The sequence below is a fragment of the Equus przewalskii genome, chromosome 22 (assembly GCF_037783145.1).
Source record: "Equus przewalskii isolate Varuska chromosome 22, EquPr2, whole genome shotgun sequence".
Lineage (NCBI taxonomy): Eukaryota > Metazoa > Chordata > Mammalia > Perissodactyla > Equidae > Equus > Equus przewalskii.
In genome coordinates, this window is record NC_091852.1 from 41614573 (window position 1) to 41686661 (window position 72089).

A 72089-nucleotide genomic window follows, 5' to 3' on the forward strand; every position below is an offset into this window, starting at 1 on the left:
CCCTGCAGACATACAGTCAATGATGAAACATTTATCCAAAAAAATCTAAAACTTGGAAAGAGCTGGGAGACTCTGGTATTTGAACCAAGAACCTTGCTCTCCCCTCACCATCCCAGCTCAGCAAGATGGAAACTCCAGGGGCCGGCCCCTTGGCCGAGTGGTTAAGTTCGCATCCTCCACTTCGGCGGCCCAGGGCTTCGCTGGTTCAGATCTTGGGAACAGACCTCATCAATACACACTAAGGTAGTGTCCCACATAGCAGAACTAGAAGAACATACAACTAGAATATACAACCAGGTACTGGGGGCTTTGGGGAGAAGGAAAAAAAAAAGAAGGAAACTCCACTCCAGAGTGGTACAATCAAAACGCAGAGACCCCTCTCCCTGCAGCCCCATTCAAAGGGCTGTCATTCTGGTATAGGTAGGATGTCAGCATTGCTCTTTCTTCCCCCGGCCACCTGCTGCTGAGGCTGTTTCAGGTGAATAAGGCCAAGAGGTAAAGACTGTCTTCTTCCACCCATTTGCCACTTGTGGGATAAAGGTGCTACCCTGGGCAGGGCACTGATGAGAATATTAGTGCCCAGTTGTCTTTGCCTGGGCTTATAGGGTGGGGGTTCCACACCAGGAAACCAAGAAAGGCAAACCAAGGAGATCTGGGGCACCGCTCCTCCCATCCACCAAGCACTCAGCTTCTAAAGCCGGGATGTCATTCAGAGAGAAGCACACCGTTGTCCTTGCCCCCAGCACCAGACCATTAGGTCAGAGATTTTGCCCAGGGTTAGAAGTAAAAACATGCCTAGGACAGAGAGCTCCAAATACCTCCCCCAAATAAACTTACTTAACTGCAAGTGTGTAGAGGTTCAAGCTTAAGGGTGCCTAACAGTGGAATTTGTGGAAAAAGGCAGTGAGGAGATTGATAGAATCATTGGCTGAACTGTAGGCCAGCTAATTTGCCAGACAGAAAAGGGGAAAGAGACAGTTGGTAAAAGCCCTCCTGGGATTAGAGTAAATCTCAAACACCTACCTCAGGATTTATTCCTTTAAAGAAATTTGGATTGGATTGGATTAGTCTGTGAAGCAGTTTATACCCAAGGGCATTGTTGAAAACAATGCAGCAATCATGTGGCAATTACTTGAGCTTAACAGGCGGTTTGGTCAAGGAAAGGCAAAGAAAACTACCAAAAGTACTGTCATCCCAGGGCCACTGTAGTCATACCCAAGACTGCCACCTAGGCGCAACGTCAGAAGCTTCACACTGTGGAGAGGAAACAGATGTCACTAAAATAATCCAGTAAGTCACTAAATAAGTAAACAAGCAAATAACAATAACAAGCTCCAGATGGGGAAACAGTAGCAAGAGGAAATTATTTTTTGATTAAAAAATGTGTTATAAATTTGGTGCTAGAAACCCCCTCAACACAAGCACAGTGAAGATTTCCAGTTTCTGGTTTCAGCAGGCTGATTAGATGCCTGGACCTTCTGGTGGTAGCTGGTTACCTGAGCAGCTAACCCCCTTCCAAGGAGAAGCCAGGAGATGGGCCATTTTGCCTGCGCCCTCTGCACTGAGCTCTGGAGCTTGGGTACTTATCTGAAGAATGCGGTCCTGTGTCCCTTTCAAACCTGCTTCTTTGTTTGCTAGAGATATGCGAGACTCATGAATGCAAGCCCCACTGGCTATCAGAGCCAGGAGATCGGGGGCCAGTATCAATATTGGTGCACTAATTTTAGCAAATGTACCATCCTAACATAAGGTATTAGGGGACACTGCCTGTACGGTATGTGAAAACTCTTGCTACCATTTTGGAAAATTTACAATAAACCTACAACTGTTCTAAAGTTTAAAAAGCTATTTTAAGAAAAAACAAAAAGTATGTTGTTTAACTGAAAGATGTTGGTCATTTAGTAATTTATTGGTGTGTCGATTTAATATTAGAAAAATAGATTATATCCACATACATGTGTTATTTAGGTTTGAGTTGTATTAAAAAGAAAGGAGAGGGGCCGGCTCAGTGGCACAGCGCTTAAGTGCGCACGTTCCGCTTCTCGGCGGTCTGGGGTTCACCGGTTCAGATCCCGGGTGTGGACATGGCACCGCTTGGCTACTCTATAAAGCAGAGGAAGATGGCCACGGATGTTAGCTCAGGGCCAGGCTTCCTCAGCAAAAAGAGGAGGACTGGCAGTGGTTAACTCAGGGCTAATCTTCCTCGAAAAGAAAAAATAATAATAAAAAAAAAAGACAGGAGGATTTTTTGATGTTTACTCTTTTTAATTGAGTTACATGAAGAACGAGTGCCAAGGAGGGTCAGTGTTGAGAGACAGGAGAATATAATGCCTGAGGAAAATGTTTTGAAGCCACACTTATTTTTCTTTGTGAGTTAGTGAAAGAGGCAAGACTCAGGCCCCATCTCAGACCTACTTCATCAGTCTCCACGTACCAAGATCCCCAAATGAATTGTGTGCATGCTAAGGTTTGAGAGCTAAGTTGTTTCTGCCCCCTTTTAAATTTGCTCTATTCTTTCATTTGCTATAGTCCTTGCTTTCCTGTATTATATTGGGTAGATCCGTTTTTTTTTTTTTCTCGTTTACCTTTCCTGCTGACCCGTATAAGCACTGGAGTTTGCAGCTTCAGTTAACTGGAGATTCTGACCATCAACTGATGCACTTATTAATGGAGATGAATCTTTGAAAGTATTGATCTTTGGTTCCATTAGGATCCGGTTAGAATGCAGAGAGGACTAGGATTATGCTGATTGGTGAAGGGAAAGAAAAGCTAGTAGTTGATACTCCTTAGAATTTAGCCTTTTTTACATTAATCTCCTTTTTTGCTTTAGGTTCACATTGATTATCAGTAATTCCCCCAACATTTTATAGATTCCAATAAATCACTAGCAAATGCTTAAAATAGAGTAACTATGTACATATACCAGTGTTATTAACTCTTCTTAAAAGGCATAATTTAAAAAATAATTTTTTTATTGAGATATAATTGACACCTAACATTATGTTAGTTTCAGGTGTTCAACATAATGATTTAATATTTGCATATTTTGCAAAATAAGCACCACAATGAGTAGTTAACATCCATTACCACACATAGTTACAATTTTTTTCTTGTGATGAGAACTTTTAAGATCTGATATTTTAAGCAACTTTTGAATATATAATATATTATTAACTATAGTCACCATACTGTATATTACATCCTCATGACTTATTTTATTTTATTTTTATTTAATTTATTTTTTTGGTGAGGAAGATTGTCCTTGAGCTAAAATCTGTGCCAATCTCCCTCTATTTTATAGGTACGATGCCTCCACAGCGTGGTTTGCTGAGTGGTGTGTAGGTCTCCACTCAGGATCTGAACCGTGGACCCTGGGCTGCCAAAGTGGAGCGTGTGAGCTTAACTACTACACCACCAGGTCAGTCCCATATTTTATTTTATTTATTTTTTTTTGCTGAGGAAGATTTACCCCGAGCTAACACCTGTTGCCAAATTCCTCTTTTATTGCTTGAGTAAGATTAGCCCTGAGCTAACATCTGTGCCAATCTTCCTCTATTTTTTTTGTATGTGGGTCACCGCTACAGCATGGCTGATGAGTGGTGTAGGTTTGTGCCCCAGACCCCAACCCGTGAACCAGGGCTGCCAAAATGGAGTGCGCCAAACGCAACCACTATGCCATGGGGTCAACCACAGTTTATTTTATTTTTGATTAGTAAAAATATTCAACAGAATATGCTTAGGCCTATATTTAGTTGAGGGAGATATGTTCAGTCTCTCTTGGTCTTACCCTTTTGGAAATCCTCATCTTGGTTCACAACATTTCTCAGAATAACATGGCAAAATCTTGCCTCTGATGACAAAAGTCAGGGATAAATTTAAACTAACCAGATGTTTAAAGACTTCTACCTTTGTGGTGAAGATGAGTAAACTCAAGCTCAGAAAGTTTAGGTATCTAATAACGGCACAGTGTCAGGGCTGTGATTTGAACAACTGTTGAATGATTCCAATGACTGTGTGATTACTTGCTCTGCTGTAATGCTTCTCTTGAGTTTCTGTGACAAGCAATAAGAAAGGAGAGAGGATTATGTCCCTTCAACTCTATTCGATCTATGATGGCTAAAAAAATTAAATTGGATTCCTTTTCATTTGAGTTGTAGACCACTGGGTAAAATGCATGAACACGTGCAGTTAACTACAGGAAAGCAATAATGATCGCACATTAGCATAAACAAGTAAAAAGTGTATTTAGCCTTAGGGGTATAGAGATAAAAATAGTAAGTCAAACTGGAAGGACTATTCTGGAAGCCAAGGAGCCTAAAAACACCTATGGAGAATATGAAATTCAACGTGTTAGAGCCAGCCTCTTTTTCTGTTGTAGCAGACACAGGGGATAAGTATCAATGTAATAAAACACATTTGAATATATTCAACTTAAGAAAATTCTTACCTAACTTCAACAGAAGACAGCCAAGTACATTCAGCTTACTCAAACCTGTCTATTCCAGCTCATATGGCATTTACTCCAGACCCTTTCTTCTCATTCACTAAGCCACCCAACAACTGGATGACAATTCAAATGGAAATAGATGTCTATTCATGCCGTGGTTACCAAATCAAGTTGAATCCTCGCTCTGAACTTATTCTTTGCTAACAACTGCTATTTTGTCCCTCAGGGTAGCAGTGTTTTAATCTTTTGTTCAACATTCACACTTCATCACTGAATGGGGATGAGCTTTGCCTTCCCAGTGGGGTTTATAGCAACCTGCCTCATTTGTGCTTTATTAGGAAGAGCACTCCCATTTTATAGTGTAAATTTTGTCCTCAGGAGTCTAGGCTTTCAATTTTAGAAATTTGCCAATTAACCTACACATTATCCAGTTTCCAACCATAATTTTAAGTCAAAATGACTTTATTAACTACCTATTCTTAGATTAGCACCATATTAGTATTAAGAAGATGACTACGAAATGTTTCCATTGTTGACATTTTAATGCTTAAGTATCTATTTAGGAATTGCTTGGAATATACATATATTTGTTAATAAATGTACAGTCTTATGAATATATGGTTTTATGTGTGTTTTTAATTTTTATTATGTGTTAATAGCCAGTGGCTAAGGAGAATTGTTGTCTGCAGCACAGAAGAAAATTTGCAAATTCTTGAATCAAATTTTATTTATACTGTTATTAAAGAAAGAATGAGCACTCTAATTAAAAGAAGTGTATATTAAAGTGTTGACTGAGCCTGAGGCTCTGCTGTGGAAATGGAAGACAGTAAAAACTTAAACAAATTAATTATTAATGAACTTTATTTATATTAATGAAGGAAGAATAATTTATATAAGAGAATGATCAGTTTGGACACAAAAAGTAAGACAATCTGAATTAATGTAGTTGCAAATGGTTCCTCTATGGTACATAGACTGGTAATTTTTTGATTTTCCTCTTTGAGATAAGTGTGTTTGTACCAGTTTATATTTGCTTTTAGTAAAAAAACATGTATTTACATGGAAATACTCAGTTGTGTGACAAGTTTGTTAACAGGTTCAGAGACCAATTAACAAGCCAGATCTTTGTATGGATATAAGGTAACTTTTCACTCAATAAACCTTAATACGTTTTTTTTTCTCATTGCCTTTGTCATATATGTCCCTCTCGGGTGGAACAACCATCTTTTCAACCCACCCACGAGACCACTCCTTCTTTGTAACTCTCAATTCTCTGTCTTAAGTGAAACCTTTCTAAGCCATATGAGTCCATACATCCATCATTCCTTTGAATGTCTCTAGTATTTCACGCTGCATTATTTCCCTTTGTGTCTATGTTGTCATCTGCAACCCAAAGAGATTGGCAGTTATTTTCCAGGGTGTTTTATGTCTTGAATTTTTCACAAAAACAATTGTATACTCTGTAATACACTTATTGGTTGCCCATCACACGTTGACTAACCATTCCTACTTTTCTGTTAACATTCTCTTTAAACACCTCCAGTCTTTTGACAATTCTAACCCATTCAGACTTATTTATTTTTCTTCTCTAATTTCATAGCATTTTTACTTACACTTATTGACTGAATTTATTGTGTTCCTGTTGTAAGTTTACATGTCTTCCTCTATATTTTTAAAGGCAGGAATCCTGTCTTTAATTTATTTTATAATTATTCCACATTCACAGAACATTTTCCATGATGTCAGCCTTCATCCTTTCCCTAAAACATACCAGAGGGTTTAGCAAATCGTAAATAGTTAGTAGATGTGTTATAGTGAATAAATCAATGAATGAATGAAAAATCTTTTATTTCGCACACTCAAAGGTACTGATATCGGCCCTATTCAATAAATATTTTCTTAAATTAATAATAATTTCTTTTTATGGGAGACCCAAGTATATTTGCAATTTTAGGTATCATTTATCTGGCCAGTTGCAGCAGTGTGAGTTCGTGAAGAGTAGACTTGGCTATCACGTACTCAGGTTCAGGTTGACTTGCTTGAATTACTTGTAATATTTAGTTTTCACTTTCCTGATCTATAAAATGACATATTTAGATTAGTTGAAAGCAATTGTCTTTTGCAAACCTAGAGTTTTATAACTTTAATTATATCTGTGCATCAATGGATTGAATAAGTGTATTGTACAATGTGCGACTTAAGTATTTTTGTTTTGATTTAGACTTCAAAATGATAATCTCTTCCCTAAAAGTAAATTCAGAGACGGCAGGATTGCATCTTGGTAAGGCCATGGAGATCGAACTCAAACATACTGAGCTCATGTCCAAGTTCTGCCATTTATTAGCTATGTAAACTTGGGCAAAAAAAAAAGCTAAATCTTTGAGTATAAGTTTGCTCATCTCTATAATGGGAGAATAATAAAATCTATAGGGCTGTGACTCAGTGCTTTAAAGCATGTGAAGTATTTAGCACAGTGCCTGGCACGTGGTTAGCACTTGATGGGTATCAGTTATTATTATCTTCATTATTAATGCCAGAAATAATTCTGTATTAAGAAATCTTTTCCCTAGAAATATCTGACTCTTTAGTCTTGTTACCATTCTTTGTTTTTCCTCCAGATGCTATTCCAAATTTTGAAATTTCACTTGGACAGTTTGGATTTCCACTTTTTGTTATGTAAATATTTCATTAGAGATTTTCAAGTTTTCCCTAACCTTAATCATGCTTCATAAAGTCACCCAAATAACAGGTAATTTTGAGCAATATTTAAAAGTTATTAGAATTCATTCACTAACATCTGCAAATTGGACATTATCCACCTTCAAAAAAATCACCTTTGTCCTCCTTGTGTTATATTAATCATCTTTCAATAATATCAAAGCTTGATGTCTGGCTTTTGCAGACAGAAGCACCAAAGTTGAAGAAAATCTATCTGAGCAGATATAAAAATGGGGATGATGAAGTTCTGTTTACAGCATAGTAGTTATTTGATCACATCCCAATTGTGTATTTAATCTTCTGTTCTCTGAATATCTGAGAAACAAGCAAATATATAATAATACTAATAAAATCACACCATCCAAGAAAGAGGAACTAAAGGCCATTTAATCAGAGATTTGCTTGTCTTGATTAGCTCATGGCAATAAAACTTCCTCTCTCCATCTACCAAGACCTTCTGATGGTTTTTGCTGAGCAATGTTCTAGAGACTCTGAAATGTCTGATTAGTTGCTTTGCAAATATTCACCTGGTGCCTGGTGTAGAGTCTGCTAGGGATAGAAAAGTTGACCAGCTGGAGGTTATAGTCTTTTTTAGAGAAGTAATAAGTTAACGAACATATACAGAGTTTCAACTATATGCAAAGCACTCTGCTAAGCATTTAGAATAAAAAAATAGTGAAGGTTTAGCCCCAGTATTCAAACAACTTATAACCAAATAGGAGAATGAATTTGTGTAAGCAGTTACTGTCAGTCCTTGATGGTCCTATAAGCATACAGAGCATCATACCTAAACCAAGAAGGGATTGGTGCAAGGAGGGTAGGCAGGGGACACTCAGGAAAGTTTCCCAGATATTGACACATAAGCTGCTTCTTAATGGGATTTGATGCAATTTGGAAATTTGGAAACTTTCTGACATAGAACAACTCTGAAAGAAACCATGTCTCTCAAATGGCTCTGAATGAGATGATTGAATATGTTTTTTTCCATGAGATTTACCCCTATGTGTGCAAGTCAGAACTGGCCTAAATAATGGGTGAGATAATGCCACATAGTCCAGGCTCATAGGCCCCCATGTTTCATAAACGTCTATAGTATAACTCAATAACATTAGACACACTGTGACAGAATCCAGAACCCAATAACTGTGTGCCTGGAAAAAGTAATTTCCCTTTTATGAAGAAGTCATCTGTTTTTGGGAAATCATATGATTACTGGGAGAATAAAGAACCTTTGAAGTCAAGGCTCAGGCCCCCTTGCCTCTTAGTGATTATACTCACCTAGTCGGCCAGCCAGAGTGCTTCTTTCTTTGCCTTATTTATTTTTTAATCATTTGACGTGACAAAAAATTGTCATTAGTGCTAGAATACTGAGACAGGATAATGGTTTGCCGCTTTGAAAGGAAATGTCTCTAGAGCTTTGCCTGTGGGAGATCAGAGTCCTGTCAAAACATTCTATTCTGTAGGATTAATCTCTTAAATATGTTAGAATACTTCCATTTATAGAACTCTCTTGTGACTTCTAAGCAGTGATATTCAGGTACTGACAAATGGATTGATAAAATCTTTCTGTGGCTTAATGATAGAAATAGAGCAAGACAAGCTAGGTCTTTTTTTTGCGAGTTATATGGGCATACATTGGGTTGAAGGGAACCAACCATTTCTCCCTTGGATTTACCTTGTATGATTCTGAATGAATTTTTAAAATATTAGGCAGTGGTAATATATTTTTGAAATATGATTATCTTTTTACAAATATTGGAGTGGATTGTGTTTATTACATGCCTAGGACATTAGCATCTGCAGACACATATTTTATCTACTATTTGAAAATCACTGCACCATACGCTATGGAAGATAACACACTTCATAATTCTATGAAACATCCAGAGATTTTCCAGATCCTTCTTGACTAACCAACTTTTATTGCAATTAATATAGGTAGTGCTCTTTTTCTCAAAAGATGTTTCTTATAAACATTTGAGCACAAAATTACATTATTTTTTAAAAATTATATTAATTAATTATTTTTTCATTCAAAATGGCAGTTTGTGCAAAGATATTGGCCAACCTTCATGATGAGCTTATTAAAATTGTAGTAGAGAATAAAAACGACATTAGTACAGAGACCAGGAGGACAATATTTAGCAAACCTTTAGATTTTATAGAGAGGTGGAAGGGACTTTTGCTTCCATCCACCATGATTTAATAGGTAAAGGAATTGCTGCCTGCTGAAAACAACTAAAAAAATTTTGAAATATATGTGAAACAGCTATGGTTAGATATTGGACAACAGGCAAAGAATGGAAACAAAAGAGGCAATCACTATTATTACCCTGGCTTTCTGCCTGGAGGCACTTTCAGAAACCTGCCACAGAGAGGGGAAAAATCAAGCAGAACACAGTAGTTGGGTGGAGTTTAGGAGACTGACATCAAAGTTCAGCCAGTCTGGGATACTGGCAGATTACTGGAGAGGAGGTAGCCATGTAAAATAAGAGCATCAGAAATCTGCATGGGGTCCATTGGAGTCTATTGATAAGTGGCACATGCATAGGGTCAAACTCTGCAAGACAAAGCAAAGAACCATTTATGCTGTAAGACGAAATGACTCAAGGAGACACAATGTTAGCAAAGTATTCAAGTTCTAATCAGTCAGAGAAGAGACTTTGTTGAAACCTGGGCACTCAGTAGAGGTTTCAGCAGGGTCGTGTTTTCTAGGACTAAACTAGCCCAGATACTCAAGAAATACCCAGCAAAGCTTAAATATAAACCTCAAAGAGATTACACTGCTCTACAGTTAACTGTTTTCAAAACAACTATTACTTTTCAAAGACAATGCAATCTAGACAGACAACAATGTATTATTCACAATATCCAACCTATCCAAATAGAAGGAAGCTTCCTTAACCTAGCAAAGGGCATCTATAGAAACATACATCTAACCTTGTATTTAATGATGAAAGACTGAATATTCCTTCTTTAAGATAGGGAAATTGACAAGGATGTCTGCTCTCACCACTTTTATTCAATAATCTCTTGGATGTTCCAGCTTTTTTAATAAGGCTGAATAAATAAATAATATAGAGATCAGAACATAATTAGTAAATTGTTTTCCTTTGCAGAGAGGATGGTCATTTATGTAGAAGAGCTTAAGGAATCTACAAAAAGCTACTATAATAAAATAATTTGATAAATATTAGTAAAGATGTAGAAAAAATGGAACCCTCATACATTGTTGAAGAAAATGTAAAATGAATCAGACCCTTTGGAAAACAGTTTAGTAGTTTATTAAAATGTTAAACATATGCTTAACATAAAAGTCAGAAATTCCACAACTAGGTAGGTATCAGTCTAGGACATGTGAAAACATATGTCCACACAAAGACTTTGTGAAATGATTATAATGGTTTTTATTATAATAGCTCCCAAATAGGAATTATTCAAACATCCATTAACTGGTTAATGGGTAAGCCAAATGTGGTATATCCATGTAATGAAATACTAATCAGCAATAAAAAGAAAGAAAACTATTGAGATATATATATATATATATATGATTTCATTTATATAAAATTTCTAGAAAAGTACATCTATAGAGAAGGAAAGCAAATCAGTGCTTTCCTGGGACTGTGAGGTGACAGTAAATGGGCATTAGGAACATTTTTGGAGGCGGCAGAAATGATGTAAATATGGGTTATGGTAATGATTGCACAGCTTCATAAATTTACTAAAATTTGACAAACAATCCTTGAAACATACACCTACAACTGGTGGATATACAAAATTTATATATATGTAAATTATAACTCAGTATAACTTTTAAATAAAGCAACCTACACCAAAGTACATCACCATGAAATTTCAGGACACCAAAGAAAATTTTTCCTAGGAGAGAGTTAGAATTTCACCTCACAAAATAAGTCAAATAAATAACTTGAAATCTGACTGCCTTTTAGAATTTTTATTAAGAATTTGATGAGAGAAGAAGATAGTGGAGACAAAAATTGCAAGAAAACTTTTTGAATCTTAGCAATGTTACCTCACATTATCTTTAATCATGATACTATTAGAAATGCAACTCAGAAAGCATAGCTATAATGCACCTTTTCTCAAGAAGTTTCGTAAGGATGTTTTCCAGCAAAAGTGAAACAACAATCAGAAACAGGATGTGATTACATAAAAAATACTGGAATTTAACTCTGAGTATAATCAAAACAAATTGATCTAGTTTAGAACAATAGTCAGCAAGTATGCTTCAAGAAGAATGTCTTTTAAGAAGAGTGTAATGAATTCCAAACATATGCAGACTAAGTAATAATAGATATAATTTAATGTCCATCAACAAGTGAATGGATAAATGGTGGTATGTCAGTACATTAGAATACTACTCAACAATAAAAAAAGGAATTAACTATTGCTACATTCCAAAATATGGGTGATTCTCAGAATCATTATGGGGAGCAAAAAAAGCAGGCAAAAAAAGGAGAGCTAGCTTTAAATATTTTATAAAATTTTCAAAAACACCAACTAATTTATAGGGAACTAAGTAGATCAGTGGTTTCTTGGGGACAGGAGTGGAGAGAGGGATGGGTTACAACATGGCACGAGGAAACTTTTGGAGGGTGATGGAAATGTTTGTTATCTTGCTTGCGGTCATAGTTTCACAAGTTTATATATATATGCCAAAGCAGAATTAATTGTGCACTTCAAACATGTGAGATTTAATATATTTCAATTATAGCTCAATGAAATTGCAAAGAAAAGAGATCATATTTGAATTGTGATTACATTTGACTACCCCTTGTCTTCTCCAATATGTCCTAAGTTACCGAAACCCAATTAACTCTTCAATAAAATAACAAGCTAATGGACCTATTGGGCATTAAGGAAGGAGAATTGGACTAGTGTGTTCTGCATTCTGCAGGCATGGAAACACATTTTGTAAATAATTTTTTTAAAAAGGAAAAATAAAAGTATAATAAGCACACTGTAAATGGATTAATTCTCCAACTCTTGTAACCGTTTGATAACAGTCCTTTCCTGGTAGGATAATTTTTTTGTTTTTAATCTTTAAATGAAACATTTTTTGGCTTGAATTTGAGGTTATGCTTTTAATAATAAATCAGAGATGCTAAATTCACACAAATATTTTATGTCTCCTAATGGTTCAGTTATTTATTGCCTCATAACTAATGACCCCAAATTTCCTGATGTAAACAATAATAATCATTTGTTTTACTCACAAATTTGCATCTTGGCAAGGTTCAGTGGAAACAAATCATGTTTGTTTCCCAAGGTGTCAGCTAGGGCAGCTCCATACCGCAGACTGGGATCGCATGAAGATTCACGGGCTTTCATTTTTGTAGTTGATGTTGATAGTCAGCTGGGATCTCGGCTGGAGCTCTCTGTCAAAACGTCTACCTATGGCTGTTTGGTATCCTCATAGAATGCTAGCTGGTTTCCAAGAGCAAGCATCCTACAGAACCAGGTGGAAGCTGTTTATTAGTTGTGTCCTGCTGTGTAAAAAATTACCCCAAAACCTAGTAGAATGAAACAACATTTATTACCTCGCGGTTTCTTTGGGTCAGGAATCTGAACATATCTTAGCAGTGTCCTCTTTGTCAGGGTCTCTCACACGCTGTAATCAAGGTGTCAGCTTGGGGTTTAGTCTTCCTAAGGTTTGACTGGAGATGTTTCTGCTTCTTAAACTTGCTCACTTGGCTGTTGCAGGGTTCAGTTTCTAACAGGCTGTTGGACTGAGTGCCTTCGTTTCTCAACGGCTATTGGCCAGAAGTTATCCCCAATTCATGATATTTGGGCCTCTGCAACATGGTAGCTTGCTTCATCAACAGGAGCACACTGAGAAGCCAATAGAGAGAAAATCCAGCAAGAGAGAAATCTTAGTCTTTTATGAACTAATCATGAATATTATATCCCCTCTCATTTGCCTCATTCTATTCCCTAGCAAGTCACTAAGCGTAGCTCAGACGCAAGGGAATAAGATTGTGCAGGACATGAATACCAGGAGGTGGGGATTATTGCAGACCATCTTTGCAAACTGTCTACCATAGCTATAGTTCCTTTTATAATTGGGTCTTAGAAATTATGTAGGGCTGGCCCCTTGGCTGAGTAGTTAAGTTCGCACTCTGCTTCATTGACCCAGGGTTTCGCCGGTTCGGACCCTGGATGTGAACCTAGCTCATCAAGCCATGCTGAGGCGGCATCCCACACGACTATGTACTGGGGGGCTTTGCGGAAAAGAAGAAAGAGAAAAAAAAAAAGTAGACAACAGATGTTAGCTCAGGTGCCAATCTTGAAAAAGGAAATTATGTAACATTGCTTCCACTATTTTTTGTTAGTCAAGGCAAGCACAAAGGTCAGCCCAGATTCAATACTGGTGCCACTGAAGAACTACAGTCTCAAGAGAAGAGAGAACTAGAAAATAGTACGTGCCTGCTGGAAATTCTCCTGTCTTACCATGGCCTCTAAATGAAAAACGATCTCCCTTGAGAATATTCAAGTGCATGCCTTTCTTACTTCAAATTTGGAGTTTGAATTTAAATCATATTATTGATACAGAAAATATTGTCTGTCCGTGAATTAACTTGACCCAGAATTTATGTGGCACAAAGTACCTAGCAAAAGAAAATACAAATATTTTCAAATGTGAATATCCTTAGCTCAGATTACAAAGCATTCTAGGGATGAAAACCCATGATTCAACAACATCAACTCACAGTCAAAAATTGGTGGAAAAAACAATTCACCATGATTTTCAGGAGATGCCATTACTGGTGTCACTAATCCGCAAGACGCCCCTCGCTGTATTGTAAGAAAACGTTTAATAATGAATAGTAGATTATGTATGTGAACAGTGTAAAAATTGGGTAAAGAAGTGCTGAAACCCCACTGTGGTTTTCAGATTTCTCACTTACTTGTAGGAGGTACTTTCAACTTGTCTGAAGAGACAGAAATGACTGACATACTGCATGTCCTTAAACAGCTAACAATCTAGCAGACCAGAAGGAGAAACTCATAAATATTATTTTTAAAAAAAGGGAAGGAGAAACAAGGTAAACGTGAGAAAAGGGAGTAAGATAAAAATACAGAAGCATAGAAAGATGAAGGGCACACGTGAGGTGGAGAAACAAAATGATAGGCAGGTCTTGAGAGAGCCTCGTTCCACAAGGCAGGCCCTGATGTGGACAATGCAGCAGATGTTGTCAACGCAAACAAGACTCGTTTATTGTGCCCTCAGTATTCCTTTTATTTTCCAAAAACTCATGGATTGGGATCAACATTCCAGTTTTTCAAACTGAGATGTGTAGGATAATTTAGTGAACAGTGAACAGAAAGCTGTGCTACACTAAGATTTAATTTAGGCTAAATCTATTTAGGGCAAGAAATATATTTATTTTAAAAATGACACAAATAAATCTTGCCTGTTATGGAATTCTGAAACACATTTTGCCCTAAAATTCTATTATAAATTTCCTCTCCAAAGACTTTAGAACATTTCCTTTAAGTATTATTTGCATTTTCTTCCACTATACAAGATGTTGCTGAGTTAAGAAAGAGAAGATCATGTGACTTATTCTAGACCATACAGTCCACCTCCTACAAGTTTTACTTCTTTACTGTCACTTAATGACCTCTCCCCACACACGCTAGTTCTCAAAACACCTAAATATAATATATAATGTATATATTTATACACACACACACCACCCAGCATTTGTGCTACTATATCTTCATCTAGGAGAAATAAAAATTGATGTTCACACACAAAAATCCTATGTGGATGCTTATAGTGCTTTTGTTCATAATTGCCCAAATTTGGAAATAATGAAAATGTTCTTCAACTGGTGAATGAATAAACAAGATGTGGCAGACTCTTACAATGGAAAAATCACTTGGCAATAAAAAGGAACAAAGTTTTTATATATACAATAACATGAATGAACGCAAATGTCTTCCGCCAAAGGAAAGAAACCAGACTCAAGTACCCACATGTTGTACATTGGCTATATAATTTGTTAGGAAGAAGGACTTGGCCACCCACTTCCAAAAAAAATTGGCCATGAAAAGCTTGTGAATAGCAGCAGAGCATTGTCTGGTATTGTGCTGTGAGGCACGAGGATGGTGCAAAAAGACTGGGCAGGGTTTCGCCCTGCTGTACGCAGGGTTGTTAGGAGTCCAAATTAACTCTATGACACTAACAACAAAATACAGTTTGCAGGGCCCAGTGCAAAATGGAAATATGGGGGCTATTGTTCAAAAATGAAGACTGGATACAGTGGCAGCAGAGCATTAAACTAAGCACAGGGCCTTTGTAAGCACTGGGTCTGTGTGACTGCGTGGGTTGCAATCCCATGAAGCTGGCACTGACTTTATAATTTCATTAGTATGACATTCTCGAAAGGCGAATCTACAGGGAGAGAAAAGAGATCCGCGGTGGCCAGGGACTAGAGAGAAGAGGGAGAGTTTGCTGCAAAGGGCAGAGGGGGCTGTGTTGGGATGATAGGACTGTTCTTCGTCTTCCTAGGCTTGGTGGCTACACAATTCCATGTGGATGTGAAAACTCAGAACTGGTCACTAAAAAGAGAAAATTTTCTTTTTGTAAATTATATAAATCTGACTTTTAAAAACCTCCATAAAAAAGGCATACATAAGTTACTGAAGAGAAATGTGGAACACCATACAACTAACAAACAAAATACAACAGCAAGGGCAGGGATAGGGACCTGGGTTGGCCTCTTATTAGCAGGGAGAAATGGCTTTTGTTACTTAGAGCCACAATTTCAGTCTCTCTAAAATAGAGTGGCAATAGTAAGTCAAACTTACAGGATGCTTGTAAGGATCAAATAAGACGATGTATGTAAGAAGTTTTTTCAAAACTTTATAATATTAAAGCACTCTGGGATTATTATTAGCAATGGTAATCAAAGCACAGACTTAACACCACCTTTTTCTTCAAATTTAAAGATTTGTCACTCACTGTGCACATCTCTAATTCAGAAAAGACAATGGAAATCACAAGTTCACTTTAGCAATGTTCTACAGAGACACGATTTAATACATAACACGTTTTAAACCTGGAGAGGGTTACTTGTTTTCACAGTCAAAGTGGCATCTTCTCTGGGAGGAATCCATATTCTTCCTGGTAGGCTAAATTGAATTCTCATTTCTCAATGTAGTGGGTACTTTCCCCCCTAAGGCTAAAATGAATGTACAAACCAACATCATTCTTCCATTTTGCTTTTAACTTATGATACCCCCTTTTGATGGTTTTGTAATCTTCAAGTAGTATAAACAGTATGACTAAACAATAATTGACTATAAATGTATATGGGGATTAAATAGTTAAAATTTGCACAGTTAATACAATTCTTGAGGTATTTTCCGTATAAATGTAACAAGATACACAATCATAAGTGTAAATACTGGTAAATACTCAGCTTAAAAAATTACTACATGACAAATTCTGTAACCAGACAAATGACTGGTAGTTGCTTTTTAACTTAATTAAGGAGGGGACGGGAATTATAGAGTTCTGAGTTACTTTATGTCTCCGTTATACCTGATAAGAATGTGCCCCCAGTATAGCCCTTCATCACATTGCAATATAATTGTTTATTTAAATACGTGATAACTATTATTTGGTCTATGAACTCATCAATGGCAGGAGCTGAGTCTTATTTACTTCCATTTTTCAGCTCTCATATCTTTTGCTAGCACGTAGTGTTTGTTTAATGATTTTTGCTTTTAAGGTAAGGAAAGACGGATACAATGACATTGGGGGGCAGAACAGCAAATTGGACAAGACACTGAAGAGTGAGAATACTTTAGTTAATGTCCCAGCTCTGCTTTCTTATTAGTTATGCAACACTGGCTGTGAGACTTACCCTTTTATGAACCCCACTTTTCTGAACAGTTAAGTACCTAGAAAAATACTTGAGTTTCAGCATTCTCTTAGTAAATAATAACCTCTATCCTTAGCACATCAGCATGGACTACTTCATGGGAGTGTCACAATGGTCAAGTGTAATAATGGATGTGAAATACAGGAATACTCTCTTTTTACATAAGCTTTATTCAATGAAGGTGAGATAGAGTGCTTGGCTCGAGTAAAGACATCCTGATCAGTAACACAACTTCTGTCATCAACCACCAAAATTATTTTGGACAAGACTTATAATATCTCTGGATTTTTACTATAAAATGAGAGGTTCTAAATTTAGTTCTAAATTCAGAAATATTGTTTACTTCAGTTGAGCAGATGACGTATATTCTATAATTCAAACATGCTAAAATCTCCATTTTAAATGTTATTTCCTCTAGTTGAAAAGATAGCATAACTGGACACCAAAGGAGAAAACTCAATAGTAAGATTAATAAAATGTAAACTGATTTAAAGATTCCATTTTCAAATATTTCTTTGCTATAGAATACCAAGAAATGATTTTGTGGTATTAAAACATTTTGGTTCTTGTCAGCACACTACAGAGCAACATCGACTTTGTTTTGCTTTAGCTTTTATCAAAAAATAAATGCATGGTCATAAAAGAGAAAGAAAGGTATCATGAGAGCCTTTTTTGCATGGCTATGTGTGGGTTTTTCTTTTTTGTTGTTGTTAGTACTGTTGGTGTGTGCTTTTTATTTTTTGCATTCTTAAACTTTTGTAACATCAACTTTTTGCACTGGTATTTTGTTTCAACCATATTATAAAAACCATCAAAGCAGGGTCATGGGTTACATGTTTTTTTAAATCCCCACACCAGCTAGACATTGCCTTGCACTTAGTAGTTGCTTAATAGATGTGCGTAGGACAATGGATTCAAATCCAATGTCTGTGTAATCAATCATATTTTTTAGAGTATTGATCCATTATTGGGTTCAGATAATGGACAGGCTAGACAGAGTCAACAAGCTCCTAAACTCTACTGAAGAATAAAAAAAACCCCGCTGCTTCAAATTATTTGAGAATATAATGAGCTATAATCAATTACAGTTATTTATTGTTGGACATCAAGGTCTATTATACAGTCCAGTGTAAGTGTAATTGTCTTATTATAATGACACAAGTAGAAGTTCATAGAGATAAGACTAATGCATCTTTCCGAGACAATTATAGTCCGTTGTCCATTAGCCAGAACGAAGTAAGTTCCGTTTTCATCAGTCACAGCTTCTGACACTGGAAGGAGAGAGGGAGGGAAGGACAAGATCCGATGCTCATGAGTCATTCTGTTTGTCCCTTCGTTGGCTGGGCTCCAAAATCTAAGAGAAACAAAAACTCATTGTGGCTCTAAGATTGTGTTCTTCTTCTCACTCCATAATCAATTAACACATTAGTGATAATAAGCATGATGTCTTACTTTTCCCTTAATCTAAGTGACCAATTACCTTCTAGCAGTGATGTCTTTGCCACATGGAAGCCCTTAATTTTGGCACCTTAACTGACTTTCCACGGACTTACAAACTGACATAATCAGTTGATGTGATTATTTAAAAATATACGATCGATATTACTCCATTCCATTATCTCGGCTTAGTTATTGCACTTGCTATTTAGAAATTTTAAATTTATTTTAAGTGAACTGAGGAACTTGTCTTAGTTTAATTTCACTATCATTTAGTTTATTTTTATAATTTTAGACAAAATTTAAATTTGACCAGATATAGTTTTCAAATTTTCAATGTCGTTAACATCTACAGTGGTTATTAAAAATGAAAATAAATTGATTTCATAAAACATCTTCTTCTCAGTGAGAAGTTGTATAAGTAACTAAGATTTGGTAATAACCATGTATTAAAACATTGCACTGTGAAATGAATAAAAGTGTAATTTTAAGAGCAGAAAGTTCACACTTTGGAATATCAGGGCAAAGGCTTTGCTGGCTCACAGTAATACAAATGTCCAGACTGCAGTTCAAGACATGACCTTTATTATGCAGAAGTATTTTTTTCTTTGCAAGAAATAACTTTTGCACATAAAATTTTATGCTATTTTCAGGCTTGGTTTGACTACAATAAATCTTTTACTGAATAAGCCTTAATACCAGCACGGAGACTACAAGTGGTAAGTCAGAAAATGGTTTGACTTAGCAAATCTGTGAAGTTATTACATGATTAGGAGGCATTTATGTGTTCCATAATCTAGCCTGGGGAAGTCACTGTGATTTGTTCCATCTAAACTCTTCTTTAATAAAATCTACATTCTCAAAGTGTTATCTGATTTGAAAATATTCCTGCTTTTTTCTAATCTTCGAGAGTATAACATAGGGAAAGAACATCGACTTGTGTTTTAGATGGTTATTTAAAGGCTGCCTCCAATTTCCTGACCTTCCGCAAGTAATTTAATCTTTCTGAACTTCAATTACTTCATTTATAGAAAGATTGTAGAATATCACCTCCACAGCATTGTTGTCAGGAAATTGGTGACATATGTAGGATGCATAGCACAGTGCCATGTATACAGTAGGTACCCAATAAATATCACTTCTTTCCTTTACCTGGGGTTACTTGTCTATTTCCTAGTCTTACTGATCTATTCAGATGAGACTGTTGTATAAATGTTGTAAATTATTACAAAGAACATTTCTGTCAGTTGGCTGAGAAAGTAGGAATTATCATCATTTACATTTCTGAAACAATTCTCATCTTTTTAGCTATAAAAATAAAGAGAAAGGATTGTTATAATTCTCAGCTGGAATTGTATAAGAAATTTTGGGGAGTTCAAGCATCTCTATCCTCGATCAATTAGGAACACTTACATCTGCCTTTTTCTTACCTTCCTTTGCCTTCATTATACACTCAAAACATTAAGGTCACCACAGGTGGTAGAAAAATATAAAAAGGACGAACAACTCTAGCCCTGGAAACATTTATCTTTTTGACTATTGTTGAGAGAGGCCCAAATTACCCGGAAGTAGGAGGTTCGTTTCCTCAACAAGCAGATTCACATGCAGGAAGGTTATGGGGAGTCTCCTGGAATCAATACCTGAAGAAGGGAAGGAAAAGGACGGGAAGGGATGGTATCAGACCAGGCAGAGGGAGAATTTGAGCAGCAACTTATTTCAAGGGAAACATCCGATGACCCCATAGGGAATTCTGACTGTCCCGTGTTGGGGTGAGGTCCTGATTCTTTATATGCCTGTAATGATCAGTCATTGGATGCAGATCCTTGACAAAGGGAATAATCTTGAACAAGGGAGCTCTCCTTAGTTGAGGGAATAACCCAAAGCAGGTTGGGAAGTGAGAACTGTCTTGTGGTAGTGCTGCCAGCAACTGGAGAAATAAATCCTTCGTTACATGTTGGTTTTCTGAACTTTTACCTCACACGATGATTTAAACATTCTCAATCCCTCAAGATCTGTACACAAAGAACTTCACCCATTTCTTCTGCTGACCTTTGCTAGGTCATCAGTTCAGAAGCATCAGACTCCTCAGAGTCCTGATTTACTATCTGTTCAGAGCTGAGATAAGCCTCATCTCTCACGAGATGCCTCACTTCTTCATCTTGCAAGAGATGCTGAGTTAGGTTTTGCTCAAAATACTCCATAATGCAACCATCCATGCTTCAACAAAACAACAAAGTAAGTTATGCTTCTCTGTCCTCATATCTATCTACTAAACAAGGGTGTGTATGTGTGTGCACGTGTGTGTGTGTGTAGAAAGAAAAAGTAATCTTTCATCAGGTTGCATTTACAAATATGAGTGGATAGAAATCCCACATGGCAGATGCAGACATGATTGTTTTATTCAGTGTTAACAGGAAGTTCAAATCTAGTATATATTAGTTCCTAGATTGAATAATCTTGTAGCAATAAAGAAGGAGATCATTTTCCTCTTTCACAACAGGATAGAGATGGAAATTTCCATCCTGTGACAGTTGCTGCTTCTTTGCCTAATAGTCATGGTTGTGAGTAATAATTATCAGTGTTTTAACATCCTCTCCTGAAATTTTGGCCATTTGTAGTACCTAATCATTTCCTTCTTTCTGTATCCTTTAAGTCACAAGAATTGGCTCAAAAATGATATCTCAATCTAAAATGGGAGGAATAAAGGAAAGAATTTCATCATGCAGTTGTGGTCTGTGTGACCCCTCTCTGCGGAAACACCAATGGGTCTCAGTAGGGGGCAAACTAGAGAAGATGGACAAAAAGCAAATGAAACAAGAGTGTACTGGGGGTAACGGGGCTGCCTATTACCCTTTCTCCATTTCCTTCAGTTTTTAAATGCCAGAAAACTATTATTCTTCCTTCTGATTGGCATGAGAACACTATAAACAAATGAGATTCTTTCATTATAGAGCAAGTTTTTCTCATTATAGAACAAGCTATTTCTCATTATAGAATAAATTCTCATTACAGAACAAGTCCATTTGACTTTTTGCACAAGTCAAATGTTTTCGCACAAGTCAAAAGTAAATTACGTTTTGTTGAGAATTGCTCAACTGGAAGCTTTCTGGATTGTATTTTTTTCTCCTTGAAAAATCACAACACTGAAATTTGGTTGTTTCTCATCCTCATCCTGTGTTTTTCTAATAGGTACTATACTGTGAAAAATATGAGAAAACAGAGTGTCTAAGCCTAACAAAGGGGGAATACCATATTCAACAAGGATGCTTTTTATCGGGCTTTTTCTAGTTCAGGAAATGCAATGGTCCCTGCAATGTGGTTGGATATTTGAAAGACTTTGTTCTTCTTTATCTGCTGTTGTCTCTCAGCTTTTATGTCACAAAGGCCATTGGACCTTTCATAGAAAATATGGCCAGATTCATGAAGTTTTTCTTTAAAAATGCCTATATATTGTGTCTGGTTAGCTTTCTTGATCCTGACAAATTATGGGAACAAATGTTCCTTTGCGAGATAAGACAAATCTATTTGGTTCTAGAATATAAAGAAAATATGCTAACTATGTGGAAAATTGTTCAGCTTGTGAATCAAACTCGCTTCTTTTTCTTGATATTGGAGAAAGGTTTTTTTTTGGCAATCACATTACCATGCCAGAAATATTTTGTTTTCAATCCTGTTGGTGTCTTATGACACTCTTCATTTTCTTTTTATGGCTTTTTAATTATTTCATTAATTTCACCTATCAGCATGAAGGATAATGCTCATTCAGAGTATGACATTTCTCCATTTGGCAAATTGTTGTTATAGAGGGTATTGTCGGTTTGATATTGAATTTGATAAAATATCCCATTTAAACATTCAAATTTTAGATTCACGTAGCCTTTATATATGAGAACATTTCCCAGTAAGTATCATTTAGGAGGTTCTAATATTTTACGGCATCCAGTATTAACAATGAAGAAAATAATAAGGAAGTCTGGAGTGGGAGAGATTGGTGAGAATAAGTTGAGACACAAAATAGAAATAACTCTATTTACAGAAATAGCTCTGTGCTGAAATCATGCTTACAAGTCACTACAGGGAGAAATAGAACATGTGCTGCAGATGCACGTGAGAACTGATGAAACATTGAATTATTGTCTGTTTGGAAAGGAGTCACAAATAAAAATTCAAATATATTATGCCTGGTAGAAAGGGTGACATCTACAACTCAATTTAGTGAAATGAAGGACCCTAAAACTCTGCCATTTTTGAATTATCAGGTCAACTTAATTCCAAGGGGACCTGTCATTTCTGTGAGAAATAAAACCCAGCCGATGTTATTGTTAGATACAATCCATTCACTGCATACCATGAGGGCAAAGAATCTTATTCTCCAGGGAACAGATTAGTGATTTTCTCCTTTTGGAGAAAAAACATCTGAAAGTGCCCTTTTTTGAGTGGGAAAGAAAATGCCAAATGCCTCCAATAGCACATAATAGATTGACCTTGATAAAGGAGTGTGGGAATTTCAAGACCCTTTAAAAATTCCTTTAGAGACAATTAGGAAGAGCTATGGCCAAACTGAGCGGGCAGGAGGAGCTCTGTCTCCTCAGAAAGGAAAGTAGAATAAACACTAATGTGCAACTGTTCTTTTTTAGTTTTGGTAACCAATCAGTTCACACATTTAGACACCAGTACATTTTACAGATAGATAGATTTCTTGGATGTTGCGATAGAGTCATAGTTTGAATTTACACCGTTGTCTTTCCATATTGTTTAACAAAAGTGTACTTGTAACTGTAGTCCTCTCCCCATCCTATATAGGGAAGCGCAGGCTTTCCTGATGATGACACAAGAAACGAGAATGGATTTACAGAAAGTGGAGAGAGTTCTATAGCTAAATTTGAGCTGCTGGTAATGCATCCACTGCACCATCAGCTTGGACTTAGCCTCCAAAGAACAACAGTGGGTGGAATGTGGCACCACGTGGAGGAAAAAGGAAGAACATAGAGGGAACACCTTCACAATAATCTGCCTGAGATCTTCATGTGGCTCTGAATCCATGTGAAGGGTATCCTAATTCTTCTTCAGGTACCAAAAACTTCTCCAGAGAATGTAAACAATAAATGAGAGCACCAAGTTGGAAACCACAGGTCCTGAATTTTAAGGCTCTTAGAATTTATCTTTTTTCTTGGTGAGTCTAGCTAAAGGTTTGTCAATTTTGTTTTTCTTTTTAATGAACCAACTCTTAGTTTTGTTAACCCTTTCTATTGTTTTCCTATTCTCTATTTCATGTAATTCTGCTTTAATCTTTACTTTTTCCTAACTTCTGCTTACTTTGGGCTTAATTTGTTCTTGTTTGTCTAGTTTCTTCAGGTGTAAATTTAGGTTGTTTATTTAAGATCTTTTTTTCCTTGATGTATGTGATTATCATCATAAACTTTCCTTTTAGAGCTGCTTTTGCTGCATCCCATAAGTTTTGGTATATTGTATTTCCATTTTCATTTGTCTCAAGACATTTTTTGATTTCTCTTTTGATTTTTACTTTGACTCATTGGTTGTGCAGAAGAAGTTCAATTTCCACATACTGGTGAATTTTCCGGCTTTCCTTCTGTTATTGATTTCCAGTTTCATACCATGGAGGTTGGAAAAGAAACTTGGAATGACTTCAGTCTTCTTAAATTGGTTGGCACTTGTTTTGTGATCTGTCATATGACATATCTTGGAGAATGTTCCAAGTGCACTTGAGAAGAATGTGTACTGCTGCTGTTGGACAGAATCTTCTGTATATGTCTGTTAGGTACATTTCATCTCTAGTGTTCAAATCCACTGTTTTCTCATTGATTCTCTGTCTGGATTATTTATCCATTGTTGAGAATGGAGTATTAAAGTCCCTGACTATTATTGTATTGCTATTTTTTTTAAGCTCTGTTAGTATTTGCTTTTTGTATTTAAGTACTCTGATGTTAGATGCATAAATATTTATAATTCTTCTATCTTCTTGGTCGACTGACCCCTTTATTATTATATAATAGCCTTCTTAGTCTGTTTTGTCCATATTTAAAGTCTATTTGTCTGATGTAAGTATAGCTACTCCTACTTACTGTTGGTTACCATTTGCTTGAAATATCATTTTTCATCCCTTCACTCTCAGTCTGTATGTGTCCTTAAAGCTAAAGTGAGTCTCTTGCAGGCAGCTTATTGTTGCATCTTGTTTTTTAAACCATTCAGCCACTCTATGTCTTTTGATTGAAGAATTTAGTCATTTAAATTTAAAGTAATTATTGATAGATAAGGACTTCCTATTGCCATTTTGTTAATTGTTTTCCACTGTTGTGTAGATCCTTTGTTCTACGCTTCTTATCTTTCTTCCATCTTTCAAGATTTAGTGTATTTTTGGAACGGTATGCTTTGACTTTCTAAAAAAATTTTTTAAAGTTATTTTATTGAGATCACATTGATTTATAGCATTACATAAATTTCAGGTGAATGGATAGAGAAAATGTGATATACATATATATATGTTTTGACTTCTTTTTCATAATCTTTTGTGTATCTACTACAGGTCTTTTCCATTGTGGTTAACATGAAGCTTACATAAAATATATTTATAAATCCCATTTTAAACTGATAACAATAGCATTCAATTTGATGAACTGAAATCCAACTTGATCTTCAAGTTAATGTGCTCGTAAAAATGAAAACTACCCAAATACTGCTATGAACTCTGAAACACTATCTCAAGTCCTCAAAAGCTAGTATGAATAAGTCTAGAGATCTGCTATACAACATTGTGCTTATAATCAACAATACTGTATTGTACACTTAAAAATTTAAGAGGGTAGATCTCATATTAAGTGTTCTTACCACAATTAAGTACAATTTAAAAAAATTTTTAAAGAAAACAGCGAGATACCCCCCATCCCTCTCCTTTTCATTTTAAAAATAAAATAAAATATAGGTGACCCAAACTATTCACAAGAATTGGAAGTCTGGAAAGCCAAGAAAAATTCAGTTTTCTAGGTACAAGCAATCTGCTGTTGTGTCCCTTGCTGTAGGATGGGTTAATGGTCTATGAACCAGCTCATTAAGGACCTCTGTTCTATACCCTTGCTAAATCCAATATGGGTTTTTACCCCTCAGTCTCAGGCCGTCTTTTTTCTTTTACATCGCGTTTGGAAACCTGTCCTCAGAGCCTAGCATGGTATAATGAGTAACATCAGTGGAGGCAGGATTATCACAGAAATTCACTGTTGTAATGATAATGTTTCCTGAACCTCTTAGGGACTATTCAGTTTAGCACTGGTCAGGAAACTTCTGTCAATATTTAATCTGCATTGACTGTTGACTCCATTACAATGCATAATGCTGATTCCATCCATCTTCCCATGCAGTGTGGTTCCTTCTGGTGACAAAACTCTATTGATACATTTGCCTTGACCATGCCAAATTTCAAAACTGCTGAGATTTTTGCTTTCTCATAATGTATTAGCCTTCTCATATAATGCGCAGAAGCATTAGGTTATAACAACCATTTCACTCTTTGTTGTACGTGATCTTGTAAAACAGAGATTAACAGATCCTGTTACAAAGTTGTTTTAGCACTTTTGCCCTTACTCTGTGGAGTGCTACTTTGTAAATGAAAGGAAATATCTTTTTGTTTTTATTTAATATCCATATGAAATGTGACTTTGCAAAATGCAGTGTTCGGTGGAAATTTTGTTTTTACTACAATGAACTGAATGAACGATACCTGCTCTTAAAATACTAGACCCTTCATCTATTGAAAATCACCTAAATGGACAGGGAAAATTCTTCCTATTATTGTCAATATAATAACTAGATGATACTGCAAGTTTTAAAGTAGCAGAATAAGACAGTGGTTCCTTTCCTTCTCGCAGAAATCATCAAAATTTATAATAAAAAAGAAAGCACACACTATATGGAAGTAAAATTTTGGAGCAACAATATATGAAATAGGGGAGCCAAATACCCTGAAGGTTAAATGGATATAATGGAAGATGCCTGAACCTGAAGATTTGGGACAAAGCGAGCAGTGTTTGATTCTGCAAAAGAGGCAGGGTATCCTGTAGGGGAAACTATACATTTCTTGTTTGAAAGTGCAGAGAAGGCATATACAGTCTGATGGTAGAAGATTCTGGGATGCACTATGACGAGTAGGGATGGAGCTTCAGCTGAATGAGAAATCAAGCAATGGGGTGGGGATTACTCTAGACAGCGAGTATCCCCAAAGCAGCTAATCTCTACCGGCTGTGGAAAGATAAAGCTAAATAACTTCCCCCACACAGGCAGACAAGACACGCAATGTAGTGCAAGCATGCTCATACACACACACTCACACAAAAACACATTTGCACAAATTGTCTGGATCAAGAAAAATGAACAATTAAAACAAAAGCCACAAAGGGATGTTTGGTAGAAAAAAAAGAGATCCTATTGAGCGAATAAAATTCCTTCCAAACATATTAAAAGCCAAAGAACTGAGTAAATCAGCCAAAGAACTCCAAGAGGAAATGCAGTAACTCTGGGAAAATGCAGAAAGAGATGAAATATGAAGTCCAAGAGCTCAGACAAAGGAGGAGATGGTGAAATAAAACTGTCCTAGAATTCTAAGCCACCTTGGAAACAGTACAAAGGAGAAGAGACACAGTTGATACACAATAAGCTACACGGGAGATAGGAATGAATAAAAGCAAGAAAAACAGAAAGGAAAAGAGAAAAAAGTTAAACAGCATTAGAGAGAATCGTAGCTATAGAACATGTGTAAAGGTGATCCGAAATATTTGTAATTTGTATCTCCAAAGTTGGGAGCCAACTAAAAATATCAGGCAAAGGCTAACAAGAATTCTATCTAAAGGAAGAAAAGCTTATAGAAAAAATATTACTTGAAGTTATACCACTAAAGAGGCCACCATATTTTCTAAAAATCAGTGGAGGATTGTTAACAATGAGACAGAGACTGACAAGGAGATGAGATTTCTAAGATAGAGAAATCCATGAGCATTCAAGTAAATATAATTAATATATTCATGGAGAGAAAGGAGAAAATCAAATTGGCCTCAGTGCTAGAAATAAAGTGTCATTTACATACTCAAAAAAGAAAATGTTGTCTGATTTTTTAATTGACATTTCTCTGGTTACCAATAAAGTGGAAGAACCTTTTACGTATTTATTGACTATTCTGTTTTCTTCTGTGAATTTCTTAGTGTACTTCTTGATCTATTTTTCCTTTATCTTTCCTTTGTCTGTCTTTTTCTTGTTTATTTTTACTCATATATATGACATATATATATGCTTATGTTTTATGAATATCTTTCCTCAACCTATGCATTTGCTTTTCACTTTCTTATATTATTTTTCGCTAACAAAAATTGTTTTAGCTTGATTGCTCAGTCTTTTCCTTTTTAGTTTGCTCTCTGTATGCCTTTTAAGAAAACTTTTCTACCCTGAAATCAGTCTTCTATATTTTCCTCTAATTTTTAAAAAATTTTACTTTGAAATAATTCTAGATATATATGAAATCGCAAAGATAGTACAGAGTTCCCCCATACCCTTCGTCCAGTTTCTCCCACTGGTCACATCTTACACAACAATAGTACAATAGCAATAGCAAGAAATTCACATTAGCACACTGTGTGAAAATTCTGTCATTTTATCACGTGTAGCTTCATGTAACCACCACCACAATCAAGATATAGGAATATTCCTTCACCACAAAGATTTCATTTATATCACACCTTCACAGTCACACCCATTCCCTTCCCCTCACCACGCTTAACTCCAGGCCACCACTACTTTGTTCTCCATTTGTATAATTTTGTCGTATTGAGAATGTTATATAAATGGAATCATCTAGTATATGACCTCTTTAAATTATTTTTTTCACTCAGCATAAATCCATCCAAGTTGCTGCATTTATCAATAATTTGTTTGCTTCTCTTTGTTTTTTTTTTTTTTTGCTGAGAAGTATTCCATGCTATGGATGTAGCAATTTGTTCAGTTGTCACCAGTTGTAGGGCATTTTCATTGTTTCCAGTTTTTGACAATTACAAATAAAACTGATGTGAACAATCATGTAGAGGTTTCCTTGTGGAAATAAGTTTTTATTTCCCTGGAATAGATGCCAAGGGATATGATTGCTGGGTCTTATGGTAAATGTATGTTGAGTATTTTTTTTAAATGAGAAAATGTTTCCAGAGTGACTGCACTACTTTAGATTCTCACCAGCAATGTATCAGAGATTCAGTTTCACCACACCTTTGCCAGAAATTCTTATTTTTACTATTGGTTTTTAATTATTCTGATAGGTCCTTAGAGTTATGTCATCAAAGTCTTAATTTGCATTTTCCTGATGACTAGTAATTTGCACATCTTTCCATATGCTTGTCATCTTTATATTCACTTTGGTAAAGTGTTATGTCTTTTGCCCATTATGTATGTTATGTATGGATTTACATACATGTTTATATTACATACATTATATATATATATAAAATCGAGTTTTGCGAGTGCTTTATAGCCTCTGGATGTAAGTCTTTTGTCACATCTGCAATTTACAAATATTTCCTTTTAGTCTGTAGCTTGTCTTTTCATCCTTTTCACAGGGTCTTTAGCAGAGCAAAGTTTTTCATTTTGATGACATCCAACTTACTGATTTCTTTTCTTATATGGTCCATGCTTTTGGTATAATGTCTGAGAACATTTCATTGAACCCTAGGTTCCAAAGACTTTTCCTATGTTTTAGTGCTTTATATTTTATATTTGTTTATTGATCTATTTTGGGTTAATTTTTATAGAAGATGCAAGATGATATTCAGGTTCTTTTCTTTTTATTCTGCATATGGATATGTAATCACTCCAGCACCATTTGTTGGAAAGGGTGTCCTTCTTCCAATGAATTGCTTCGGCACTCTCAAGAATCATTTGACTGTATTTGTATGGGGCGGTTTCTTGGTTATCTGTTCAGTTCCACTGATCCGTGTCTAGTCCTCTGTCAACAGCACATGGTGTTGATCACTGTAAGTTTATAGAAAGACTTAATATTTAGGATAGTGATTCTTCCAACTTTGTTCTCTCTTTTTTCAAAAGATTGTTTTTTAGCTATTCTCGGGCCCATGCCTTTCCATGTACATTTCAGAATAAGCATGTCTGTGTCTGCAAAAACCTCTTGGATATTTTAATGGGAATTACATTAAATTTTGACATCAATTTGGAGAGAATTGACAATTTTATAATGTTGATTCTTCCGATCTCTGAGTATTTTCCTTTACATAGTTTTCCACAAAATTCCCTGCACCATATTCTTAATAGTCCCTCCTTTCTCTGATGATTTGCAGCAAAAATCTGTATACATAAAAGTTTTTTCAATTATTAAAGGGATCTACATCCTATTTCCTTGCATAATTTGTATACCTCTGCTTCAATACCACTTTGTTTTGATTCCCACACCTTTTTACTAAGTTTTTGTATGTGGAAGGGTAAGTTTCTGATCTCATTTTTCTACAAAATAACCTTTATTATTCTTGAACATTTGACCTTCCCATGAATTTTAGAATTAACTTCTTGATTTCTATGACATAAAAGACTGAAATTGCATGAAATTTATAGGTCAATTTGAGAGAAAATCAGCATATTTATGACAAAGAGGCTTCCTAACCTTAGGCATGGTATATTTCTTTGATTGTTGAGTCTTATTTAACATCTTTCAATAAAGTTTTATTATTTTCATTAAGGCCTTTCACATACTTTGTTAGATTTATGCCTAGATACTTTATATTTCAGTTACTATTGTAAATGTCATTATTTTAAATTACATTTCCTAACTCCTTGGTGTTGGTATATAAAAATGTACTTGGTTTTCAGATATTGATCTTATATCCAGTAACACTGAGCAATTCTCTTGAATTCTATTAGACAAATGATGAAGAGACAAGAGTAAAGAAGAATGAGAAATGGTCAAAGTTGTAGAGTTGACCAAGGAGTAAAATCTTAGAATCCTATTTTTTTTTCTATTTTGCTGTAATTACACACAGCACAGTCTGATTATGGTTCTCCTTTTGTTTTGGCCACTGGAAGACGAAAAACAAATTCGTCTACCCCTTACAAATGTGTGGGTCTTGTCGAATATATTTTTGTGTTTTCCTTTTACTTACATCTTTATTCTATTTCTACTGCTACATTTCACTTAACCCCAACTTTATATACAAAAGCTAGTAGGTATTGGGCTCTTTTCACAAGCTCTAAGAAGCTAAGCAAGTTGTCAAAGATCACACAGCAAGTAGAAGGCAGAGCCAACAATAAAATCCAGAAAGTTTGGCTTCAGACCTTGTTTTCAACTATTTGACTACTATTAACTACCATGGCATATTTTTCAACATGACAAGGAAATGTGTTCATGGTTAAAAATGCAATCAGTGGGGAGATCCAACATATGTTTCCATGTAAAGGTGTGACAGGTTTAGTTTCTTCATAGATGACTGTGCCATCAACATGAAAATTTGACTAGAGTGAGAAATTTAGAAAATATAACAATAATTGAAGCAATTCTTGTGATTCTGCACACAGGTAGCCTCCGTTAAGATAAAACAATGAAGCTACGTTTATGTGATAGTTCTATGGCAGAATCAATGATACTTAGAAATTAATTACGTACAGAGGAATGAGAGCTACATGGGAGTTAAATGTGACTCTAAGGTTTCTGAAATAAATGACCATATAGTGAAATAGAAGACAAGAGGAAGAATTTTATAGATAATCAGAGGTCAATTATAAATAAGTTAAGCTAGAATGTATACAAAATTTCAAGGTAGGAATATCTGGTGTAATATGGGTCAGAGCTGGGAATTTTAGGGTGGTTAAAATATATGTTTCAATTCATCAGCATATAGGTGACATGTGAAACTATGGGTTCAGAGACATTCTCTTGTAAGAAGATACTGAAAGAGAAAACAAGGACAAGGACCGGCCAAAACAAACCCCAGCATCTTTGATAATTAAGGAGAAGGTTGAATGAGGTAAACATGAAGGATTTCAAGAAGGAAGAGTTTGATAGGGGAGGTACTTTAGAGAGGGTTCCATGAGGAAGTAGGGAGCAGTCACTCAAATCAATGTACATAAAGATGTCAAATTAGGTATGCCTGCAGTTATGGTGCTGGATTTCATTAAACTAGAGGATGTGGATGATTCAAATGAATTAAGAAATAAATGGAATTTGTAATTGCTAAGGTTGTCATTTTAAAAGTTCAGTTCCAAAACAAAAGAGGGAGTTGGATGGTAGCTTAAAGAGTAATTTTGTAGAAAACTCATTATTGTATTATACTTTTTAGACAGCAGAAATGTTTCATTTTGTGTTTTATAATCTACGTAAAAGAAAAATCTAAAGATTTTTAGGAAGGGAAAAATGGATTTCATTTGATCCTTAAGATTAAGTTTCAAAAGTGCTTAATATTATCCTAAAAAATGAGTATTCATTAATCAAAATGGATAAAGAGGTTAGGCAGATTTTTGAGCATCAATCAGAATGGCATAATAATATTAGATTTTATGTTTCTATAAGACACCAGAGATTGTAAACTGTTTTTCTAAATATCAGTGTCTCAGCTTTGTCACTTTTTTTTTTGAGGAAGATTAGCCCTGAGCTAACTGCTGCCAATCCTCCTCTTTTTGCTGAGGAAGACTGGCCCTGAGCTAACATCTGTGCCCATTTTCCTCTACTTTATATGTGGGACGCCTGCCATAGCATGGCTTTTGCCAAGCTGTGCCATGTCCGCACCCGGGATCCGAACCGGCGAACCCCAGGCTGCTGAGAAGCAGAAGGTGCGCACTTAACTGCTGCGCCACCAGGCTGTCCCCTTTGTCACTTTCCAATGCTGTGACATTACACAAATTCCTTCTTCTTTGATCTTCTCTTTCATCCATAAATGTTGACATTGAGTGTAAAAGTTCATTTTCACTAAGCATTTACCTAGCCCAGGCTCTGGGCTCTAAAGAACTTCTCATGCACTATCTCATTTAAATTTCCTAACAAGCTAAAGGAATAAATATGACTGCAATGGATCTCAATTTGTAAATGAGGAAACAGTGACTTACCCAAGGTTGCACAGCTAATTAGCAGAGTCAGTGGGATTGAAATTCTGGAGTCCACACTTACTCAATGAGTTGTGCCTTTTCTCCAACACAAAGAGTAACCTGATAAGATATTGATCTAATAAGGACTTCACTGAGGCTTAAATATGATTAAGCATGTAAAGTGTTTAGATTAATGCTGGTCACTTATTTCAAATAGATATTTGCTGTTATTAAAACTATAGTTTTTATTATGAGACTTCTTTTGAGTCTCATGGATTCTTAATAGTTAATTCTAATTTTTCCTGCATCACTGAAATTATAATTTAGAAATCCTATTTTTAACAAGAGGCATAACTTCTTTATGCCTGTATTATATATGCACGTATATAAATGTATTGCATTCCTATATTTTGTTCCCCATATTTTCTGTTTTTAATGATAATTCAGATTTTCCATCTGTTCACTGTTATATTAAACTTAAATTGAAACAATTTGCCTGTGTTTTGCTTCCTTCACTGTATCTTCATTTGACCTGAAAATCTATTATCAAAAGCTGTATAAATTGAATCATTAGACTGACTTTAACAGCATATTTTAGTTCAATTGTGATATCTCCATTGCCTCTGAAAGTGGTTCAATTGAAAAGAAAGCATGCCTTCATACTTTATGAACATGTAGGTTTCTGTCAAGACAATGTGCTATCAACTTACTTCAAAGAGTGAAACCAAACTACCAGAACAGATTCATTTCTATCTGGAAGCCTCACTTCAGTAGTTTGGCTAGAGTTCTGATTTCCAAAATGCTCCATCAGAATGACCTCCAGGAGAGGTTATTGCATCTCTCCCAGCCAGTGACTTTTCAGTGACACTGACAGAGAGATAGCTTTCAGAAGTTGTCATCATGGATGGTGCAACAATGGGCATATCCTTTGCCACTTTGCAAGTCAAAAGCTAAGTTTATATGTCTAATGTTTGTTCATTTGGCTGTTATCTGATGAATTGATGAACTAAGCAGTCTGTAAATTGTTTCTATCCCAGCTCTATCTTTTACCATCTGTTTGACCTTGGATCGGATCCTTAACTCTCTAAGCCTAGTTCTTCTTTCAGCAAAATAGGGATAATAAATCGTGCTTTCATCAAATTGTTATAATAACTATCTAAGGGAGACAACTCTCTAACACTTGATCTATGCCATGTCCTCCTTCATTGCCCCTTAAACCCATCAGCTTTTCTACTTTTCTCTCAGTTTCTTTGTTGTTTGAGACGTTAGTTCTTTCTATGATGTGAACGATCTCTGTCTTTTTTCTGGCTTAAAAACTCCTTAACTCGAAAAGAGGTTCATTGAGATGCCTCCCTCTGTCCCTTACTAGAGGTCTTTGGGCTCTTACTGTTCTAGAATCCAATTCCCTTGGTGTTTTGCAGTTTATTGAAACACCTGCTCTTCGAGTTGCTGTAGTTTCCCACAAAATATATAAAGAGATCAATATAAAACTGGAAAACTCAACACAAAACTGGAAAACTCTCCATAATACTACCTAAATTGTCAAGGAGAGTTTACCTAATAAAGGCGTTGAGCTCAAAAGAGCTGAAAAAAAAAAAAAGGAATAAAACAAAAGAGTCATCACTATCGATAAAAATGACATAAATTTGACCATTTATCTTAAATTAAAATTGACAGTGATTGCCCTCCTGTTAACGGTGTGTGACATAAAGTCTCAATTTGAGCGACATAAAAGCTCAAGGACTCCATCTCCTCTATTCACCATGAGCTGGTTTTCAATAACTTCTTCCAGGTTACATCAACCTTCAAATGCTATGAGAAAAGCACTCCTTTAAATATTGCTGGTTTCCAAACTTATGGCATCTTCATTGATGTATACTGTTTCTATTCGCTAAGCAGTTGTAACAGGATTTTTTTTTCTCCTTCATCTGACATCTAGATTATCATTCTACCCTCCTGAGGAGGACACCAAGTCCAGGGTTTCTCTGTCTAAAGTTCAGGGAGAATTGTCAAATCCTTGTAGCTGGGATCAAATTTGCTATTATTTATTCCTGTTTGAGAGCTCATAGTCTTTTTTTTTAATGCAGTTCATGTTCCTACCTTGCCCTTAAGAAATACACAGAACTCCCATTTTGTTTGCAGAGATGAGACACCTTAGAGGGTTTAGGTTTAATAGAATTTCTGTGGAAGCTCTTCTGTCTCTTCTACCCTGACTTCATTTTATACCTTTTCTGCTGCAATAACCACTTATTTGCTCCCCCCCTTCCACACTATCACCAGAAATCTTTTCTCAAACTTTGTCTTCAAAAGTTTGGCCATCTTACATTGTCTGTACTGTTTTTACTCACAACACTTCTGACACCAAGTGTGTTTGGGGTTATTCCCACACCAACCAATTCTCCAGCTCTCTGGACACTGACTTTGCCTCCTACCATTCGATTCCATTTTGATACTAACTACTGCAGTTGTGCAGACTCTACGGGTTAAGGGCTCCATCCCACAAGACTGCCACCACTTAGGATGCCAGTCACAAGCTTCGGGTTGCCTCTTGTATGTCTGACCAATCAGCTTTTAAAGCAGGGACCACACAACCCCCTCCTCAGTTTCCATAACTTGCTCGAATGGCTCATACAAATCAGGAAAACACTTTACTTGATATTACCGGTTTATTATAAAGGATACAACTCAGGAACAGCCAAATGCAAAAGATACATGAAGCAAAGTCCAGAAGGGTCCCAAGCACAGTAACTTCTGTCCCCGTGGAGTTAGTGTGTGCCAACCGCCCAGTAAGTGGATACATACATCAAAACAGAAGCTCTCGGAACCCCATTTTTTGGGGGGTTTTTATGGAAGTTTCATTCCATAGGCATGATTGATGAATCATTAGCCATTGGAGATTGAATTCAATCGCCAGCCGCTCTCCCTTACCCAAAGGTCCAAGTATGAGGTTGAAAGTTCCAACCTTCTAATCATATGGTTGGTTCCTCTGGCAACCGGCCCCCATCCAGAAGCTATCTATAGGCCTACCAAGAGTCACCTCAGAACAGAATACACTCCGAACGCTCAGGAAATCCAAGGGATTTAGAGCTCTGTGTTAGGAACTTGGGACAAAGACAAAATATATATTTCTTATTGTATCACAGGTTGATTGTATCATGGCTTGATACATTGCAATGGCTTCTATCAGTACTTTGATGAACTATAAACTCCTTCAGTTTGTACACGACTGAATTAGATCTAGTCCCTACTGCTAAGCCCATCTTCACCACTCTCCCTGGGCTTGCTCTACTGCAGCCATATCAGGTTTTCTGTTTCTCTGTTGCTCTATACCTCTATACTCTCTTTCCCCATTGTCTTTTTTCTAATAGGCTATGTTATTTTGAAACTGTTTTAGGTTTACAGAAAAACTAAGAAGAAAGTACAGAGTTCCCATATATATCCTCACTCATCAACCTACAAAGTCTCCTATTATTAACATATACATATGAATTTGCTATGACAGATAAGCCAATATTGATACATTATTATTGACTAAAATCCATAATTTACATTAGGGTTCACACTTCATGTTGTACCTTCTATGGGTTCTGATACATATATATAACGTGTATCTACCATTACAGTGTCACGGTATTACACAGAACATTTCAACTACCCCGAAATCTCCTATGCTCCATCAATCCATTCTTCCCTTTCCCTACCCTGAACCCTTGGCAAATACTGAAATTTTAACTGTCTCCCTACTTTTGCCTTTTCCAGAATATCATAGAGTTGGAATCATACAGTATGTAGCCTTTTCAGATTGGCTTCTTTCACCTAGCAATGTGCATTTAAGTTTTCTCCATGTCTTTTTGTTTATTATTAGTTCATTTCTTTTTTTTTCCTGAGTTTTTCAGTCCCCTCTGCCAATTATTTATTTTATTATTTTAAAGACAATTTTTTTAGAGCAGGTTTAGATTCACAGCAAAATTGAGGTCAAGGTACAGAGATTTCCCATATGTCCCCTGCCCCGACACATGCCTAGCCTCTTGCATTATCAACATCCCCCACCCTGGTGGTACATTTGTTATAGTTGATGAACTTACATGGACACATCATAATCACTCAGAGTCCATAATTTATTTTATGGTTCACCCTTGGTGGTGTACATTCTATGAGTTAGAACAAATGAGTGATGACATATATCTGTCTTTATAATATCATACAGATTATTTTCAATGGCCTAAAAATTCTCCCTACAGCACTTATTTATCCCTCCCCCTCCCCCAACCCCTGGGAACCACTGATCTTTGTATTGTCTCCATAGTTTTGCCTTTTCCAGAATGTCATATAGTTGGTATCATACAGTGTGTAGCCTTTTCAGATCAGCTTCTTTCACCTAGAAATATGCTTTCAAGGTTTCTCCATGTTTTTATGTGTATATAGCCTATTTCTTTTTAGTGCTGAATAATATTCCATTGTCTGGATGTACCATAGTTTATTTGTCACTTTCCTTACTGAAAAACATCTTGAGGGCTTCCAAATTTTGGCAATTATGAAGAAAGCTGCTATAAGCATCCATGCGCAGGTTTTTGTGTGGACATACTTTGCCAACTGCTTTGGGTAAATGACAAGGAGTACAACTGCTCGATCATATGGTAAGAGTATGTTTAGTTTTGTACGAAACTATCAAACTGTCTTCCAGAGGGGTTGTACAAGTTTGAATTCCCACCAGCAATCAATAAGAGTTCCTGTTGCTCCACATCCTCACCAGCATTTGGTGTTCTCAGTGTTCTGGATTTTGGACATTCTAATAGGTGTGTAGTGATGCCTCATTGTTGTTTTAATTTGCATTTCCCCGATGACATATGAGGTGGAGCATCTTTCATATGCTTACTTGCCATCAGTATATCTTCTTTAGTGGGATATCTGTTAAGGTTGTTGGCCCATTTTTTAATTGGAGTGTTTATTTTCTTATTGTTGAGTTTTAAGAGTTCTTTGTATATTTTGGATAACATTCTTTATTTGATGTGTCTTTTGAAAATATTTTCTCCCAGTCCATGGTTTATCATCTCATTCTCTTGACACTGTTTTTTGTAGAGCAGCAGTTTTTAATTTTAATGAAGTTCAGCTTATCATTTTTTTCATTGACCATGCTTTTGGTGTTGTATCTAAAAAGTCATTGCAAAACCCAAGCTCACCTCAGTTTTTTCCTATATTGTCTTCTATGAGTTTATAGTTTTGTATCGTACATTTAGTTCTGTGATCCATTTGGAGCTAATTTTTGTGAAGGGTATAAGGTCTCTATCTAGATTCAGTTTTTGCACGTAGATGTCCTGTTGTTTTGTCTTTTGTCTTTTCTAGAAGCACTAAGAGAACACAGGAAGAACACCTGAGGAGTTCCTCTGGGAGGGGAGTGGAGGATCTCTCCCAGGAAGACTTTTTCATGCAGGTTAGTTTTACAAGGGATCAGAGCAGCTGCCTCACAAGGGACTTGGTGGTGGGGATCTTGATTACTAGTTCATTTGGATCCAGTCCAGGATCTAAATTACATATGCAGCAACTGAAATTCTAAGAAAGTGAATGGTTTGATGCTAACGTCAAAATCCATTGTTAAATTGTATTTATTTTGGAGATGATGTGAAGTGATAAAGGGGCAAGCCTGCCCATAGGAGTTTGTGGTGGGATGCCACTGAGCAGGCTAACCCCAGAGGGCGGGTAGGTTGGGTACCTAGACTATAAAATCCTGGGATTGAACATACCGTGGATGACATTAAACCCTTGACCGGCATTTTTCTTGAAAACAGACCACCTATTCAAAGAGACCAGTGTGCTATCTAAGAGAGAAATGATCTGAATGTAGTGCATAATGCAAAGTCGTGTTTCAGTAGTAGAGAGCAAGCAAATTGCAGTACCTTGTAGAAAAGAGGATTATTTGTGTTTTCTGTGAAGACAAAAATGTTCATGCTCAAGATGACGTTGTACTAAAAGAGATGTGCTAGTTCTAGCATGTTTGGTCTGTTGCTAGCCCTGCTTCCTGCCTCCTCTGATCTGCTCCAAAATTGTCATGATCCTCAGAGCATTTATAAAGCTATGAAAGCTCATCTCTTGCAATTGCATTTGCCAGAAATATGACTGAACCATTTTCTTGGACACCATTTATTTATTCACTGATTTATTAAATTTTTTATTAGAAGCCTATTATGTAACAGTCCCTGCAATTGGCTTTGTCGATGCAATGATGAGCAAACACCATTAAAATTCTGAAAAGTGCTGTAGTGTACATTTTACATGATGTACATGATGCTATAACAGTGAATAAAAAGGGCAATCTTACCTAATCTATAAGGAAGGGAATTATTCCATTAGGAAGGCACATGCACGCTGCAGTATAAGAATAACTTTAGCTGAATGGGAAGAGAATGTGGGGCACAGGAAATGGCATGTGCAAAAGGCATTGGTAGGGAAGAGGGGGGAGTGGCATGATTGGGAGGCATCCATCACTTATAGAAAGATGTTAGGTAGGTAGGCAGAGAGTAAGATCTATTCCTGAATGCTACTTCCCAGGATTTCACAAGCATCCAAAATTTGACAATAAAGATTTCCTTATCCAGCTATACTATTACCTACTGAGGCCTAGGTCCCCTTTGTTAAGAACTAATAACAATAGGTAAACAATAGGTGAGAAGAAGGTGACATCCTCAAAGCCATCAGCAGTAAAGATAGTTTGTCTCTGTTTCCTTGATCTCTTAGGTGAATTACCATTGATAACAATCTATACAAACATAACTTCTTTTACAGATCATTATAGAGATATGCGAATAAGACCTAACTGATAAAATAGTGCCACCCTGAACATTTATGCCCCAGCACTGAGGGTTTCCTACCAGTAATGGTCACTCAAAATCCAACACTGCCAAAGATTGATAATGGTCTTCTAGACAGGAAATAAATCATATCCAGAGAATATTGTAATCTAATCTTGGAACCAACACTACACAAATGTTTATATATAATTATTATTTAATAAATTATTACTTCTCTTTTCATCAATGTAGACATGTGAGGAAATTGCTAAAACAATTCTAGAAACAGACAGATCTTAATCTGAGTCCGGAATATGCTTCTTATTTGCTGTTATCTTGAAAATTACTCAATACCTTTGCGTTCATTGAACTCTGATAAAATGATGTTGTGCAGATTAATGAATTAATGAATATAAACTACTAGCATAATTCCACGCACATATTAATTATTCAATGAATGTTAAGTATTCAAAATCATTGTTGTTATTCTTATTCCTGTATTGCATCTTTAATTACAATGGACACAGACATTGTATGTTGTAGGTATACTATATACAGTGCAGTCTAGGCCAGGGTACCACAGTCTTAGGCGGTGGGTAGGGCCAATCAGGAGGTAGCAGTTGGGAAGGCCTGGGGTTAGTCACCCTGGGAATCCAAGCAGTTGGGAGCCTCTGCTGTCTATCTGGAGCTCATCTTTATGAGCTAACATTATAACACCTGAGGGGAAAGTTGCTCACAGCAGAGAATTTTTTCTTTTGCTCTGACAATTTCTAATAGGGAATTACACAAGGAGAGCAGTCAGCACCTTTTGTCTTTGTTATAAACTTAATGAGAGTCCTCATTTTGCCTATTGGTGAAGTCAAATTAATTGTATTCTGGATTATAGAGTCAAATTCTTATCATGTAAGGAAATACTTGAAAATCAACAAACTACACCCATTTGTATATGTTTCTATAAATGTGGAGCCCACCCATAACTCTTGCACATATTCCATGATGCCCTTCCCTCTGGATACTAGACTTTACTATCTATTGTTTCATAACAACAAATTCCATGTTAATAGAACTAGAATGGTAAGATGGATTCCACAAAGGCCTAGACAAGAAAATTGTGGAGCCTCTTCTAAATTGAGCACAATCCTAGAGGACAGTAATATGCACAGATTTCATTGCTAACTTTCCATTACTCAAAATATTAACATTATTTTTGTAGATAAGTTATGTATATAATAATGGAAATTTCATCCTGTAAAAGTACATAATTATCAAAATTAAATAATTATTTGTATAACAAGATATCATTTACACCCACATTTATACTTAAATATACATATATAACAAAATGATTTTAATTATTGTATGGCATTGCTCTGAATGTTTTATCCATCGTGACTTCAACAAGTCCTTGGTATTGTAAGTTATTCAGATGTTTTTCTACTATGAATAACATTCTGCTAAACATTCTTGTTACATTTTTTTGCACTTGCATAAGTATTTTTTAATAATAATAAGTGAAAATGAAAAGCAATTTTCCTGTAGGATATTTTCCTACTATACATTCAAGTATGAAAAATGTGCCTGCCCAAGAAACTATGCATTCTCTTAACCCATAATTTCACTTACACTTTTATTGAATTCTTCCCTTATAACATTCTTTGAATTCACAGATACAAACATCCATATAACTATTTACACATAGAGATGTTTCTTCTGTAATTTCTATTATGTTTTCTTGATTAGTCTATTTTCCCATTTAACATTTATTTTTTTGAAAAGGTCTCATCCATTCTCACTTTTTATTCCCATGCATGAAATTTATAATCATTTACTTTTATTCTAAAAACGTATCCACTGTCATTTTGAATAGTGATGTTTTTCGTTTTTATCTGTATTTGGAAACACTTGGCATTCTAAAACAGTTAATATTCCAACAAACGTTGATCCTTCCTTTTATCTGTTTACAACTGTTGCCTTGATTTTCATTCTATCTTTGTTGGTTTCTGTTCTGATAGTGTCGGTGAAAGTAAATATCTCTGTCTTATATTTGAACACTTATACTTTAGTGCAATTTCCAAACTATGTTCTATGAAACATTATTTCTGTAGAATTTTAATAGATTTTTACAAATGACCTCCTATTTTCACTACGGTGGAATTAAGGTCCAATGGGGAGAAATTATGTGTCCAAATTTGTATTGGGAGGAAGAAGATTTCTGCTGCTAAATCAAGTCTCCTGACTCCATTAGCTTGTTCTGCTTTGATGGATTGATTTGTGCCACATACTCCAGTAACTCCTTAGAAATGGCGGATATGCATCCTGCTACTTCTCCTTGGTGCCAGCAATCAGTCATAGTAGTCTTTAACATTGAGTCCGATTTGGCCTCAGAATTCTTCTCAACGTGTTGCCCTAGCCTGGACAGTCACTATCATGCTATTGCAGTTAGCAAATGGAGTAAAATCTGTTTTTCATCTGTGTCTACACTCTGTTCCCTGCTTTCAGGTTAAGATTATATAGTGTGTGGTATTTCAATACTACATGCTTGACTTTGAACATATTTTATTATTTCTTTAATTGGTTTCATGGTCTTGCATCTTTCCTTTAAAAAAATAGAACACACCTTACTTTAGTAGGCTTAAATAGCAACTAAAATATTCTGATATTGTTTGATACAACTAGTTTTTGAGTATATAGACACAAACTCTACATGTTCTCATTTCTTCATTTTTACTTTTAAAAAAAACTTCAAATTTTGAATTTTGACCTTTTCCCAGCCTAGTGATATGTGGTGGGATGCTCTCATGATTCTGGGCATGGTCGGGAGCTGCAATTCCCAGTCAACCATGCAATCACGAGGGTCAACAATTCATACACTTACAACCATTCTGTACCCCTTGAACCATTCCGTTTTTCACTCTCAGTACAATATTCAATACATTACATGAGATATTCAATACTTTATTATAAAATAGGCTTCGTGTTAGATGATTTTGTCCCACTGTAGGCTAACGTAAGAGGTCTGAGTGTGTTTAAAGTAGGTTGGGCTAAGCTATGATGTTTGGAAGGTTAGGTGTAAATGCATTTTCAACTTACGATATTTTCAATTTACAATGGATTTATCTGGACGTCACTCCACCACAAGTCGAGAAAGATCTTTAATATACTTTGTGGTTTTAAATAGCCTTTTCCTAATGCCTAATCACATTGATGACCTTTTCATGTGTTTGTCATCCTTATACCTTCTTTAGTTAAGTGTTCAAATCTTTTACCCAATTCTTAATTGGGTCATTTATTTTCTTATTCTTGATCACTTAACTTTTTAGTATAATCTTGATTTCTCTGGATTAGCTACACTTAAATTCCTACTAATGGCTCTTTATGCCTCATTTTACGCTATTGTTGAGCAAGTAGATGACATAACCATTACTAAAGAGATAATTGTAATGAAATAGCCACAATTTATTTATTATTGGCAATCGCAGAATTGTTAAAAGGCTATATCTAAAAAAAAAATTTCAATCATACCTTATTTAATGAAGCAAACTCAACTAACCAGAACTTCAGGCCATTGCTTTAACTAATTCTAGAGATGCTTGAGAAACCACCATAAGGATTGGAAAATGTACTCATATATACACATATATGAACACATTTAAATATATAAACTCCTCAGGCCCTCACTCAAAGATAATTTACTCCTTCTTTTACAAATAATTCTAACAATTTTCACTTTCAATTCCTAAATTATAGACAAGAAATTTGAATTGAGGTACAGACTACTTAAGGCAGATTCGATGCTTGTTACAGGGGAAGATTACCGAGACTCTTTCAGAGATATGAAAAAGATAGTAGATAAGAATTTCTTTTAAAGCAAGCAGTTTGGAATGAATCCAAATAGAAATTGATAGGCAACATATTCAGTAGTTCTGTACTATGGCCTGGTAATATATTTTGCAAATGATAAACCTTAAAAATTTAAAGTGGTATTAGGTTTAACACTATCTGTTTAATAAAGAAGTGTGTATAAATTATCTTAGAAAACTTTCCACAGAAATTATTTTCTATTTAATATGTGGTGATGGGAAGGAACTAAGTTAGAGCCCACTTTCCTGGAGCTACAGTTCTTTATATGTTACAGGTAATTTTCTGACAGTGACACATAAACCTATGACTGTATCTTAACATTTAAGAAAAAGACTTTCTCCTACATAGGAATAAGTTTCCTGCTATGGTAAGAGATTGATGCTAAAGACAATTGGGATACTAACTTTGAAGTAGCAGAAATATATTAGAGCAACAACAAAAAACTACATTAGTATAGTAAAAAATAATATATGCTTATGTGTAAGTAGAGATCAAAAGGAATATATTTTGGAAATGGCCAAGACATCTTTTCTCCACACCTTAACTTTGTAAATTATTCCAATTGTTTATCTGAATGGCTTGGAAATATCCTGTGCTTCTTTCCTGATGCTTCATTGTTATCTCCTCTGTTAGTCCCAGGATATTCAGCAAATGTTTTATTATTGGTTGCAGCTTGGTCTACTCAGACTAAGTGTTAACATTTGCTAAAATCCAAACTGTTTTTATTCCTTTTAGAATGAGTTGGTTTTACCTAATTATTCCTTCTGTATTTTTCGCTGCTTTTAAGTTGGGATTTCCATTTCCATTATGTCATCTTCTTTTATTTAATTTCCTAGCTCCTTTACAGAGCTAGAAACTTCCAAGAAAGAAGAATTTGGAAATTTGATTTAGAAATTAGAATTTCAAATAAGTCACAATGACCTCCTTTTCTATAATAAGTAAATATTTCAGATAATTGCATATATTTTATTTTCTTGTATATTATCTTTTTAACTTGAAGAGACCCTTTAACTTCAGTGAGTTCTCTAACAGTGACAGAAGTGGATGTGACTTTCCTGATTCACCAACACGTCTGAATAAAGATGGCCTCTTGGTTAAAAGAGGTAATTTGAACTCACTGTACTTTTCAGATGAATGCAATATTCAGCTCTTTATTGGCAGATGATTAATCAACAGGTATCAAATTGTGAAGAATTTTATTCCTTCCAACTGCTTCTGACTTGCTTGACCCTGATTTACATCTTTGTTGTACTAACTTAACTCAAAGAATTTGCTGGCTTGGGTTAAATAAATTATTATAATGGAGATATTCAAATGAGCAACAGAAGTTTCCGAGTTAAATATATTCATTCCCAAACCTGAATTCAGCACTGCATGCCTGGGTAATTGTTGGCACTTTATAGCAAAACACTTAGCTGTGATCAATTGTAGCTTTCTCAGTAAAATCCCAGAGCTCATCTCTAGGAAGAACATGCCGTTAAAGCAAAGGGGGTGGAGGGGTGAAGGATGTTAAAAATTGCTTAGCTGAGTCTGACATTTTACCTTTTAAATATTAATTATACTGTGGGCTTCTTCCTATTTACATACCTAAGTGTTTGCTTGGGACATAAATGGTACTAAATTGTCTTGAGAAAGCCATAGAGCAGCTTTGTTAGATAAAACTTCTTGCAGCTGGTAATTTTTGGCAATTAATATTATGAATGCTAATGCGATGGGGAGAAGGGAAGGCACTTCCAGGATGCCACTTATCTCTGTAAAACGAAAGAAAATGTCAGAAGTGGTGAGCCTGCTGAGAATATTACTTCTGGGACGGAAATAGATGGCAAATGTTAAAATTATCATATTTATGGACAGGCTAGAATTTTAAAACTGAGGTATCTAATAAATAGTCTAGTAAATAAGGTTTATTATAAATATTTTTAAATGCTTGTTTGGGATTGTTTAATATAACAATAAAGACTTTTTTAAAGTTATGCTGAATATATTAGTGTCCCAAAGTAACAATTGAAAGCAGATTCACAGAAATTAGCTCATTTCTTTATCTCAATAATTGGTGAGGAATTAGGGACAGTTCCATTGATGCTTGGGGTCAATAAATATTTGAGATAAATGTTAAAATGAGATATATATTAGGATAAAAGTGGGCTTGATAGATAAAAACTTAAAAGCCTAAAGTTATAGGGAAAAAAAATCACCATGGGTATTGGAATCTACCACTCAGATATTAGAATTATCATCATAAGTTTCAAAGTAGTTACATTCTCTTACACTTTCTAAGTGAATAAAAAAGGTAGCTATCCTACCACTGCTCATCATGCTATGCTGTTTGAACCAGGCTAACTCTTCACTGGAAAAAATGTAGGAGGAGAGCAGTATCAAGCATTATTGATGTCAGAGTTGTTTAAATCCAGAAATGAAAATAAATTACATTATCATTTTGCAATTTTCCATTTATGATTTGAGGAACTCTGAGTTTCAGCTTACGCTTGTTTCCTTGGGATTTCAAATTGCCTGATAAATTAATTTTATAAGGACTTAGGAAATACATAGTTTTAAATATCCTGTACTGCATTTTTGACTCAGATATCGGCTTGAGTTAGAGCGTCTCTGAGAAAATAGTATTTTGGTCAGTAAGGGAGAAGGTCTTCTTTTTATGTTAAAACATAGTGATAAAAATAAATATATTTTATTTGTTTATTTTACCATGCTCATTTGTATGTGAAAACATAATGATGAAGAATGTTACTGAAATAAAATAAACATTCCTAATTTTATGTGACAATCTAAATCTCCAGTTCCAATTATTCTGTCCCATAATGCCCACAAGCACATTTGCAAAAGGCATTTCATGTACACTAATTTTTGTTAAACATGGTGTCTATATAAAGCAAACATAAGAAAAGTGATAAATTAAGAAAACCTTCTTCCTTTTTATTTTAATTCATCAAGGCTTTATTAAACATTATGAAATATTCAGAAATATAGTTAAATTGCTATACATAAAAATGTTTATTGTGAGATTATTTATCATACCAAACAATTTTAAAATAACTCTAGGTGAATGGATAAAATATAAAATGGAATGCCATGTATCTTAGTGTACTCTGGCTTCTGTACCAATACACCACAGACTGGGTGTCTTAAACAATAGAAATTTATTTCTCACCATTTTGGAGGCTGGGAAGTCCCATGAGCTGGTTGTTAGCTAATCTTGAGCCTGGTTAGGACTCTGTTCCGGGCTTGTATCCTTACACGGGGAAGAGGGGAGAGGAGGAGAGAAGGACACTCAGTATTTCTTTCTAAATTGAGGATTAAATACAGTCCCAATCAAAATTCTAGCAGGCTTTTCTGCAATGTAGAAATTGACTAGTGGATTCTAAAATTCGTATGGAAAGGAAAAGGACCAAGAATAGCCAAAGCAACTTTGAAAAAGAGGAAGAAAGTTGGAGGAGTGTGTGACCTTGATTTCAAGACCTATTATAAAAACACATTCATCAACACATGAAAGTATTGGCATAAATAAAATAGATAAATGCAACAGAAGAGAAAGTCCAGAAATAAACATATAAATAAATGATTGGACTTCAATGAAGGTACAAAAGCAATTCAGTGGAAAAGGAATAATCTTTTAAATCAATCTTGCTGCAGCAATTGGGTATCTATCTTAAAAAAAAAAGAACTTCCAAAAATAAACTGGAAATGGATCATATGCATCAATAAAAATCCTCAAACTAAACATTACAGAAGGAAACATAGGAAAAAGTACGTCTTTAAATTCAGCAAACATTTCTTACATACAACACCAAAAGAATAACCAGTAAAAGAATAAATGAACAAATTAAACTTCATTAAAATTAATAACTTTTTCTTTGGAAAAGCTATTAAAAAGACAAGACCAAGACTGGAAGAATACGTTGGCAAATATTTCCAGTAGAGGACTTTTACCAAGAACACATGAAGAGATGTCAAAACTCAGTAATAAGATGACAAATATATAAAAAGAAATTTCAAAAAAGATATGGTTGGCAATTAACACACGAAAAACTACTCAACATTGCGTCATTAGGCAAATGGAATTTTAAATCACAAGATACCAGTACACATCTATTATATCACCAAAATTAAAAGCCTGACCATACCAAGTGTTGGGAAGTGTGTAAGGGAACTGGAACTTTGGTTCTGGTTCTTCCGGTGAGAATGTAAAATGATATCACCTAGAAAGGTTTGACTGCCCCTTAATAAGCTAATCATTCACCTAAAGTATGAAATGGGTGGGTAGCAGTGGGGAGAGAGGGGGAGGGAGGGAGAGAGAGAAACACAAACACATTTGTGCACACTTGCGTACTCTGGTCTCTCCTTATAAGGGCACTAATCTCAATATAAAGATCCCACCCTCTTGACCTCATCTAAACCTAATTACCTCCGGAAAGCTCCATCTTCAAATACCATCACAGTGGGGATAAGAACTTCAACATATGAATTTTTGAGGAACATAGTCAGTCCACGGCATCATGGAAAAATAAAATATATATTTAGCAAATTTGCACAGCAACATGTTTGTGTAACCTCACTAAGTGACAAAACAAGTTACAAAACACAAAATATGAAAAGTGTATAAAAAATAAGCGTGATACAAAAAAAATGACAACCCCAAAGCTATTTCCATGGGAAAACAATCTCAAAGATTCTTTAAAAATTTTCTACTTTCTAGTATTATCCAACTTATCTGCAATGACTCATGTAACTTCTGGAAGGAACCAGAGAAGTAAATGCGTTAAAAGAGAGAGAAAGAGAATATGACATTCCATAATAGACAATGCAGGATTTCAGAGTACAAACACATTGATTTGACATAATGCTAATTAAGATGAAAAACATCGCGATAGCAGATAATTTCTTATTATAGTGGGACTAGAGATCAGAAAATCTCTGAGCTGCTGGATGAAAGCAGAGAGGAAAATGGGAGCAGAAAGAACATTCAGTGTGGTAAAAACACAGTATGCTGTTGAAGTGCTTCACTATTTTTAAATAAGGAAGATCTTTTCTGATAAAATTATTCTATATTAAGTTTTATCTCTAGGGAAAAACTTCTGTTGGCCAGAATTATGAGAAGAAGCCTTATAAAGCTGCAAAAACTTGAGAACTACTGATGGAACTTGAAAGTTTTATGAAAACTGTGGGTTTCAAACACAGTGACATGTTAGAATCACCTGAGGAATTGTCAAAAATGTCCCAATCCCTGTGCACAGAGATCCTAATTTAATTCGCTTGTGGTGGGGTCCAAGGATGGCTATTTTTAAATGACTCCTGAGTAATCAAAATATGCAGCTGGATTGAGAACCACTGATGGCTGAACATTCAATCTATAAATTGGGACTAATTGACATATAGTCCTGAATGGATGAAAGCTGATATTTGACCCAGTAAACATTTAAGATCCCACCTGGATTGTTGAGTAGGTGGATGTTCTGATGAAAATCGTATTCTAACCTTAGTCGGAACTGTGAAGAATTCAAGTCAAACGTAACTAATTTTACTGAAATTTCAGGGAATCAATTTAGAATCAAGATGGAGGGGGGAAAAAGACATAGCCTATATTCTGTTTCATTAAAAAAGCTTACAGTTAGAGCTAGCTAGCAATGTAAGCAATTGTCTCCTGATTAAATAGTTGCATATTAGAGGAAGTGCCAGGAATAGGTTACACGAATAGCCATATAATTGGAATATTTTTGACAGTTGATGATGGGCTATATAACATGAACTTTAATATTCTTTTAAACTCCAATATTAAAAGAGCAGTGGAAAATTATGAGAAAATAGAATTGAGAACATTGTTGAGACTCAGTATCGGTAGTTTTCTTCCCTCTCCCCTTTGTGAATGTCTACTGCATATTATAACTTGTAAAAATGTGTACTTAATATACTCCAGTAGAGACTCTGTATTTGCAGAGCACCACGTGACGATACGTTAGATAGCCTTAGAGGGTAAAACCATGAAGTCAAATTTGAGAAATGTTGACTTTAAAGTGAGTTTGTATTTTCAAAGATAACTGATTTGAATACGATTTGAAACTTGAGACTTGATATTAGGGAAAGAGGTTTTGGAGAGACATACTATAGAGATAGGAAAAGCAGTAAACCATCTTGAACTCAGTCAGAAGAGCCCAAAACAAGAGGAAAAATGGGCAGAATATGTGTGTAGTTTAATGACTGAGGCAAGAAGTAGCTGGACTAAAAGCCCGTTTGGTCCTATTCTCTTGCATTATCTGGAAACCTATTAAGTCCTCAATAAATTTTTAGAAAGAGATATTTTAATTCCATCAGCATAATATGGGCTCTGGATCTTGATAATTATGTAGTATCAATCACCTAATATTTAATATTACCCTTTGTATAAATCTGAGACCTCAGAAATCTCAGAGTGAGAGTAAACAAATTTTACCCAACTTTTCAGGGGCAGGCAGGCAAATTTCCCAGTCTCAAATCTTGGTGTTGATTGAACAGATTAAATTGTCTCTGAGAGTTTGGTACCTTCACCCAGCCCTCAGGGTGACTGGCAGAAAAATTCATATTACCTGTGTGGCCCAAAACACCTCAAGCTGAAAATTTAAAGTGGTCCTGAATAATGCCCCCAGGTGCCTGACAGAAGTAAACAGAATCCTCACAGAAGGAGAAGACAAAGGGTTGAATAAAAAACAGTAAAAAGAATCTGTATACAAAAGACACCATTAAACATAAAGCTACAGAGAGGCTGAATGTAAAAAAGGAAAAAATAGTATACTGGGGCTATATTAAACAAAAGAGAATTATTATTGCCATGTGAATTTTTATGTAAAATATATTTAAAGACAAAGCTTTTTCAAGGTAAAGAAGGTCATCATATAATTACAAGCATTTTCGATTCACCAGGAAGATACAAGTTTTAAACTTGTATGCATCTAACAATATAGCCACAAAATTAAGCAAAATTTGATAGAACTGTACAGAAAGAGACTAATCTACTACCCTATTTAGAGACATTATATGCATATTTTAATAACTAATAGATCAAGTAGGCAAAAAGTTACAAAATGTAGAAAACCCAAGTAATAGTCACTGGGAAAAGTCTCTGATGTATTTTACTTATGCAAATAAAATAAATAATGTAATTTGAGGTTAACTTCTTATTTCCAACTATCCTAAATATAGTCTGCATGTTGTTCCTACAATTGGAAAAAAAAATTCTAAAACCATCTAACAAAAAACTATTCAACCAGATATCCAGAGAACATAGTTGGGTGTTTAATGGATTGGAAAAACTAGGTTTTTGCCAAGTTAGAGTCTTTGTCCTTGAATCCTAGACCCTTAGTCCCAGGACAGAAGAGTAGATTCAATGAACTTTTTAAAAGTTTTCAGGTCTAGTCAAAAATCCATTTTGAAAGCTTTGAAATAAAATTGAACAGAATCCCGACAGCATTTGATCTACATCTGACATGGCTGCTTCAAAGTATTACAAGACATAGAAATTTGATGGTCCATAAAAATAGCTCAGGTACTCCTTTCCATTTCTTTCCAACTGAATGAAGTTGGGTTTCCTTGCTCTCAAAATCTACCATTCAATATGTTCATATATACTAATCCACTACTTTGCTTGTGTGTGTCTGTGTGATTTTATGAATTCGTGATAGTCTATGTTGGATTTCTATCTTTTTTAAGCAAGAGTTCTCCTCATTTCTGATTAACCAGAGCCGAGAAAAATTAAGAACCCCTTTCTTTTGAAGGAAGCTCTATTTTGTTTCCTTGTTATTCCTTCTGAGGTGCGTGGGCGTCTTTATGTTGCCTCTCTGAATCTTAGTGGATGATGCTTTGTGATATATTATTAAATGTTTGACTTCCAATTCTACACTTCCAACTCCTTTAGAACATAAAATGTGCCTTGTCCATCTTTAATACTCAGAGACTCTCATGTAGTTCTCTGCACACATAAAATATTCAAGGAATGCTTATTGAATGGATGGGTTCATGGATGTATGCATAAAAGGCTAACTAGCTACAATATAAGTCCTCTTACCTTAGTAAATGCAACTATTTGGCCCAAGACATTTTTCTTTCTCTACTGTACTGGCTGCCTTCCCAGAGCCCAAGGTAGTGCTAAAGATGAGGCCTGAAATCAACCGGATTTTTTGACAGAAGCACAGGGGGACCTTAATCTAGAAAATTCTTTCTTGGGCAATAAAATCAAATGCAATGGTTAAAAAGAACTAGTGAAACCATGTGCAGAATTATGAAAGCAGAGTGAGCAGTGTCCAAGCATCTCCAGAAGGAAGAACCAGGGGAAAAAGAGGTTGGTTTAAAAAGAAATAATCTTTAATTCGTTCATGCTGGGGCTCATCATAACTGAAGAAATTTCTACTTAAAAATCTCTCTTTATAAAAATGTTTATTGTGCTTTAACCTCAAACTTATGAAATTAGTCTGTGTTTTGTGTTTTCATCCTAATGGGCGTCTTCTAATGGGTAAGGTCTTCACGTGATGGGCTGTAAAAATAACAACATACTGAATAGAATAGAAACAGCCCACGATACTCCTTTCTCATAACAACCAGCCTTTTGCTGAAGACAGCAGACACACACACACAAACACACACACACAAACACACACACACCTCTTCCTGAGTTTTGCCCTCTAAAGCTTTCAAAGGAGCCTATTTTATTTTGGCAGAAAGTAAGCAATATTTCCTGGAAATGTCCAAATATGTTCTATAACTCCATTAGAAGTTTCACACAAAGACGTATATATTTGGTTTATTAATACATACAGGTAAACACATTTACATACAGATTTTTCAAACACACATACATACACTCATGGCACTTATTATATATCGTTATCATAAAGGAGTGTCTCATAGGGAGCCTATATTGTGCGTGTTACATGAGAGCTCCCAAATGCTTGACACTGTACACTTTACTGTAACAAATCATCTACAACAATTCCACATAACCTTTTTTCTTAGCTTGGGTTTCCTAGATACAGAGACTGAGATGATCTTTTGCAAGTGATTTATTGAGGGAGGGCTCTCAGGTGAAACCTGTAAGGCGGTAAGGGAAGCGGGATAAGGAAAGAAGCCAGGCAAAGATATGGGTTCAGCTAAAGTCCATAGGGATCTCTGCAAAGTAAATACCACCGCAAAATTGTCACAACTTAAAGCAAGGGACCAACCTGTTGTACTTGCAACTCAATCAGCCATTGGCTGTTACTGCCCCTTGTGAAAAGCCGTAACATCTTAGGCATTTCCTGGTGAAGAGGCTCCCCTACGTCCTAGCCTGTTCTCAGACAGGGGAAACTGAGCCATTAGCAGACAACACTCTCAGAAGCTGGGGGTTAGGTGCACTGTCCCAGGAGAGGGGTCTGTGCAGAGCACCAGCAGTGTCTACTAGCCCTGCCTATCCCCAGTTTTCATGCGTGTGAAAGGGGAGCAGCCCTTCGAAGGGATAACGAGAATGTTAACTGGAAAGGTGCAATGCTGATTATCAAAATGATATCTTTTTTTGTTTGTCATTGTAAAATTATCCAGCAATCATCAAAATTATATCCTTTTTTGTTTGTTTGTCATACTGTAAAGTTATCCAGCAATTATCTAGCTAGGAAATGGGACCTAGGATACACTAATTTCATTCTTTATTGTGTAATGAAAAGTAATATGTTCAGGTGATATATTGGTAAAACAGATCTGGATTCCGTGGGATTCCCTTCCTAACAAGACAGCATCAGCTCAAAGCCTACATCCTGAATTGGAGATACAAAATCCTAGGCCTCTAACATTAGATCTTCAAGGGGATAGACCTACTGAATTTTCAAAAGAATGAGAATTACATATAGAAGATAATTCCCACATTCTCCTGTCTTCTCCAGACCTTTTAATCTACTACATTAAATACATTGAAGACAGATTACACATTCAATTTAGTGTATCTATAGAATCAAAAAACTTCAATCTAGATAATATTTAACTTTATGAAGTTGCCCTCCTTAATCTTCTGGCATTCCCATAAGGAAAGCAAACTCCAACAGAGATTAGACGGCCCTTTTTGTTTGATGATTCTGACCTCTTTCCTTGAAGTCTTTGGAAGATTGTTATTTCTATTGGCTCATCCATGTGGTACTTTGTGTCCTCAGCTGTTTTGATTTTTTTTTTTAAAGATTTGGCACCTGAGCTAATGTCGGTTGCTAATCTTCTTTGTTTTCTTCTTCTTCTTCTCCCCAAACCCCCCAGGACATACGTGTATATCCTAATTGTAGGTCCTTCTGGTTGTGCTATGAGGCATGCCATTTCAAGATGTCCTGATGAACGGTGCCAAATCCCATTCGTGCCCAGGATCTGAAGTGGTGAAACCCGCGGCTGTGGAAGTGGAGCACCCGAACTTAACCACTCGGCCATGGGGCTGGCCCCTGTTTTGTGGTGTTTGATTATGAGTTCATTTTTTTCTGTAGAAATTTTTTGAGACCTTAGTTTAAGGTGTGTTTGTTCCAGAGAGGATTTGTGTTTACTTCCAGAAGGCACTGAAGGGCTATTTTCAACCTAAGTTTGATTATGGAACACAATCCTGCATGAAGGCCTACTTCTAGTTAAAATTTTCTCTTGTTAGATTTTTTTTTTCTCTTCTACCCAATGCCAAAGTCTACAAGTTTCCATAATGCTCTTTTCTATAGGATTGTTTCTTCCTACTTCATACTTGATGGAGTTACTCTTAGCTTTATTAGGGTGGGCCCTGATTTTGTGTCTGGCCCACTGGGTCTTGCATGATCCAGAAAAAAAAAGGTAAAGGTCACCAGGGAATAAAAGATACTCTCAGGTTAGCTAGAAGCTTCCACCCTAATTTAACCTTTTTTCAATTCTTGCTTTTACATCATTTTTGTCCTCTATTTCCTTTATTTTGTGCATAATACTGTGATATTAAATAAATAAATATGTATTTTTATATAGCATATATTATAACATATAAATATACATTTGTTTACGTATATTTATAAAACGATGATAAATAAGTAGACGGATGGGTTATGAGTTTTGTAAATGTTTTACAAAACCTTGAATGCTTTACAAAACCAGTATATGTTTATTAGGTGTTAATTTTGATGTTAATATATCTATTGGTACTAGCATATTAATTATTTCAACTTCACTTTAAGGCCCCAGTGTGGTCCTTACATTTTGTCTACTAGTTTTTTCAGCATTAGAGAGATGACTATTTCAATGTCTTCCAAAACAATTGTATTTCTAATTTTTCAGCACTGATATTTATTTATGGTACTACTGTATTGCAAGTGTTCATTATTAAAATAATAATACAAGAAAATTGAGGTTTTCTGATTCTTTCATTATTTGGGCAATAGACTTTTCCTTCTGGATCCTAACAAGAACTTTGCCTCTGATGTTTTTAAATTACCGTATGAAATCCATCTGCTATATCCTCTGCATTCGTTTGTTCTGGAGAAAAGGAAGATTAACTCTGAGCATGAATTTGTTAAGGAGACTATGGTATTCAACTCAGTTAAAACTCAGTTAATTATTCTGTTGTGCCTTTGCTTGTTTTTCACTTATTTACTTTCCATACTCCAGATGCTACTTATCACCACTCAATTCAACTTGACACATTTTATCTTTATTTTCTTCCATCGAATTCTTATAGAGTATTCTTAAATTGTCACTTATAACCCTGCATTTTTATAATCCATTTTTTCCTAGGAGAATTTCTTAAAATTTTGATGAAGTCTCTCAAATGTAAGAAGCTATAGAGAATCGTGATAATCATTGATCCAACGACTAGTTTGATAAAATATAACAAATACAAGTTTAAGCTTTTTGCATAGCCTTCATTTTCCTCAAAATCCCGTTATCCAGTATACTGATTCAATTTATCACTAATTGTTTAGTTTTCCTTTGTTTTAAATGGCAAATCTGTTGGTGAATCTCTTTAATTTTACTTTATTCTCAAATGATCATTTAGCTTAATACAAAGCTTAAAGTTGATAGTTATTATTTCTCAGAACTTTAAAAAAGCACTTCCATCATCTTCTGGTTTCTATCAATGTTCTTGAACAATCTAATATCAAAATAACTGTGGTTCCTTGATTAATAATCTACTTTTCTCTTTGAGATCTTCAAATTTTTTTCTGGACTTTGTTGTTTTCATTCTCTGTTCAGCTTTGCTCAATATGCTATGTTATTTGTCTGTTAATTTTTGTATTCTATAATTATGATTTCCTTTTTTTTGTGAGGAAGATTGGCCTTGAGCTAACACCTAGTGCCAATCTTCCTCTTTTTCCTTGAGGAAGAATGGCCCTGAACTAAATCTGTGCCCATCCTCTTCTACTTTGTATGTGGGACACCACCACAGCATGGCTTGATGAGTGGTGCAGGTCTGTGCCTGGGATCTGAACCTGTGAGTATGGGCTGCCAAAGCAGAGCATGCCAAACTTAACCACTACTCCACTGGGATGGCCCTGTAATTTCCTTTTTGAACTTCTGTGTTGTTCTTTAAAGATCTCCTGTAGCATTTTTTATGATCTTTTAATCCTTGATTGAATTTTCATTTTCCTAAATTTTATAGACACTTATTTTATGTATACTATGTATCTATATATATCTATTTATATATACTTATATTTTGTAGTTGATAATTCCATATCTAAAGTTGTTGGGATTTAATTCTATGTTTATTGTTTTTGCCGGCTTTTCACAATGGTGCCTTTCCACAGCTATTTCTTAGTTTTGTGCTTATATTTGTTTTCTTATAATCTTCGGATCTTCTGAGGAGCCTCAAGTAAGGATACTTTCCTAGGGAAAGACTTGCATTTGTTTCTGCAGGGTGTGCTTCCAACCCAAGACCATTTTATATTAATTTCTTACATTGTGGTTTCAGTGACCACACAAATTGTGTGAAATTTAAACCCAAAATGTATATGAGGGCAGAGTTGTGATTACAAAGGTTCAGATGAGCTTCTCTTGTGTGGGGTGAGGCAGTGAGCAGGAAGGAGGCATTTTGCTAGTCAGAGCTGAGGCCAAGTCTACAGGAGATTTTGTAATCCCTTTGCTAGAAGGTATGTTGGATTTCTTTTACCCAACCCATTTATCAAGAATAAAAATCTTTCAAAAGTTTCAGCTAAAATAGTTACAATTGTAACCATAGATCAATCTGATACACATTAGATTCATTATTTTTACCTGTTTTCTATGGCTGTTATAACAAATTACCACAAATCTAGGGACTTAAAACAACCCAAATTCATCATCCTACAGTTCTGGAGGTCAGAAATCCAAAATAGTTCTCGCTGGGCTCAAATCAAGGTGTTGGCAGGTCTGCATTCATTTCTGGAGGCTCCATGGGGATAATTTACTTTTTTTTTGTTTCTTCTTTGTTTTTTTCCGTTTTCCTCCTTCTAGGGGCCCTCACATTCCTCAGATCATGGCCCTTTTCCATCTTCAAAGCCCCGTATGGCAAGTTGAGACCTCACATCACATCACTCCAATCTTACATTGTCATCACATCTTCTCTGGAACTGACTCACCTACCTCCCTCATATGAGGACCCTGGTGATTACATTGGACCCACTTGGATAATCCAGAATATGATCCTACCTCAAGTTCGGCTGATTCCATTAAGGTGACCTTAATTCAATCTGTAAGCTTAATTCTCTTTTACCATGTGACCTGACATATTCACAGGGTCAAGGGCCTAGGACTTAAACGTCTTTGGGGGCCATTATTCTGCCTATCAAAGTATTTATGCTGAAAATAACTAAAAACAGTTTCCTTACAAAACTGTTACATGGCCAGCTTGTAATTTCTCTGTCTGAAGAATTAGAGCTTTATTAATATTATAAAATTCTGATCATAATTTGAATCTGCTGCACCCTAGTAACTTTCTTTTTATTGTACTATGTTATATTATATAAATGAATAAATAATATGACCCCAAATAAATTAAATTTATTTTTGGTGTAGATCACTTTGATAACTAGCTATGCCAGTGTACTGGCAGGCTAATATACATATTAGACAAAACATTGTACACATTTCGCAAAATTATAAAATGCATACAGTGAAAGTTCTCTACTAAAATACTCAGGAGTTCATACTTACGATAAATCCTATGATAATAGCCAATTTAATCTGTTGTATTGTACAACTATACCACTTTTTTTTCAGCAAGTCAGGAAGAATTATAAGTGATGTGTATTGATAAATTTTTTTCAGGGCTTTATCCTGGAAAGGAGCTTCTGTTTTCTTTATTCAAAAGTTCAAAGTATATCCAGAATCCAGAATCCAAGCACTTCTCTTCAACTCCACTGTTAGTGTCCCGATTCCAGTTGCCATCATTTTTTGACTGCAGTAACAGCCTAACTGGTCACCCATCTCCCATCGTTATCCCTTACCTCTTATTTTCAACACATAGCATTGAATGATCCTTTATGATGGCCTGAATAATTCTTTAAGAAGATGTTAGTCAGATTCCCATCACTCCTCTGTTTTAAACCTACCAAAGGATCCATATTTCAGGGAAAGACAAGCCAGAGTGTTTAAAATGACACGATGCTGCACCCGTCTCCCACATCCCTGACCTTGTGTTTTAATCTTCTCCATAAACACTGGTTTAATTGCTATTCCTCAAACCTCCAACTCCCTAGTTATACAGGAACTCTCAGGGAAACCTTTCTCTCTGCCCAGGGGGTCTCCATATGAGTGCATGGTCGACTCTCTTACCTCTTTCAGGCTCAGCTATCCCCGTTCACTGAGTCCTTTTCTGAGCATTCTGTTTAAAACTGCAACCCTCACCCCGTTGTTTTTGTTTGTTTGTGTTGTTTGTTTGTTTTTTAACCTAATCCCCTTCACTCTTCTGTATTATTTTTCTATAAGATTTATTTCTTCTAACTGGTCTACATCTAGCACTTGCCAGGCCTGGGGCAAGAGTTTAAACAGAGGCCCACGTACCATAAATCTAAATATTTAATTGTTTTAAATCCCGGGAACAAAATGTTAAGTGAAATGTGTTTTATCCTTCTACCTTGACAAATGTGCCTTCACGGCAACCTTGAAGTCTGGTTTTGCATTTAAAATTCTCAGTCTCCTCAGAGTTCCGACTCCCAGCTCAAATGTCGAACCCTTCCTCATCCCAGTTCACGCCCCCTTCCTTACCGTGAGAATTCCTGTGTGCTTCCCAGCCAGCAGGTCCAAGATTTGTGCACACTTGCTGCAAACAGGAACCCTTGGTCCCCTGGTCTGCAGATGCACGCACAGAGCACTCTCCCTGCCTAAGAAGGTGGTCAAGAGGAACAGGGTAAAGGGGAGGCTCCCAACAGGGCCTAGGCTTTTCTGAGGTCTAAGGGTGGTGGTGTACTCTAACCTCTTAGATAATTTTCTAATCTATTCTGTTAGTAGTCTATACCTCCCCTACTTGAATGTATACTCTGTTTAGGTCAGAAATTTTTATCTGTTTTGTCCATGGTTTATCCCTAGTGCCTAGAATATTGCTTCTCACATTGCAGGCTCTCCATAAATAGCTGTTGAGTGTTGAGCAAAGAACTTGATTCTGAACAGCCCCTCAGCATAAGTTACTCTCCTTTTTGCTTTTTTCCACGAGCTTCTGTGAAGTTCAACTCCTAGTATTAAGAATAGGCTTAGGGCATTTGTTTTAGCCTCAGGTAACTGATGCTATATTTTTTCATTTGAAATCAGAAAAAAAGGGTTCCACTGCAGATATTCATAACCAATTGTTTGGAGGAAGTCTTTGATCAAAAGGCTCCACCAGTGGCCAAGGTTTCTGAAAGGAAAGCAGAAAATCAGAAATGCTGAAGAAAGATCAGCAGACGCAAACTAAGATTTTACATGGCACTCTGCGAGGACCAACACACTTACTCTACTTTTCAGGTTACGGCAAGTAAGGCATCCAGGGTGCCCAATTGATGGAGGTGCCCGCCATTAAGATCATGCAAGTACTGTCTGCAATTTTACAACTGTGAGATCAAGTGACCCTTAAATTTTGTCCCCTAGGCACTGTATTAGCCACACCCTTGTTCTGGCCAGCATGTCATCCATGCATACCTTCATGCCTCTGCAAATTATAGAAATGATGTATTTCCATTTTCAGGTTGTATATAATTTCTTGATAACGATACCAACATCTCTACTGACTATAATTCTGAGCATGTAACATTTTCAGTTCACACTTGGGCTTCTTTATCTATAAAATGGTCATAATAAATCAATCTCACAAGCATTTTTTTATTGAGGTATAATTGACATATAACATTATATTCGTTTCAGGTATACAACATAATGATTTGATATCTGTATCTATCACAAGGATGTTTTAAAGATTAAATGATTTAAGGCAGATAAAGTTCAGAGACATATTACTCACTTAATGTGTTGTTTCCTTACTTTGTGTTTATAATTTTTTTTTTTTTGAGGAAGATTAGCCCTGAGCTAACTGCTGCCAATCCTCCTCTTTTTGCTGAGGAAGACTGACCCTGAGCTAACATCCGTGCCCATCTTACTCTACTTTATATGTGGGATGGCTGCCACAGCATGGCTTGCCAAGGGGTGCCATGCCCGCAACCGGGATCTGAACCGGCAAACCCAGGGCCGCCAAGAAGCAGAACGTGCGCACTCAACCGCTGCGCCATCGGGCCAGCCCCTGTGTTTACAATTTTTTAACTAGAACTTTAAAAATTTATATTTAGAGAGATTAGAGTAATTATGGAAAAATATTTGTCATTTATCTCTTTTATCACAGATTTAATTTTATTTATGTTAAATAATTAAATGCTAATTCCCCCAAAGAATTATAAAAATTATAACATTAGCTATGTATATATGTATGAAATAATTTTATTTAGCTAAAGTTATAACATTTTCTAGAAATATTAAATTTTCCCAGTGGTGGTATTTGAATGTACAGTTAGTGAAATTTTTATCTTAAAGGATAATTTCCTACAAAGAGAAACACAGAAATTCAACATAAAAGGTCAGTCTCTGTTTAGCTTTTATAAATGAGAATCACCAACATACTTATACATGCTCATAAAAATACCTGCTTGATGTGGGAGCACGTCGGAGTAAACGTACTAGTTTGAGATGACTTTTATAATCTAATAATGATATTCTCCCTGTCAGTTAAAAATCTTACTTTTTCACTGTATTTGCTCATCTTAGTTCTATCTGAATTTCGATGGTAAATCCTTTTTATTTCAAGCATTTTACTAAATTATTTATAGTAATTATATGCTTTAGTCATGAATGAATCAAGCATTTTATTGTTGGATTTGCCAAAATAGAATACTAAACCCTAGAAATCCCCATGAATAGCCTGAGAAAACTAGCACCTATTGAGAGACAAAAGAAATATAATTAGAAATGTACTCTCATGAAAGAGCATTATTATTACTAGTTTAAATGATTAGATAATTTTTCCAAGAATGATCTTCTTAATAAAAAGCACTCATAATAAGATTAATTATGGAAGCCAGCTGAAATTTTAAAACATATTTATTTCAAAGAAAAAAAAGAGTCAATATATTCCCTGCTTTCTCTCTTCACTTAAAGACTCATTTCTCTCCATATCTTAGCCAACACTTGATATTTCTGGGAATCGTTATGCACTCTTAGTGGGATTATCAATTGGCGCAGCCACTGTGGAAAACACTAAGGAGTTTCCTCAAAAAATTAAAAATAGAACTACCAGGTGGCCCCGTGGCCGAGTGGTTAGGTTTGCAGTCTCTGCTTCAGAGGCCCAAGGTGTCGCCGGTTCGGATCGTGGGCATGGACATCGTGCTGTTCAACAAGCCATGCTGAGGCGGCATCCCACATGCCACAACTAGAAGGACCCACAACTAAAAATATGCAACTATGTACCTGGGGGCTTTGGGGAGAAACAGGAAAAAAATAAAATAAAATTTCTAAAAAATAAAATAAATAAATAAAAATAGAACTACCATATGATCCAGCAGTTCCACTTCTAGATATGCATCTGAAGGAAATGAAAACACTAATGCGAAAAGATGTCTGCACCGCCATGTTCACTGCAGCATTATTTACAATAGCCAAGACAGGGAAGCCACCTAAGTGTTCATCAATGGATGAATAGAAAAAGAAAATGTGGTATATATATGAATATATATATATATATGTAATATTATTCAGCCATTTAAAAAAGGAAATCTTGCCATTTGCAACAACATGGATGGACCTGGTGGGCGTTATGCTAAGTGAAATAAGTGAGACAGGGAAAGACAAATACCGTGCAATCTCACATATTGGTGGAATCTAATAAAACCAAAAATAAAAACTAAGCTCATAGATCCAGAGGACAAGTTGGTGGTTGCCAGAGGTGGGGGTAAGGGGTGGATGAAATGGGTGAAGGGAGTCAAAAGGTATAAACTAATAATAAGAAAAACAAATGTCAAGAAGGAGATTGGAAAATAAACATGACTTCAATTAAAAAGGCATTTTTAGGAATGTTTTGTTGTGAAAGTGTGGATATTTTCCAGCAAGTTGTGGTAGAACCTGACTAGCTTGCTCCAGAGACCTGCCATATTAGAGACATGAGAATTACAAGGTCACATTCAGTTTGGAGAAGAATCTCATATCCATATCATCTCCGTGATGCCAGTAAGCTAAACTTGTCTCGTAGAACATTGTTTCTGGAACCCCTGTTTCTTATTATCTTGATTTAGAAACACTGGAAATGTGTACAAAAGCCAGTAACCATAGAGATATTTATCAAACGTCCAAAAAGCAAGGAGTAATGAGTAATAATGAGAAAAACTTATTTAACATTTACAAAGCATCATTTTGAGTATGTATGAAATTAAAAAACTTCAATTATCAAAGATGAAGAGCATATTTGTTATAACTGTTAACATGTATATAGATTACGGCTGGGACAAAATTGATAAAATCTTCAAATTAGTTTGTCTTGTAAAAAGATTCCTATTTAATATTGCCCATATGCGATTCTCTAACAGGTTCTCAGCTGAACTTAGAGTCCAGTGAAATCTACTATTTAGTTAAAATTTATGTGAACTCTTGTATAGGCCTAAGTCTTGATTACCTTTAAGTAAGTACTCATATGCTAATATGGCTAGTGTAAGGCAACTGCTTATTTACACTACGATAAAAAGTTGTATGCATTATAAACCTCAATTTCATTTTCAAAACGATGATAGTCTCATTATCCCCATTTTGAAAATGAAGTATATGCATTTCATGTTCAAGTTAAGCAACTTATTTATTTGAGAGCGTACAGTTAATGAGAGACAAAGTCAGAATTAAAACTCATCTGCTCAACAATAAAAATGTGTGCTAAATTACTTCACGCTTGTCTCGATTGCCCTGCTGCCTGCCCCCAAATGGTCTATTTAAGAAAACTCTGTCAGATACTGATCCTAGATACCTGGCCTACGTTCTTCCTGTCTCTCATCTGTAATCATTTGATACCCATCTAGGACCCATCCTGATGAGCAGCAGAAGTTTAAAGAGCTTTAGACTGCCCCTTTGCACATCAGCATTCAACCCTCCTTTTCTCATTCTCCTGCTCTGACCTGGTACCCTAGCCTCCTCAATGGAATTTTGCCTTATTTTTAATTATCACCATATGCTCCAGTTTTCCTTAGTGGATTGTGATCTTGAGATCTCACCCCTGATGCTAAGAAGCGGCCTCATTCTTGTTCATTGACACTGAGGGTCCTGAGTCCTGCCTCTAAGCTCTGGTAACTAGGATGCAATCAGAAATTTCTTGCTGGTGGATTTTCAGGATGCCTTTTGCCAGCATCGCTTACTCTTGAGCCATCCATTCCTTTTGGGAGCTTCCTCTCTTGCTGTCACACAAAATAGATAGTCACCTCCCGGCTGAGCAGGACCTCTCCTGCCTGTAACATTTCAGGCTATTCTCAAAGCTTCTTCTTCTAGTAGGCAGGTCTAGTTTCTTTCTTGACCCCCTTTCCTCTGCTCCATCCTATTGTTCTTAATGGGGGCAATTCTCATCATTTTTCTTTCAATAATTGCAACAAAACAGGGAAGCTTGCCATTTTTTGGGTTTTAACACGTGTAGGTTGACTATCATTTTTCTTGTCTCTGCCATTTTTGTCTTTCCATTTTCAAGAGTGTTATTAGTACTCACTAGAGATTAGCCACAGTATGACGCAGTTTGCAGAAATTGTGATAAAAATATAGTAGTTGTGTTTGTATATAAGTGGAATGTACAGATTATGCATGCCTTTAAGCTATCTCATCTATTGTGTGATACTTCATAAAAAGACCAGCAATTGACTCATCAACACTCATGCAATTAAAACATATTAAATTAAGAAATGATAATAATAAGAAAGGACAAACCTGAATTAAACAATTCAAATTCTTGTAAAGCATATGTGTACATGCAAATGAAGTAATAAGATATTTGTCCATCAACCATTAAATTTCAAAGCAAGCTTTATTTGTGTCGTCATCCTCAGAGATTATCATAACATCAAAATGGTTTTTAGAAAGTACATAAGAACTATTTTATATAGGGAATAAGTATAAATATAATCATGTTTTACTGCCAGTGGTAACTAAATATACTTACTAATCATGAGTACAGTGTATTAAGCAGGATGATTTTATATTATTATGCAAAGAAAACCCCCATGTGTCTGTGCCAGCTCGTATTGCTACTCCTAATGCTTTGTCTGGATGGAAAAGCTTAATTTTGGTTAATAACATGTTAATAACATGTGTCATATTCATTTATTTAAATTCATTTATTCAAAAATTATTTATTAGATATCTATGATGTTTCATTCCCTGGGGATAGAGTGATGAAGAGACGAGACAAACATTTTTGCCCTCTTGGTGTTTATATTAGTGGAATAGTTCACAAAAGGACTGAGAATACTTGTGTTTTGGAACTGGCTCTTGTACTTAATGTCTGTGTGACCAGGCATGGAACACCTGCATGGCCTCAGCAAACCCTAAAACCATTAAGTTGAACCCTATGCCTCTGTGTTTCATTTCTACTTCTTTCTATGCCTTAGCTTTATTTTCTCTCATTGACTATTGGCTTTATTCGAGTGACAGTAAAGGTGGTCATATAGCAAGTTTTACACCCTACATAATGAACCATTAGAAAAGCCTGTCCCTGACACTCTGATACAAGTCCAAAATTTCTAAGAAAGAAAATCATTGGCCCCGCTGAACTCAAGTGCCAATCCCCAGGCCAATTAAACACAATGGGGAGTAGACACATGCAAGAATATGTCGTTTTTTCATGATGGCCGTGTGAATGGTGGGGAAGGAGGGAGGTTTTGGGGGATTGAGATGCCAAGTAGACAATTCGAATAGATGTCTGCTATAGAGAATAATTGAATCATATATAAATATAAACACGCATTAATCTGTCTTGCTAATCATTTCGAAATAATGTGAGGAAGGAATATAATTTCAAATGAATGTACAAAATGAAATGAACTCATCTGAGCTTCTGTAAATATTTTTTGTATCTACTCTGAAGAAATTTGAGAGTTCTCCAACATTCTAACGTAAAGGCTAAGAGTGCATGTGCTTCTCTGTGATGGAACCTACGGTAGCCTGTGTGATAGTGTGAGCACCAGTGCAGAACAGTCTGTTTTCAAGCATTGCGAATGAGACAACTTAAGATAACTTAGGAATAGGACAATGATATAGTGGATGACGTCTATTTCTATTTAGGCCAAGTGTTATTAATATAGATATATTTTAAAGGTCCTGCACATTACAGATCAACTCTGGAAACTGTCCATGCCCTTACTCTCCAAAGCATGTGTTTATCTTCAAGGGAAAAATTAATCAAGTCTTTGTAAAATACTATTCATTGTAGCCCAGTAAAGAATTCGCTGTCCTCCATTCAATTATTAATTATAATAAGTTACTCAGAGCCGCTCAATTCTACAATCAAGAAATAGTTTCTGCTTTTCTCTCGTGTTTGCTCTGTTTGCCTTCAAGTTCTTTTCTTTAAAATTTTTTTAAGATTGTCACCTGAGCTAACATCTGTTGCCAATATTCTTCTTCCTTTTTTTTTTTCTTTCTTTCTTTCTTCTTCCTTTCCCCGAAGCCCCCTAGGACATAGTTGTATATTCTGGTTGTGCTACGTGGGATGCCCCCTCAGCATGACTTGATGAGCAGTGCCATGTTGGTGCCCAGGATCCAAACCAATGAAAGCCTGGGCCACTGAAGCAGAGCTCACAAACTTAACCACTTGGCCATGGGGCCGGCTCTGCCTATAAGTTCTTTATAAATTATGAAGCAGAAACTGACTTTCAGCAAAGATCAGCCCTAGATCCCTGTGGAAATTGCTGTACCAGGTAATCTTAGAACTTGATGCTTCAAAGAATAGAGTTTTTGATATCCTGATTTCAATTCTTTTGGATAAATACTAAAAAGTGACATTGCTGGATCATATGGTAGTTCTATTTTAAATATCCATTGACAGATGAATGGATAAAGAAAATGAAGTATATGCATATAACGGAATATTATTCAGCCTTAAGATAGAAGGAACGTCTATCATATGTGACAATATGGGTAAACCTCAAAGACATTGTGTTAAATGAAATAAGTCAAAAAAGGATAAAATACTGCATGACTACTTATAATATGAGATATCTAAAGAAGCCAGACTCTTAGAAGCAGAATGTAGGGGCCAACCTGGTGGCGAAGTGATGAAGTTCACATGTTCTGCTTTGGCAACCTGGGATTCGCCGGTTCGGATACCGGGTGTGGACATGGCACCGCTTGGCAGGCCGTGCTGTGGTAGGCGTCCCATGTATAAAGTGGAGGAAGATGGGCATGGATGGTAGTTCAGGGCCAGTTTTCCTCAGCAAAAAGAGGAGGATTGGCAGCAGTTAGCTCAGGGCTAATCTTCTTCAAAAATAAATAAATAAATAAGCAGAATGCAGAATTGTGGTTTCCAGAGACTGGGGGGAGGAAGAAATGAGAAATCACTGTTCCATGGGTATAAAATTTCAGTTATGGAAGATGAGTACATTTTAGAGAACTGTTGTTCAACATTGCGCTTGTAGTTAGCAACACTATAACGGTCACTTAAAAATTTCTTAGGGTAGATCTCATGTTATATGTTTTCTTAGGGTAATAAACAAAAAAACGAAATACACTAAAAAAGAAATAATAAAAATGAATCTTCACTCATCAAAAAAAAAAAAGATTTTTAGTAGGGGATTCTTAGCAGACATTGGTTAAACAACTTTCAGACAATACCAGAGGTCTAAATTAGGATTTCCACAACTTATTTTAGATCAGAAGCAAATATACTTCATGAAAGCAAACTGCTGACCAAAGGTCCAGAGAAGCAATAATTATTTACTCAGGATGGAATAGATTGATTGAATAAATTTTATTGTGGTTATTATCTTGAAATTGTTGGTAATGTTTTTAATGTTCGCTTTTCTGATGGGCATGTGAGTAAACCCTTTCTTTTTCCTCCTAATTACTTGATTTAACAAATTATAGTGTTGAAAAATGAAATGAAACATTTCTAATGATATTCAATTTTTACAAACTCTTCAAAAATTCAGAAATAAATACTTTTATTGAGGTGCCACATTTACATGGTAATATAGTTGTTTGTGTAGGTTCAATAAAAATATTGAAAGCATTAGATCAATTGATTGTGAGACTAAGGCCAGAACTGTTGTGTCATATTTTGGAATAAGTTTCCTTGCATTTAACCCAGCGTTACAAGCCATCATTAAAAAACAAGTGTTGCTCTTCATATGTGGAGCCAACGTCTCCAAGCGCCCGCTTGGACTCCTGAGCTCTCATGAACTTAGCTTGCAAAGAGAGACTCTACCTGCCTCAGTAGCTGCCTGGAGGACCAATTTTACATGTCCAAGAAGTGCAGAGGCATTAGGCCATTGGGAGAGGGGAATCTGGAGAGATCCAATGGACAAATCATTTGCCTTTCCTCCAATGTTACATTGTTTTGAGATGTAGATCCCTATGACTTGTCTGAAGATGGCAAAAAGTTTGACCATTCAATTCTGTTTGTTACAAAGTTAGGGCCAGCTCAGCAATAAAGTAATAAACCCACTTCTATTTATTTCCAATGAAAACAAATAAACATATATTTAAAAATAGAGAAAGATACATGGAAAGTCGACATCATTGTTTAAACCCAAGGAATGAAGGTGGGTCCAAAATTTGAAGTGGAGATGGTTATTAAAAATAAGACCTCATATTTATTTGCAATCTTATCTTCCTCCTTTTTTAAGGATACTGCTTTATGTAATAAGGGTGTATTTTAAAGTAATTTTGGGCTTTAATCAAGCATTTCCTGAAATGGGTATTCCAAAGGCTCCTTCTTATAAAAATTCTAAAATTCACTGGTATCATGGAATAGAGAGGAGTAAGGAAATAGAATGGCTTCATTTGTAGTCTGCAAACTGCAGTGAAAATCACTTAAGAAATCAAATGATCTTAAGCATAATGGGCTGTTTCCAATTATAAGGGATGATTTCAAACAAATATATCTTTCTTCAACTGGGTAGACACTACATTGTTGTTGAGAACTAAAATCTTTCTTTGAGCAATGTGTGGGAATGCCTTCGATTAATTAAAAAAAATTAAAGAAACAAACTTGCGGAAACATACATAAGAAAGAGAAAAGATTGAGGGAGTAAGAGACTTCAGACAAGGAAGTGTGGAGTTTCTTAAGAGTGGAGGGTATTTGAAGAAGGACTCTCTTGTGACATAGCAGCTGAGAAGAGAGGCCTGAGGTTACAAACTGGAGGATCTACCCATGATGACCAAGGGATATTCTCTTGTGAAGGATGACGCTCTGAATTTGTACTTTGAATCCTGAAAATTTTCTTTATTTTAAGCAGAAAACCATATCTCCTTCTATATTAAAATCTTCCTTTATACTAAAATTTTTCTTTTTTTTTCCATACGAAATCAAAGCAATTCATTTGGTATCAACAGAGCCTGGAGTAATAGTCCTGGAGAAAATGAAAAGATGTAGGGCCTTCCCAGACCTTGCCCATGTCAGCACTGGTAGCTCTGAAGCTTGAGCATCATCCTATCAAGCACACTGCCTCCAGGAGATAAAGGAGTTTTCAGCATCACACTACACGATGGCAAGAGCCGCAAGTAGTAAGCCAGGCTGGAGCTCCAAACACCAGGGAATGGCGTGAGCTCAAAGAAGCTTCTCCCAAGAAGAAGGCTGAACAATTTGATAAGACACAACTTTCTGCATATCCTGCCAAGTCAGAGGAAACAGGCCTCTAAGACAAGGAAAAGAAACAAATCTCTGTGTCACAATGAGATTTATTTACTTTTAAATGTGAAACTTTTCCAACAAAAAAAAAGAAAGAAAAAGAAGAATCTAGGCATATAAATATTATATATGGGGTTCTCACTAATTTTTTTGTAGGAAACATAGATGTTTATGTTCTCTATTTGAAACCTTAACATAACAAGCCATTGTAAATGGGGCAGGTAGATTCATTAACATAACAAATTGATCCATTTTTGATTATTATTAAAATGATCATTTTTCTTGATAACAGAAATTTTATTCCTTTTGTCATAGGGTTTACATGGATTAAAAAAACAAAGTTAGTGTATATATATATATTCTTTGTATTAGAGAGAAGTGATGCCAAAAGATGAGCCATTTGGGCTACTTTATGATTCCTTATGTTATATTCAAGACCTGTGTGGCTACTTGCTTCTTTGCTACCCTTCCTGCTCTAATCATACAACTTTACAAGCAATTAAATAAATCCACTCAACATGCAACCCTCATGACCAAATAATACTTCAATTATGCAACGTGTTACTAATATGTGGTCTCTTCTTATCTACGTGCCCTGTGGTATCCCCCTGTGACTCCTTAGCACAGTCCTTATCTATGAGTTTCCTCATAAGTAACCCTGATTATATACCCTCTACCTTAGTTTCCCCCAAATTTCCCTTGGGGATAAGACTTAACTAGAATACTTATTAAACAAATTCCTAAGCTCTATCTCAGACTCACAACATAAAATCTCTGGATCCTATGACAGGTTCATGGAAAGATACATATTTAACAAGCATCCCAAGCAAATTTTACATAAGGCAAGTCTGAGGAGAGAATATTCAAAAGTACTACTTCCTTTTCATTCCTTCTGTGTTGGTTCTCTCTTACAGTGTTGCAATAGCCAATGAACTTTGTTGACTTTTATTCTTCTCTCTCTTCCATTGGATACACTATACACAACATAGAATTATATTTCTGTAGTTGGAGTTGATAAATGCACTTATTTCAGAAGTCTGTTGCCTTATAATTACCAAGAGATTAAAAATAAAATATATTTAATGAGACAAAAACCTCCAAAATCTGAACACAAGTTGCCTTTTTTCCTCTTCCAACAAGTTCTTGTGCATACCGCATTTCTACTACCTTAGACCAGACCCCATTTCTGGAATATGTTTGCCCTCCATATGGCTATACTTTTACTATGCTTTTTGTCTGTGATCGGATCATGCTTTTCTTCTCCATATATCCCTCCACTGACACACTGCTTGAAATCTCTCCCTTAGTTCTCCTCAAGAATTCCCTTCTCCAGTCTCCTAATTCTTCTTCAGTCAGTGCAAATTTAACTTTTGGGTCTTTCTGTCTATCTATCTATCTATCTATCTATCTATCTATCTATCTATTCCTGTGTCCATCATCTACCTTTTGTCTCCTCCAGAGATTATAGGAGCCTTGGAGGTAAGGAGATTACATTTCTTTGTTGTGCTTTTCCCTCAGCATCCAGAACAGCATCTGCACATGGCAAGAGATATATAAATGAGAAACATAAATGTTTCCTGAAATCATAATTGAATAGATGGATCAAAGTAAGCACCTTAGGAACAACTTTTACCTTTTACAAATCCTGTTTATCTGGATGCAGTCTCTCTGAAATAGCTTAACAATTGTTCATCATTCTCTTTATTCTCCTGGCCTCCTAAACACGGACTTCTATCTCCCTCTCCTAATTTTCCCCTCCTTCCCTGCCTGCAATTTCTAACACCATAGCATTGAGTTAACCACTTATTAAATTAGCTCCTTTTCCAAAGTTCTCAAGATAACTTCTTTAAGTGGAAAAAGAAACTTCAGGTTTGACCTATTGTTTTTGAGATGCCCTAATGCATACTGGATGGTATGAAGGAGAAAGCAGATTTAGTAGTTCTTGAGGTTTACTCATTTGGAGAATGCTTTCAATGAACAGTGGCCCAACCCTCAAGAATGCATTGCATCTAGACTCTCTGCAAACCTGGCTGCCTCAGTCTCCAGCATTCTAGAAATGCCGGGGTTGCCCTGGAGTTATTTGTAATGTACAAATTTCAATTTTTCAAATGATAAACTATATTTAAATTCGTTTTAAACAAAGTTGACTTGAACAGAGCCAAAATGTTTGAAATCACAAGTTGATTTTGCTGCTTGCCTTTCAGATTTTTAGTAGCTAAGGGGCAGGGGAAGCCAAGAAAGATTGTTTGAAAAGATACTGAAACTTTAAAGATGCCCTGCTTCCTGCAAAGTGCTGTCAGCCACTCTATCAAATAGAAAGGAGCTTTCAACTTGGGGACCATTCTGTCTAATGCCATCCTAGGGAAAGGACTGAGCTAGGAATTGTGGCCGCAAGAGGAGAACGATATGATTACTCTTTTAAAAAGTGTAATAGCTGATGAGTTCCTAGGCAAACAGCATTGGATTATTAATATTAATGCTCAGCACTGCAGTTGGCAAGTGGGGATTTCTGATTCTAACTTCCCTTCAGAGAAGAGTTTATATAGCAGGTGAATCAATGTTATAATACCTCAGGAAACCTATTTCAGATTCTACTTAAAGAACTAAACCCAGATAACCCCATCAAGATTTTTCTATTTTTAAACTAAACCTCTGACTTACATTCTCTTTAAGGAAATGGATGATTTTGAAAGAAGAATCAAAGATGATGACAATGATTTTTTTTTTTACAATGCAGCCTTGAAGAAATTTGATGAAATAAATAAAGCAAGTACACCAGATCCTGAGAAACATGTTTCAGTGTCTAAGAAAGATTCAGCTGAGATGTGTGAAAAAGGAGTCGATGACACTGAAGATGAAGAGTCTAATATTTTTTAATTGAATTACCATGGGAAACCCTAGGCTGTCTAAAATTCTATGTAGTGAGAAAGGGTTGGAGAATTATGCTGGACACACATGAAGATTTCCCCCTCCACTCTGCTAGTCTGAGAAGGTTAAAGTTTTCTTTCATAATTTCATATCTCAAGTATCAAAATTTCTCTGCGTATCTGACTTCATGGTGCATCCAGGTGGTATCATCCGGTCAGTCATCTCTGTTAAGTGATTAGCCAGCCCTGGCAGTCTAGTGGTCATGATTTGATGCTCTCACCACAGCAGCCCAGGTTGGTTTCCTAGGCAGGGAACCATACCACAGACCTGTTGGTTGTTATACTGTGGTGGCTACTGTGATGCCACCAGTGTTTCAAATACCAGCAGGGTCACCCGTGGTGGACAGGTTTCAGTGGGGCTTCCAGACAAAGACTGACTGGGAAGAAGGACTTGGCCACCCACTTCCCCAAAAATTGGCTGTGGAAACCCCATGAATAGCTGAGGAGCTTTGTCTGATACAGCCCTAGGAGGTAAGAAGATGGCACAAAAAGACCTGGCAGGGTTGCGCTCTGCTGTACACAGGGTCGCTAGGAGTCAGAATCCACTCCATGGAACTAACAACAAAATTAAATAATTGCCTATCTAGTTGACTCTGGTTAGAGACAAGCCCAATGTTTTTGCACTAGATTCCGAGA

The 72089-nt window shown here is 35.9% G+C and overlaps 1 long non-coding RNA gene across 1 annotated transcript; it reads left to right on the plus strand.

Annotated features, from left to right (window-relative positions):
* Positions 1 to 3118: 3118 nt before the first annotated feature.
* On the plus strand, positions 3119 to 54538 carry LOC139078693 (uncharacterized). Its single transcript, XR_011531718.1, has 3 exons — positions 3119 to 3418; positions 37933 to 38020; positions 53490 to 54538. It is a non-coding gene; the product is annotated as an uncharacterized lncRNA (long non-coding RNA).
* Positions 54539 to 72089: the final 17551 nt, after the last annotated feature.